Source organism: Mustela erminea, chromosome X, assembly GCF_009829155.1.
Source record: "Mustela erminea isolate mMusErm1 chromosome X, mMusErm1.Pri, whole genome shotgun sequence".
In the NCBI taxonomy this organism is placed as follows: domain Eukaryota; kingdom Metazoa; phylum Chordata; class Mammalia; order Carnivora; family Mustelidae; genus Mustela; species Mustela erminea.
In genome coordinates, this window is record NC_045635.1 from 68,902,698 (window position 1) to 68,974,786 (window position 72,089).

Sequence of the window (72,089 nt, forward strand, 5' to 3'; positions counted from 1 at the left end):
GAAAACTACAAAAACAACCACAAAACAAACACAAAAAAGAAAAAAATACATATCTACCAATAACTACTGTGAATATAAATGGACTAAAAGCTCCAATCAAAAGACATAAGGTGGGAGTGCCTGGGTGACACAGTCAGTTAAACATCTGATTCTTGATTTTGGTTCAGGTCATTAACTCAGATCATGAGATTGAGACCCACATTGGGCTCTGCACTCAGCATGAAGTCTGCTTAAGATTCTTTCTCTCCAAAAAAAAAAAAAAAAAAAAAAAAAAAAAAATCTTAAAAAAAAAGACACAAGGTTACATAATGGATGGAAAAGTAAGTCCCATTTATATGCTGGCTACAGGAAACTCCTTTTAAACCTAAAGATCACCACAGACTGAAAGTGAGGAGATGCAGAAACATACATCATACAGACAGATGCAAAAAGAAAGTCAGAGTAGCAATACTTGTATCACACAAAATAGAGTTCCTTTCTTCTTTCCTAACACCAAAAATACAGATGTAATGAAAAGAAGGGCCGTATGTACCTCCAAGGAAACCATATAATAATTGTCGTTCTCTGCTCAACTTATTTCACTTAAAATAACCCCCTCCAGGTCCATCCATGTCGATGTAAATGGTGGATATTCATCCTTTCTGATGGCTGAATAATATTCCATTGTATATATGGGCCATATCTTTTTCTATTCATTCATCTGTTGAAGGGCATCTTGACTCCTTCCACAGTTTGGCTATTGTGGACATTGCTGTTATGATCATTGGAAGCCATGACCCCTTCTTTCACTACATCTTCATCTTTGGAGTAAATACTCTGTAGTGCAATTCCTGGGTAATAGTACCCTATTTTTAACTTCTTGAGACACCTCCGTATTGTTTTCCAGAGTGAATGTACCAACTTTCATTTCCACCAGCAGTGTAAGTGTTCCCTTTTTCCACATCCTCTCCAACATTTGTTGTATCCTGTCTTGTTAATTTTTGCTGTTTTAACTGGCATAAGGTGTTATCTCAGTGTGGTTTTGATTTGAATTTCCCTGATGACTATTGATGTTGAACATTTTTAAAATCTATCTTTTCACCATTTTTAGCCTTCTTCATAAAGGGTTCATGTTCATGTCTTCAGTCCATTTTTTAATTTAATTTAAATTTTTCTCAGGGTTCCAGGATCCATTGATGATGCACCACACACAGTGCTCCATGCAATGCGTGCCCTCCATAATACCCAGCACCAGTCTCACCCAACATCCCCCATCCCTCTCTCCTCCAAACTCTTTAGTCTGTTTCTCAGAATCCACAGTCTATCATGGTTTGTCTCCTCCTCCAATTTCCCCCAACTCACTTCTAGTCTCTAACTCCCAATGTCCTCTGTGTTATTCCTTATGCTCCACAAGTAAGTGAAACCATATTATAATTGACTCTGCCTGCTTGACTTACTTCACTCAGCATAATCTCTAGTCCTGTCCATCTTGATACAAAAGTTGGGTATTCATCCTTTCTGGTGGATTCATAATATTCCATTGTATATATGGACCATATCTTCTTTATCCATTCATCTGTTGAAGGGCATCATGGCTCTTTCCACAGTTTGGTGACTATGCCCATTACTGCTATGAACACTGGGGTACAGATGGGCCTTCTTTTCACTACATCAGCATCTTTGGGGTAAATGCCCCAGTGCATTTTCAGGGTCATAGTGCAATTTCAGGGTCATAGGGTAGCTCTATTTTTAATTTCTTAAGGAATCTACACACTGTTTTCCAAAGTCACTGCACCAACTTGAATTCCCACCAACAGTGTAGGAAGGTTCCCTTTCTCCACATCCTCTCCAACACATGTTGTTTCCTCACTTGTTGATTTTGGCCATTCTAACTGGTGTAAGGTGGTATTTCAGTGTGGTTTTGATTTGAATCTCCCTGATGACTAAAGATGATGAACATTTTTTCATGTGTCTGTTAGCCACTAACATGTCTTCTTTGGATAAGTGTCTGTTCTTGTCTTCTGCCCATTTTTTTGGATGTGATTATCTGTTTTGTGTGTGCTGAGTTTGAGGAGTTCTTTATAGACCTTGGATATCAGTTGTTTTTCTCTAGTGTCATTTGTGAATATCTTCTCCCATTCCATGGGTTGTCTCTTTGTTTTGTTGACTGTTTCCTTTGATGTGAAGAGTCTTTTGATCTTGGTGAAGTTCCAAAAGTTGATTTTTGCTTTTATTTCCTTTGCCTTTGGAGACATGTTTCGTATGAATTTGTTGTGGCTGATGTCAAAGAGGTTACTGCCTATGTTCTCCTTTAGGATTTTTGAAGGAATCAATAAGATAGATAAACCACTGGCCAAATTAATCCAAAAGAAAAGAGAGAGGTCCCAAATTAATAAGATTATGAATTAAAAAGATAAATCATGAGTAACACCAAGGAAATAGATACAATCATTAGAAATTATTATCAACAGTTATATGCCAATAAGTTATGCAGCCTAGAAGCAATGGATGCATTCCTGGAAACCAATAAACTTCCAAAACTGAATCAGGAAGAAAATGACAACCTGAATAGACCAATATCTAGTAACAAGAATGAAGCAGTGATAAAAAAAAAAAAAAAAAAAAAAACCTCCCAAAAAACAAGAGCCGAGGACCTGATGGCTTCCCTGGAGAATTCTACCAAACTTTCAAAGAATAAATAATAATTATTATCCTGAAGCTGTTTCAAAAAATAGAAACAGAAGAAAAACTTCTAGATACTTTCTATGAAGCCAGCATTACTTTGATCTCCAAACCAGACAAAGACTCTATCAAAATGGAGAATTTAAGACCAATATCCCCGATGAACATGAATGTCAAGATTCTCAACAAGATCCTAGCTAATAGGAACCAACAGTACATTAAAAAAGATTGTCCCTAATCCATGGGTTGCAAGGTTCATTCAACATTCATAAATAAATCAATGTGACATAATGCTGCCTCTGAGGGCAGGAGAAGAATGAGGCACAAATAAGACAGCTGCAATAGAATGGGAGCAGGGGCAGACAGTAAAAAAGACTATCACCCTGAATAACTCTTAAGTCTCATATTTATTAGAAAATGAGTAACAATCAACAAAGCCAGAGTATATTATGCATTGACCATGAATCTTGTGCATACATAAGAATAAAGGCAAAACATGTCTGGCCACATAGTACATAACCTACAGTGAGCAAGCTCAAATGAAAGGATTGTCTGACTAACTGCTGATGTTCTCCAGGGAAGGGGAGATAAGGGGGAAAAGAAGCAGGTGGTGTTCTGCCCTGAGCAAGCTAGGCATCCCCAGCTGCTTAGCATCAGGGACGCATATCATTCTCTCCCCCAGAGTCCTCTTGCCAGTACATGCTTTTCTTAAGGCCATATCTAACCATTCTTGGTAACTAGTATAATTTCTCATAGGTTATATATTAAGCAGTACGTTGTTCTGAGGAACAGTTACATTTCCCCCTTTTTGTTTGTGCAGAAGCAGGAAAGTTGATTTCACAATATCTCAATCCATCAGTCATTGGAAGGATTTTTGCTTGCATCCAAAGACTAAGCATAAAAAGATTATATCAATAAAAAGAATTATCATTCCACCCATAATGCCAAGACAAGTTTGTTTGATCCCAGTAAAGAGCTTTAGATTAGACAGAAGATCATTAACCCTTTGTACAAAACTCACTCCTGGAACTAATTATAATGATGAGTGAGTAATGCTTTGAATGGTATCTTGAAGCTGTTTAATATTTAAAGTTAGATTATCACCATAATGATTGTTAATATGACAGCGAATTTTGTTCCATGATCTTTTGATTTGTTATAGGCATAGGGAGTAACACAGAAGAAGAAACATTCCAGTGACATAAAAGATGAAGCCTAGGTTTTATATTTTGGAGATCATCTCCTACATATATCATGGCTGATTCTAAATCAGAGATTCTTTCATCTAATTTTTCATCTATGATTGTTGATTCCAAGCTTTGCTAGCATTCTTGTGCCTCTTTTGTACAAATTGTGTAGTTTGTATAGTCTGATACAAAGCTATTCCTGTAGTGGTAGCTATAGCAGTAATGGCCATAATTCCTAGGATGGCTGTTATAAGCAGTCCCAAAAATCTCTTTGTTCTATGAACCTAATTCTTCAAAACTGTTAAAACTATACACATATCTGGAGAGCTTTCCCAAACACGGTGATGTTTCAATAACCAGATGTCAATTCTTCTTCTAGCAATGAGTATAATAGAATTGTCTATGTAAACATTCTTATTCACACAGGTGAATATCTTACATTTGGGACAATTTATTTTTCTAATGTTGTGATCAAAAGTCATTTTTCCAATAATGAAAACATAGGGATCTCTAACACATGTTCTTACCTATTCTTCTCTCATCAGGAGAAAGGGGAATGCATAATAGTTGGACTGATAAATGTAACAGCCATTCCAAATTCTAGGGTGATTTAAAGGGGTGGCGACTTTCCATATATTCTTTTGCCTTCTATGAAAATCAGCAAAAGAGGATGGCACTGAAAGTCTTCACCCATGCCAGACAAGAGGTGCATTTCCCCAAGCTAAGGTTTGTGGTATGATGAGGTGATCAAAAACTTGCCATTTTAAATTTCAGTGAGAGGAGCAGTGTCTCCCAGTGCAATTGGTGACTGCCATCCCCTTAGGGGACAAGTACCATACAACTCCATGGGAATCATTAATAATGACACTGGGGTAACAAGCTCAACAATCCTCCCACAAGGGTCGAATTCCCTCATCAGACCACATTTGTGCCATTTTTCATTTGGGAATAGGGGAGGCTGTTGTGCTATAGCTAGGACCCTGATATTCATTGGCTAGGAATCCTTTAGTGAAGAGTAAACATAACTGAACTTTAGTCAGACTATTATTAATAGGAAAATTCACTAACCATCTTTGATCAACAGGGATGAGACAACTGGAATAACTGCCAACACATACAGGTTGATTTTCATATCCTAATGTAAGATTCATATTTGTGCCTTCCTCTTGAGGCAATTATGGCAATCTGTGATCCAATATTCCAGGTACCCATTTTGAGGCATTCGAATAAATTGGTATTATATCTTCTCCCCATTCTACTGGACAGAGCAGGGGAGGACTAGTTATATAGCCCAATAAGTGAAGTTATTTATTTGTGTAAACATCCCAGAAGACTTACAGCTACCATGATGAGGGCTATCATATTTACCACCAATGTATTATGGTTGAAAGGATGCTGTTTATTATCCAGAACTTCCTCTACTTTCTTGATCAGCTTCTTTATCTGACCCTAAGTTAGGATCTTTGCTCAGTCCACCCATTGTGACTTGGGTGCTCTTCAGTGTGAGACCCTTGAAGCTGATGATTGGTGGGACTGGTTTGAATCCAAATATTTTCCTCTTGCTCATTATGGACCATTATGAAATGAGAGGGTACCCATACAGGCTCAGTGACCTTTTTGGGCAATACACATGCATATCTTTTTTCCCAGGTAACCAAGCTACCAGGAAGCCATTGACTAACAGTGATATTTTCCCACCAGATTGGAGGATATACTTTGTCCTGTTTATGTATAGTGGAATGTCTTTCTATTGCTGCTGATTTTATCATCACGATTCAGAAAAATTAAAAGTAAATAAAAGTTGTGCTAATATTTCTTGAGGAGGACATTGTATTCCCTCTTTTTTATTTATTAAGCTGCAATTTTAATATTTTATTAGCTCACTCTACAATTTTTTTGTCCTTGGGATTATATGGGATGCCAGTAGAATGTTTATGAATGAGGGATTGCAAATGATGAAATAATGAGTGAAGGGAGACATCAGATGTGGAAATAGTAACAGTTTCGATATGTTGTAAAAGATACAGTGTACATAATGAATCAGATAACTAGATTAAATGCAGAAGAAACATCTTGAAGTAATATAATTACTGTCATTAATTCTAATTTCTGTGCTGAGAGGCCTGTAGTAGATATTTTTGAGGTAGGACCATAATAACAGGCCTTGCCTTTTGTTCCCTCATCATTCCCTGTGAATAATTTTTAATCCTTAAATATTTAAGGTTGTTGAATGTGGAATGTCTCATCTTCTGTAACTTCTTCCTGCTGAATAGGGGCATAGAGTTTTCCCTACCTATTCAGGTCAGCATTGGTCAGTTGAGGAGTGTGTAGGGAGTTATGAAAGACATAGGCAGCTGAATCTGATGCTGACAGTAAAGAAGTGTCTCTGTGTGTGGTAATTTCTCTAACCTTTACCTTAAGCTGTCTACCTTAGGTAAACTACAAACATTTGAAGACAATAAGATCTAGAATTTAACATCCACAATGGTGGACATTACTTAAACAATTTTTCTTTCTAAAATAGTCTCCATTTCCAAAGATAACCAAATCAGAACTAATTTATTTGAAAAATAAGTCCAGTTTTAACAAATTTCGCCTAGTCATTTACATAAGCTCAGCAAAAACAGTGAGTGATAATATCAGTCTTTTAGAATATGCTTTGCTGGAACTTTATAAGGAATCTCTAGGTTGGACTTTCAGTAGCCTCTACAGGCCAGAAGCCAAGCCATGTACCTGCCATCAGACATGCCTGTAATAACTGTAGATTTGGACGAATTCCTCTTCCTGAGGTCCCCAGAGTATCTTGAGGATCCTGGACCTGCCAGAAAGTGACAGGTGAGGCTTCTGGGAACCTGTAAGCAAGGTATCAGGCCAACAGTTCCAAAGGGCTTTTTGGCTCCAGGCTTCATAAAGCCAACCTCAATTCCTTAAAGCTGTCTGGTCATATCTGAATCTATGCATGTCTTTTTCAAATATGACATTCCAATCAAAGCTTTGGTAAAATAACCAATATTTCCAATGGTGTCCTGTTACAAGAAGAACAGATTCTTATTGAGTTTATGCAAATTAGGAGAAAAAAAAGACTAGGATTAATATGGAAGAAAAAATAATAATGAGACCTTTTGAATTTGAGGGTTCAGATACAGGCAAAATTTGAATGCTTTGATTTGTTTACAAATGAGTATTTTTACATTTTTGGAAGTCACAGATATCTTAAGAAAAATTGTCCTTAGTCTAGAAGAGCAAACGTTAGGAACCAGCAACGTTTCAAACAAAAGTCACAACACTTTAAAAACTTTTAGTTTATTTAGTCTAAAGTTACTAATTCTGGTTTAGTTTGATTGCAGCTTTTACTTAGTTCTGAAAGTTCTTACCCATTTCAGTTCTGATCCTAAAGATACAGAATATCTCTACTGTCCTAAAGGTCCTTTATGTGAATTTCTTTGAAAATATAACTCATTTTACAAGAGAATAAGAACAGTTATAAATGACAAAAAAACAACTTAGAAATAGACATCATATGACAGGAGAGTTCACTATGATACAATTATACAAACTCAGTTATTCTGTGACACATAACATTTCAACACCTAGAACCAGAGTATTACATATCAAATGAGCAAGTTTAATTAGTCAACAAGAATTTGTTCATGATTTAAGTCTTGGGGAAGTTTGTTAAAACCTTAGAAGTTTTAAAGCACATGCCTAAATAGATCAGGGATGTTATTATTATTTTTTTATTTCATTACCTTTATTTTTTAAATTTAATTTTATTTTTTCGGTGTTCCAAGAGTCATTGTTTATGCACCACACCTAGCGTTCCATGCAATAAATGCCCTCCTTAGTACCCACCACCAGGTTCTATTTCATATTCATTCAAGTCCTGGTACAAATTTAGCTATGATTGTCATTTTATTTATTTATTTATTTATTTTTGTTTTTCTTTTTATTTTTAAAAATTATTTATTTATTTATTTTTAATTTTTTTCAGTGTTCCAGAATTCGTTGTTTATGCACCACACCCAGTGCTCCATGCAATACGTGCCCTCCATAATACCCACGACCAGGCTCACCCAACCTCTCACCCACATCTCTCCAAAATCCTCAGATTGTTTTTCAGAGTTCACTGTCTCTCATGGTTCATCTTTCCTCCAATTTCCCCCAACTCCCTTCTACTCATCATCTCTCCATGTCCTCCATAAAGACCTGATAAAGGTAAGACACATAAATTGTTTTTTTTGAGGCAGGCAGAGAGAAAACAACTATTTGCATTTTCTTATTAAGAACAGACTAACAATTCAGAATACTTTATCTTTTTGAACAGAGCAAAAAACAGCTTTCTATTTTATACCAGTGTCTTTAAAATTCATTCATTTCAATTTTAGTCCATTCTGACCACACCTAAAATTCGTTTCCAAGGACTTCCCTTCACAAACCTTCTACAACTTTCCTTTGCATTCAGATTTTCTCCTAAGCCATTTTTTTTCCCAAACAACCATCTCATTTAGGACAAAATTACCTTCTTTTTTTTTTATTTTTATTTTTATTTTTTTTTTAATTTATTTCCAGCATAACAGTATTCATTATTTTTGCACCACACCCCGTGCTCCATGCAATCCGTGCCCTCTATAATACCCACCACCTGGTACCCCAACCTCCCACCCCCCGTCCCTTCAAAACCCTCAGATTGTTTTTCAGAGTCCATAGTCTCTCATGGTTCACCTCCCCTTCCAATTTCCCCCAACTCCCTTCTCCACTCTAAGTCCCCATGTCCTCCATGCTATTTGTTATGCTCCACAAATAAGTGAAACCATATGATAATTGACTCTTTATAGCAGCAATGTCCACAATAGCCAAACTATGGAAAGAACCTAGATGTCCATCAACAGATGAATGGATCAAGAAGATGTGGTATATATACACAATGGAATACTATGCAGCCATCAAAAGAAATGAAATCTTGCCATTTGCGACAACCTGGATGGAACTAGAGCGTATCATGCTTAGCAAAATTACCTTCTTTTACCTTCAAAAAAATGCATTCCCATTCCTCATCTTTCTTACATATCCCCTACTTTTCTTTTATTTTTTAAAAGATTTTATTTATTTATTTGACAGACAGAGATCCCAAGTAGGCACAGAGGCAGACAGAGAGAGAGGGGGAAGCAGACACCCTGCCGAGCAGAGAGCCTGGGATCATGACCCAAGCCAAAGGCAGGGGCTAATCTACTGAGCCACCCAGGCACCCTCCCCTACTTTTCTACATAACAGTTGTGTCCCTCCCTTATTTTTGTCAGTCTTAAAGTTGGCAGAATTTTTTACTCTTCAGAAAACTTAATCTCCAGTGAAGATCAAGGAGTAACCAATTGTGAACTGTTACACCAGAATTCTTAAACGGCAAATTTGTGAATTGGTTAAGCATAAAACACGTTTACCAACAGATTTAAATATCCTTAGTTCTTTGCAATAAGTCAAAAGCACCAACCTATTTCCAGTAATCAATGCTTGAGCACTTTATCCCATTTGGAAAAGATCTAAATGTCCAACAACTTTTACTTCCATTTATCATCCAAGCAAAACTTTAAAGTTTCAGCTTACCAAAGACTTTGACAGCTAGCTTAACAATTACTCATTAAAACTTTGAGACAGACAATTAACTATCAGTTTAATCATCCTTTTGTTAACAAATTCCAACAGAGATAATATGAGCTTATTTGACCTTCAGCAAACCTCGAGAGAATAAGTTTTACATTTATTGTTGATAACTTTAAAGACATGTCTATTTTAATTAAACCAACAAACATAACTTAGTTTAAATATTGATTTATGTTCCACCTGACCTACCCCACTTTACATTTTTACCTGAGACATCGGAGTTTATAAAAGCTACAGAAGAGAGTGAATAAGAGTTCAAGTAGATCATATAGTAATTGGAATTGGCTTTCCTTTAGCAGGCAAAACTTTTAACTCATGACCTACTTTTCCCCATGTCAGTGGGTCTGAAGTCCCTAATATAGGGAATTAGGAGCAATGTTCTTTAATTACCTATAAAAGCTCCAAAAGTTTGACCTCGCTGACTTTTGCTCCTCCCACCAGAGGAGTCAACTCAACAAACATACATAAGGGTGATATTAGTTGGTGCTCCTTATATTACCCATACCCTGCAATATATACCCACAACTCACCAGCGGGGGAAACGGCACAGCCCTTCAAAATTCATGTTGGGGCTTCTTCTCCTGTTTCATTTCCTGTCTATCCTCCCATTTCAGTTACAATAGAACAAATCAATAAAAAAAGAGAAGAACCACATGGTCCTTTCAACTGATGCAGAAAAAAAAAAAAACATTTGACAAGAAACAGCATCCGTTCCTGATTAAAACAATTCAAACTCTACAGACAGAGGGAATATTCCTCGACTTCATAAAATCTATCTATGGAAAACCCATAGCAATTATCATTCTCAATGGGGAAAAGCTGACAGCATTCCCTTGGAGATCATGAACAAGACAAGGATGTCTACTCTTGCCACTGTTGTTCAACATAGTACTGGAAGTCCTAGCAACAGCAATCAGACAATAAAAAAATAAATAAAAGACATTCAAATTGGTAAAGAAGAAGTCAAACTCTCGGTCTTCACAGATGACATGATACTTTATATGGAAAACCCAAAAGACTCCTCCCCCAAACTACTAGAACTCATTCAGCAATTCAGTAATGTGGCAGGATACAAAATCAATGTACAGAAATCAGTTGCTTTCTTATACATTAACAATGAAAATACAGAAAGGGAAATTAGAGAATCAATTCCATTTACTATAGCACCAAGAACCATAAGATACCTGGGAATAAACCTGACCAAAGAGGTAAAGGATCTGTACTCGAGGAACTACAGAACATTCATGAAAGAAACTGAAGAAGACTCAAAAAGATGGAAGAGCTTCCATGCTCATGGATCAGAAGAATAAACATTGTTAAAATGTCTATACTGCCTAGATCAATCTATACTTTCAATGCCATCCCAATCAAAATTCCACTGGCATTTTTCAAAGAGCTGGAACAAACAATCCTAAAATTTGTATGGAATCATAAGAGACCCCAAATTGCTAAGGAAATGTCGAAAAAGAAAAATAAAACTGGGACATCACATTGCCTGATTTCAAGCTTTACTACAAAGCTGTGATCACCAAGATGACATGATACTGGCAAAAAAAAAATCAGATACATAGACCAGTGGAATATAGTAGAGAGCCCAGATATGGACCCTCAACTCTATGGTCAACTAATCTTTGACAAAGCAGGAAAAAATATCCAGTGGAAAAATGGCAGTCTCTTCAATAAATTGTGCTGGGAAAATTGGACAGCTATGTATAGAAAAATGAAAATTGACCTTTGTCTTACACAATAAAAAAAAAAAAAAAGATAAACTTGAAATGGATAAAAAAAAAAACCCTCAACATGAGGCAGAAATTTTCTGTCCAATTTTTGACTGGATTATTTCTTTTTGGGGTTTTGAGTTTGAGATGTTCTTTGTAGATATTTGAGACCAGCCCTTTATCTGTAATGTCATTTGGAAAAATCTTCTTCCATTCCACGGATTGTCTCTTTGTTTTGTTGACTCTTTCCATTTCTTTGCAGATTTTTATTTTGATGAAGTTGCAAAAGTTCATTTTTGCTTTTGTTTCCCTTGCCTTTGGGGATGTGTCTTGAAAAAAGTTGCTGTGGCCGATATTGAGGAAGTTACTGCCTATATTTTCCTCTAGGATTTTGATGGATTCCTCCCTCACATCAAGGTATTTCATCCACTTAGAGTTTATTTTTCTGTATGCTTTAAGAGAACTGTAGAGTTTCATTTTTCTGTATATAGCTCCCAGTTTTCCCAGCACCATATATTGAAGAGACTATGTTTTTCTTCATTGGATATTTTTTCCTACTTTGTCAAAATTTAGTTGACCATAGAGTTGCAGGTCGATATCTGATCGCTATTCTGTTCCATTGATCTATGTGTCAGTTTTTGTGCCAGTGTCATGTAGTCTTTGGGATTAAGCTTTGTAATATAATTTTACATCAGGCAACATGATGTCCCCAGCTTTATTTTTCTTTTTCAGCATTTCCTTGGTGATTCAGGGTCTTTTCTGGTTCCATACAAATTTTAGGATTGATCTAGTTCTTTGAAAAATGCCAATGGTATTTTGAGCTGGATGGTTCTGAAAATAGAGTTTGCTCTCGACAGCATAGGCATTTTAAGAATATTCTATGCTGTTCAGAGCAATCTATATATTCTTCCAATCCATGAGCACAGAATGTTTTTTATCCATTTTTTGTGTCTTCTTTTCTTTCATAAGTGTTCTGTAGTTTCTAGAGTACAGATTCTTTACCTCTTTTGTTAGGTTTATTCCAAGGTATCTTGTAGGTTTTGGTGTTTTTGTAAATGGAATCAATTCCTTAATTTATCTTCCTACAGTTACATTGTTGATGTATAGAAAAGCAACTGATTTATGTGCATTGATTTTGTATCCTGACACATTACTGAATTGCTATATGAGTTCTAGTAATTTGGTGCTGGAGTCTTTTGGGTTTTCCATATAAGGTATCATGTCGTGTGTGAAGAGAGAGGTTTGACTTCTTCATTGTCAATTTTAATATCTTTTATTTCTTTTTATTGTATGATTGCTTTTGCTAGGACTTCTAGTACTATGTTGAACAATAGTGGCGAGAGTGGACATCCTTCTTGTGTCTCTGATCTTAAGAGAAATGTCCTCAGCTTTTCCCCATTGAGAATATTTGCTCTCAGATTTTCATAGATGGTTTTTATAATATTGAGGAATATTCCCTCTATCCATATGCTCTGAAGAGTTTTAATCAGGAAAGATTGTTGTGTTATGTCAAATGCTTTTTCTGCATCAGTTGAGAGGATTGTATGCCTCTTATCTATTCTTTTTCTTTTAAGATTTTATTCATTTATTTGACAGACAGATCACAAGTAGGCAGAGAAGCAGGCAGAGAGAGAGGAGGAAGCAGGCTCCCCGCTGAACAGAACAGAACAGAGAGCCTGATGTGGGGCTCCAACCCAGGACCCTGAGACCATGACCTGAGCTGAAGGCAGAGTCTTTAACCCACTGAGCCACCCAGGCGCCCCTCTTCTTCTTCCTCTTCTTCTTCCTCTTCTTCTTCTTCTTCTTCTTCTTCTTCTTCTTCTTCTTCTTCTTCTTTAATATGTTCTATTACATTAATTAATGTGTGAACATTGAACCATCCTTGCATCCCAGGAGTAAATCTTAAGGGCCTAATATAATGCCTGACACAGCGTTGGTGTTCAACAAACATTCACTGAATAAGTGATTAAATAAAAAATTAAACGTGTTTCTGAGCTCATTAAAAATAACAGTGACGAAGATAGTGGCTTTTCTACTTACGTTTGCTCTTCAATGAAAAACTGATAGACTATATGTTATAGTGTTAAATATTAGAATCACTAAAATTTTACATCTTTAGTTAGAACCCTGACTCCACTATGTATTAGCTGCATGATTATAGATAAATTAATCTGTAGATAATTTTCATTTTTTATCTGTAATATGGGCACAGTAGTATCCACCTTTTAAGGTAATTTTAAGAATTAAGTGAAGTAAATATGCTTCTGGAGTTAAGATGATATAGTAGTATGGCAAACCTAAGCTTGCCTCATCTGTTGAAAACAGCTAGATCAACATCCAATTATTTTGAAAAACTAGGAATATAATCTGAGGATTAAGAAACAATCTACACAGTTGGAGAGAGAGAACATGGCAGATGGGATGTTCAGAACCATGAAATGGAGGAGAGGAGAGCCCTAGGGCCTCAAAGGGGAGGGAACCCTTTTAATGCAGCAAAGTGAGGGAGAGGGATTAAGTAGGAGAGAGCACACAGCACACAAGGATTTCACAATAAACCACAGTGAAGAGATCTCCTGGGTTCCACAGGGAGAGAGATTGCTTCTCCCAGAGTAGATTTTGTAAATCGTTTTTTGCCTCTCCAAGAACAAAAGGCCAACGAAGAGCCATTGAGTATCTCTCAACAGCAGAGTCAGAGGTGTGCACAAAGGGAAGAAAACCCCTTAATATTTTCTGTGAACCACAATAGGCTTAAATTTCTGAGTGTGTGCAGAGTAGCTGCTTTTCTGTGGTAGTACTGAACAGAGCAGAGACAGGGCAGACTTCAGATAAAACTTTAGATAAAACTTCAGATAAAACTTCACCATTGCTTTCACTGACTGCTACAATAGATTCAAACCTCTATATGACTGCTTTTCTAGGACAGGATGGAGCAGGGGACTGAGTCATGCACAGGCAGCCAACAACCTGGTTTCAGCTTCTCACTGAGCATTACAATAAATTCTAGTCTTTGTATAGGCACTATGTGACTTCTTTTCAGGGACAGAGCAATGCTGTGCATGCTGTGAGGTTCTCCTCTAGGGGAGGAAAGTAGCCCACACCTTGCAAACCCCCTTAAAACTTAGAGTTTTGAATCCCAGCTACTGGCCAGAGACAAAATAAAGAATATATGTGGCTCCAGATATGCCAATGGCCTGGGCACATACAGGTTAAGGGCAGGGAACTGATGAAAGCCCTGGACATCGGAGATCGTTTACTTTTCTGAGAGAGCCATATGAACAATGGTAGCCAGGAGTTCCCCTTATTGGGGACAAGAGAGGAGGGTAACAACATATTCTTTCTCCTCCACCACCCCTCCCTCCCTCCACACCACCCACCAGCACAGGTGGACTTCAGAGGGAAACACAGCACCTCCAGTGGAGGCTAGAGTTCCCTATACTGAATCTCACATTTTGTGCCTGGAAGGGGTATCTTTATAAGGGTAAGTCAGCTAGTAAGACAGCCCATCAGGCCTCTCCTCAGAAGACCAACACAGGCCCCTACATGTACCAAGTCTACTTGGTAGAAGAACACTCCAAAACCTCAGCTTGTAGTGGAAATAGGACCAGTATTGTTTTGGCTTGTTTGTTTATTTGTTTTGTTTTGTTTTTCCATCCTCTTTCATGTTTTTTTTTTATTTTTCCTATTTTTAAATTTCTTATCTTTCATTTTATGTACTTTTTTCTTTTCTTTTTATCTCCTTTTTGATCAGGCATGTAAATTTTTGTACATTTGTTGGTTTGTTTGTTTCCTTCTCTTATGTTCTGTATCAGGCTTCTTACTTTTTTTCCCCCCTCTTTTCAATTTTTCTTACTCTTTTTCCCTTCTTCCTTTCTTCTTACTTTTTTTTCCCTTCTTTCCATAGTCTTTTTTTCTTCACTTTTTCTTATTATTTAGAATTAGGCTTAAGTTGTTTGTTTGTATTTTGTTTGCCTTTTGTTGCTTTTTGTTTTCTCTTGTCTTGGATAAGCCATTTTTTCTTTAATTTTTCTTTCACAGGTTTATATTTACAAACAAATCAAAGCACACCTAATTAAAAACTTAAACACTCCCTAGTGCAAGGAAGAAGGAACTCTGTAGAGGACTAACCAGTGGGAAAGAGCAGCCAAGACACAACAGAACATCCACCACAGAACATCCACCACAAACACTTCCTGGTTTTTTTTTTTTTTTATGTTGTTGTTGTTGTTGCATTTTTTTTCTTTTACTTTCTTCCTTTCTTTTCTAGACAAACTGATGAGATGGAGAAATTCACTCCAAAAGAAAGAACAGGAAGTAGTACTCACTGACAGGGATGTAATTAATACAGACATAAGAAAGATGTCTGAACTAGAATTCAAAACAATGATTATAAAGATACTAGTTGAGCTTAGAAAAAGCATAGAAGGCACTAGAGAATCCCATACTATAGAGATAAAAGAACTAAACTCTAGTCAGGTCAAAATTAAAAATTTTATTACTGAGATGCAGTCACAAGTGGAGGCCATAAGAAAGGAAAGAACGATGTAAAGGAATCAGTGATATAGAAGATAAAATAATGGAAAATAAAGAAACTGCAAAAAATAGAGAAATAAAACTATTAGGTCATAAAGAGATAATCATCAGAAAACTCAGCCATTCCATAAAGCAAAATATTATCCATATAATATGGGTCGTGGAAGATGAGGAGTGGGAGAAGGGGGCAGAAGGTTTATTTGATCAAATTATAGTGGAAAAATTCCCTAAACTGGGAAAGTAAAAAGGCATTCAAGTCCAAGACATACAGAGAATCCTTCCCCTTAAAATTAACAAAATAGATCAACCCCTCACCATATTATAGTGAAGCATGAAAAAATTCAAAGATAAAAGAAAATCCCGAAAGCAGTTCAGGACAAGACATCATTAACCTATACGGGTAGAATCATAAGGCTGGTAACAGACATGTCCAGAGAGAGCTGACAAGCCAGAAAGGACTGGCATCATATAGTCAATGTGTTAAATAGAAAAATATGCAGCCAAAATTCCTTTTCCAGCAGGGCTGTCATTCAGAATAGGAGAGTGAAAGAGTTTCTAGAACACACACACACACACACACACACACACACACACACTCTAAAAAAACACACAAACAAAAATCCCAAAAGCAAACAAACAACAACAAAATAATGTGATTAATAAATGAGCCCTGCAAGAAATGTCAAGGTGGGGGGGCTTGAATGGAGAGAGAACCCAAAAGAAACAAAGACCAGAGGGCGCCTGGGTGGCTCAGTGGGTTAAGCCGCTGCCTTCGGCTCAGGTCATGATCTCAGGGTCCTGGGATAGAGTCCCACATCGGGCTCTCTGCTCAGCAGGGAGCCTGCTTTCTCCTCTCTCTCTCTGCTTGCCTCTCTGCCTACTTGTGATCTCTCTCTCTGTCAAATAAATAAATAAATAAATAATCTTAAAAAAATAGTTTAAAAAAAAAAAAAGAAACAAAGACCAGAAAGAAACAGAGAAAATCTACAAGAACAGTGACTTTACAGTTTATACAATGGCATTTAATTCATATCTTTCAATAATTACTCTGAATATAAATGGACTAAACACTCCAAGCAAAAGACACAGGGTATCATAATGGATTAAAAAAAAAAAAGACCCATCCAAATGCTGTTTATAAGATATACATTTTAGGCCTAATGTCACCTCAAGATTGAAATTGAGGATGTAGAGAAATATTTATCATGCCAATGGACATCAAAAGTAAGCTGGGTAGCCATACTTATATCAGACAAACTAGTTTTTAAAACACAGATTGTAATAAGAGCTGAGAGAGGACACTATATCATAATAAAAGAGTTTATCCAACAAGAATATCTAACAATTATAAATATTTATGATCCTAATTTGGGAGCAGCCAAATATATAAACAAATTAATAACAAAATGAAAGAAACACATTGATAATAATATAATAATAGCAGGGGAATTAAACACCCCACTCATAGCAAGGGACTGATCATCTAAGTAGAAGATCGACAAGGGAATAAGGACTTTGAATAACACACTGTATCAGATGGACTTAACAGATATATTCAGAGAACTTCATCCTAAAGCGGTAGAATACACATTCTTCTCAAGTGCATGTGGAACATTCTCCAGAACAGATTACACACTGGGTTACAAATTAGGTCTCAACCAGTACCAAAAGATTGAGATTATTCTATACATATTTCAGACCACAATGCTTTAAAGCATAAAATCAACTTCAAGCACAAATTTGGAAGGACCAGAAATGTGGGGAGGTTAAAGAACATCCTACTAAAAAATGAATGGATCAATGAGGAATTTAAAGAAGAATTTTTAAAAATACAGGTCAACAAATGAAAATGAAAACTTGGCTGTTCAGACCTTTGGGATGCAGCAAGGGCACTCTTAGAAGGAAAGTATATAGCAATGCAGGCCCTCTTCAAGAAACAAGAAAGTCTCAAATGGAAAACTTACCCTGAACCTTAAAGGAGTTGGCAAAAGAAAAGCAAATAAAGCCTAACTTCAATAGAATAAGAAAAACAATAATGATTAGAGGAGAAATCAATCATATAGAAATAACAATAATAAAAAGCAGTAGAAGAGATCAACAAAAGTAGAAGCTCGTTCTTTAAAAGAATTAATAAGATCAATAAATACATAGACACACACATATCAAGGAGAAAAGAGAAAGGACCCAAACTGATAAAATCATGAATGAAGAGGAGAGATCCTGACCAGCACTGAAGAAATACAAACAAATATAAGAGAATATTATGAACAATTATATGCCAACAAATTAGGCAGCCTGGAAGAAATGTACACATGCCTATAAACATATCAACTACCAAAACTGAAACAGGGAGAAATAGAAAACCTGAACAGACCCTTAATCAGCAAGGAAATTGAATCAGTAATCAAAAATCTGCCAACACACAAGAGTCTAGGACCACATGGCTTCCTAGGGGAATTCTACCACACATTTAAAGAATTAATAACTATTCTTCTGAAACTGTTTCAAAGAGTAGAAATGAAAGGAAAACATCTAAACCCATTCTATGAGGCCAGGATTAACTTGCTCTCAAAACCAAAGCCCCACTGAAAAGGAGAATTACAGACTAATGTCTCTGATGTGTATGGATGCAAAAATTGTCACCAAGATACCAGCAAAAAGGATCCAACAGTACTTTAAAAGGATTATTTACCACCACCAAATGGGATTTATTCTCGGGCTACAAAGGTGGTTCAACATCTGCAAATCAATCAATATGATACACCACATTAATAAAGAAATTACAAGAAGCATGTGATCCTCTGAATAGATTTGGAGGGAAAAAATGACAAAATACAGCATCCTTTCTTGAGTAAAACTATCTACTATGTCGGGATAGAGGGAACATACCTCAGTATCATCAAATGCATATACAAAACATCTACAGTTAATAGCATCCTTAATGAAGAAAAATAAACCTTTTTTCCCCTAAGGTCAGGAAAGCAACAGGAATGTCCATTATCACTACTGACCAACACAGTACTAGAAGTCCTAGCCTCAGCAATCAGACAACAAAAAGAAATAAACTATCCAAACTGGCAAAGAAGTTGTCAAATTTTCAATCTTTGTAGATGACATGATACTCTATGTAGAAAATCCAAAAGAGTCCAACAAAGAATTACTAGAACTGATACGTGGATTCAGCAAAGTCACAGGATGTAAAATCAATGCACAGATGTCAGTTGCATTTCTATACACTAACAATGTAGCAGTAGAAAGGGAAATCAAAGAATCAATCCCATCTGCAATTACACCAAAAACCATAAGATACTTAGAAGTAAACCTAACTAAAGACGAAAAAGATATGTACTCTGAAAACTGTAGGAGATGTATGAAAGAAATTGAGGAAGGCAAACAGAGATGGAAAAACATTCTATGATCATGGAATTGAAGAACAAATACTGTTAAAATGTCTATACTATCCAGAGCAATCTTCACAGGCAATGCAATTGTTGTCAAAACACCATCAACATTTCTCACAGACCTAGAATATTGAAGACCCCAAATAGACAAAGGAGTGTTGAAAAAGAAAAGCAAAGGTGGAGGCATCACAATTTTGGACTTCAAGCAGTATTACAAAGCTGTGATCATTAAGACAGTATGGTACTGGCACAAAAACAGATACATAGATCAGTGGAGCAGAGTAGAGAACACAGAAATGGACACCCAACTTTATAGTAAACTAATCTTCAATAAATCAGGAAAGAATATCCAAAGGAAAAAAAAAGACAGTTTCTTCAAGTGGTGTTGGGAAAACTGGACAGCCACATGCAGGAGAATGAAACAGGACCACTCTTTTGCACCATACATAAAAATAAACTCAAAATGGATGAAAAACATAAATGTGAGACAGGAATACATCAAAATGCTAAAGAAGAACACAGGTAGCAACCCCTTTGACCTCAGCTGCAGCAACTTATTAATAGATATGTCTCCAAAGACAAGGGAAACAAAAGCAAAAATGAATTATTGGGACTTTGTCAAGGTAAAAAACTTTGCACTGCCAAGGAAATGGGACAAAATTTAAGGACAAGATATAAAATGAGAGAAGAGATTTTCAAATATCTTATCAGATAAAAGGTTAGTATCTAAAATCTATAAAGAATGTATCAAACTCAGCACCCAAAAACCAAACAACAACAACAAAAGAATCCAGTTAAGAAATGTGCAGAAGGCTTGAATAGATATTTCTTCCAAAGAAGACCTACAAATGGCCAACAGACACATGAAAATATTCTCCACGTCACTGGGCATCGAGGAAATAAAAATCAAAACCATAATGAGATACCATATCATACTTGTCAGAATGGCTGAAATTAACAAGTCAGGAAATGACAGATGTTGGTGAGGTTGCAGAGAAAGGGAAACACTCTTACACTTTTGGTGGAAGTACAAACTGGTACAGCCACTCTGGAGAAAGGAATGGAGGTTCCTCAAAAAGTTAAAAATAGAAATACACTATGACCCAGCAATTGCACTACTAGGTATTTATCCAAAGGGCACAAACATAGTAATTCAAAGGGGCACAGGCACCAAAACATTTATTACAACACTGTCCACAATAGTCAAAATATTGAAAGAACCCAGATGTTCATTAACATGTATGGATAAAGAAGTGTGTATATGAATATTTGAGTACACACACACACACACACACACACACACACACACACACACATATAATGGAATATTATACAGCCATTAAGAATTGAAATATTACCATTTGCAATGACATGGATGGAGCTAGGGGATATTACACTAAGGGAAATAATTCAGTCAAAGAAAGACAAATAACATATGATTTCACCAATATATGGAATTTAAGATACAAAACAGATGTACATAGGGGAAGGGAAGGAAAAATAATACAAGATTAAAATAGAGGCAAAACATAAGATACTCTTAACTCTAGGAAACAAATTGAGGGTTCCTGGAGGAGGGGTGGATGGAAGAATAGGGTAATTGGGTGATAGGCATTAAGGAGGACAGTTGATGTAATGAGCACTCGGTGGTATATGCAACTGATGAATCACCAATCTACCCCTGAAACTAATAATACTGTATATGTTAATTAAATTGAATTTTTTGTATGATTCTTTTGATTTTCTTTTCAGTGTAACAGAATTCATTGTTTATGCACCACACCCAGTCCTCCATGCAATATGTGCCCTCTAAAATACCCACCACCTGGCTCTCCCGACCTCTCACCCCCCCACCCGTTCAAAACACTCAAATTGTTTTTAAGAGTCCATAGTCTCTCATGATTCATCTCCCCTTCCAATTTCCCTCAACTCCCTTCTCCTCTCCATCTCCCCATGTCCTCCATGTTATTTCTTATGATCCACAAATAAGTGAAATCATATGATAATTGACTCTCTCTGCTTGACTTATTTCACTCAGCATAATCTCTTCCAGTCCTGTCCATGTTGTTACAAAAGTTGGGTATTCATCCTTTCTGATAGAGGCATAATACTCCATAGTGTATATGGACCACATCTTCCTTATCCATTTGTCCGTTGAAGGTCATCTTGGTTCTTTCCACAGTTTGGCAACTGTGGCCATTGCTGCTATAAACATTGGGGTACAGATGGCCCTTATTTTCACTACATCTGTATCTTTGGGGTAAATAGCCAGTAGTGCAATTGCAGGGTCATAGGGAGGCTCTATTTTTAATTTCTTAAGGAATCTTCACACTGTTTTCAAAGTGGCTGCACCAACTTGCATTCCCACCAACAGTGTAAGAGGGTTCCCCTTTCTCTACATCCTCTCAAATACACGTTGTTTCCTGTCTTGCTAATTTTTGCCATTCTAACTGGTGTAAGGTGGTATTTCAATGTGGTTTTCATTTGAATCTCACTGATAGCTAGTGATGATAAACATTTTTTTTATATGTCTGATAGCCATTTGTATGTCTTTATTGGAGAGGTGTCTGTTCATGTCTTCTGCCCATTTTTTGGACATGATTATCTGTTTTGTGCATGTTGAGTTTCAGAAGCTCTTTGTAGATCCTGGATATCAACCTTTTGTCTGTACTGTCATTTGCGAATATCTTCTCCCATTCTGTGGGTTGCCTCTTTGTTTTGTTGACTGTTTCCTTTGCTGTGCAGAAGCTTTTGATCTTGATGAAGTCCCAAAAGTTTATTTTTGCTTTTGTTTCCTTTGCTTTTGGAGACATATCTTGAAGGAAGTTGCTGTGGTTGATATCAAAGAGGGTACTACCTATGTTTTCTTCTAGGATTCTGATGGATTCCTGTCTCACACTGAGGTCTTTTATCCATTTTGATTTTATCTTTGTCTATGGTGTATGAGAATGGTCGAGTTTCATTCTTCTACATATAGCTGTCCAATTTTCCCAGCATCATTTATTGAAGAGACTCTCCTTTTTCCACTGGATATTTTTTCCTGCTTTGTCAAAGATTATTTGACCATAGAGCTGAGCGTCCATATCTGGGCTCTCTACTCTGTTCCACTGCTCTATGTGTCTGTTTTTATGCCAGTATCATGCTGTCTTGGTGATCACATCTTTGTAGTAAAGCTTGAAATCAGGTAACGTGATGCCCCCAGTTTTGTTTTTGTTTTTCAACATTTCCTTAGCAATTCAGGGTCTCTTCTGATTCCATACAAATTTTAGGATTATTTGCTCCAGCTCTTTGAAAAATACTGGTGGAATTTTGATCAGAATGGCATTAAAAGTATAGATTGCTCTAGGCAGTATAGACATTTTAACAATGTTTATTCTTCCGATACAGGAGCATGGAATGGTCTTCCATCTTTTTGTCTTCAATTTCTTTCATGAGTGTTCTGTATTTCCTTGAGTACAGATCCTTTACCTCTTTGGTTAGGTTTATTCCCAGGTATCTTATGGCTCTTGGTGCTATAGTAAATGGAATCAATTCTCTAATTTCCCTTTCTGTATTTTCAATTAAATTGAATTTAAAAAAAAAGATTTTTTTTAAAAAAGAAGTAAACTAAATACAGTGACTAACACATGGTTGGACTTGGGCATGTGATTGTTCTTTTCTCTTGTTTTTTGACAACTAGATATAAGTGGAAGTGAAAATCCAAGTTCTTACTCAAGGCCTTAAAAATAATGTCTGATACTTTTGGCTTTCTTAAATAATGTTTTGATTTCTACAGGAACATTTGCAAGTAGCTATGGCTACTTTAGTCTGAGCTCAAGAATGAAAAATATGGGGCAAACTAAAACTGACTACAAATCTAGAAAGAACCCAGTTGACTTATAGCTTGAAGTATAGCTATGGTAGCTACCCTAAAGATCTATGAGCAGGAGAAGTGAATATTTGTTATTTAAGGTGTTTTATTTATTTATTTGTGATAACAGCTGAATGATAATAGCAGCTGATGCAAGTTAATGAGGATTATCTTTAACAAACTCTGGAATGGCAATTACTGCTCATAAAATGGTCTTTGAGTCAGGCTGGAACCAGAATAGATTCTGTGGGTAATGGCATAAAGATGAGTTAAACAAGTTTTCTGCCCTCATTAGTAATATCTATTTTGGCAATAGGACAAGATTAGAGATACTGACATGTGTACAACATGGCATGCAAAAGGCACACAGAAAATATTATGTAGTTCAGAAGACACTAGTTGCAACAAGTGAATATGGAGAAAGTTTGTGGAAGGATGGAAATTTAAGCTGAGGTTTGAAAAGGAAATAAGTGTTTTAATACAATCAGTATGATTTATAGTCAATTTTCCTATATGCTGAAGCATGATATTTGAATTTAGAAAATCAGTTATATTATCTGGAGACAAAAACACCATATATTCATTGGTTTAGTAGTTTTCTGTCCTGTACTTTGTTCCATGTAGGTATTTATGTGTATCCTCATTCTAATTTATAAAAATTAAAAAGGCTTAAAAAACATAGTAATTTTTATAAATGTTTATAGAACTACTTCTGGTATTGCTATATTAACCATAGGGATCAAAACCTATGTGTTGGTGTTTATATGCACATACATATGTGCATATATACATGAGTGGATAGATGTATACAGAGGGAAGGAGAACACATGGATTTTGGTGTTTGGCTTTCTGATAGTTATTGCGGTTCAATATTAAAAAAACAGCTGGGAATGAAAATGGATATTAATTCATGCATCTGCATTTTGTTTGCTTTCTTTCAATGGTTTTGTAGAGAGGTTGTCCTTTTACAACTGCATCACCCATGTGGTTTTTATCTAACTAGTCTATGTGCTGCTTATTGTAGAACATACAGCCTACCCCTTTAAAATTTATGAAGCCTATTGGGAAAATTTCTACTCCATATCCCTTGTGTTTGAAGAAATGTTGAACTTTTCTGGAAAACTGACATTATTACCTTGTGTGTATGCAAGACTATGTGTGTGTGTTTGTGTGACACATTAAATCTGTGGGTGTAGGAGAAAGACAGTAGAAACAGAGAAGGTTATATTCTGCCCATTCCAAACTTCTATGTGGCTTATATTATCCAAATGTTTCACAGGAAGTATAGCCCTGTAGGGACTTTTTGTCTTCCTTCTAATTATTTCTTAGATCATCATCATCATCCTCATAATTATTGGTCTGGCGCCTTAGACCACTCGGCCATCCTGACACCCTCCTCATCATTATTGGTATAACTAATATGTATTAATTATTTGTCAATTGATCTATATGGATTATTTTTGTTAATAGTGAAAACACCACAATGAATGAAATACTAATGTTTTCCTTACTTTACGGATGAAGAGACAAATAAGACTTGGAAGAGTTAGGCAACATGCTCCATGCCACACAGCTAACAAGTTTCAGAACTAGGATTCATAGTAAGATCTGTCTGACAAAATAGCCTATTTTCATGTCCCTTCTTCTATACATTTCAGCTTGTTATGCAGAAGATGAGATTTTTTATTCATGTTAGTACTACAGTTAAGTAAATTCCTAGTAATTAAACATTGAATAAATGGTAGACTGAACAAAAGTTGATATATATTTTTTGTTTTATTGATTTATTTTAGAAAGAGAGAGAGAATGAACAGCAGCAGGGACAGAGTGGAGGCACAGGGAATCTCAAACAGACTCTGTGCGGAGTACGAAGCCTCAATCTCATGACACTGAGATCATGACTTAACTGAAACCAAGAGTTAGACACCCAACTGACTTCACAACTCAGGCACCCCAAGAAGTTGGCTTTTTAATGGGGAAGTTCTCTCCAATTACATGTTGGCCATTCTTTGTGGTGTAGTGTGTGAGATAACAGGATTACCATCCTCAAATAAGTCTTGGGCAATTTTGGAAATTATATTAATGTAATGAGTAAACAAAAATCTTTGTATTTGTCAGTGTGTCTGGGTTGCTCAGTTGGTTAAGTATCTGCCTTCAATTCAGATCATGATGCCAGTGCCCTGGGATTGAGACCCATGTTGGACTGCATATTCATCAGGAAGTCTGCTTTTCCCTCTCCCTCTGATGCTTTCCTTGCTCATTTTCTCTCTCTCCATTTCTCTCTCCAATAAAATTTCAAAACATTCCATGCTCATGGATTGGAAGAATAAACCTTGTTAAAATTTCTATGCTACCCAGAGCAATCTACACTTTCAACACTATCTCAATCAAAATACTATCGGCATTTTTCAATGTGCTGGAACAAACCATCTTAAAATTTGTATAGAACCAGAAATAACCCTGAATCACCAAGGAAATGCTGAAAAAGAAAAACAAAGCTGGTTACATTGCATTGCCTGGTTTCAAGTTTTATTACAAAGCTGTCATCAACAGGACAATATGGTACTAACACAGAAACAGACACATAGACCAATGGAACAGAATAGAGAGCCCAGATATGGACCCTCAATTCTATGGTCATCTTCAACAAAGCAGGGAAAAATATCCAGTAGAAAAAACACAGTTTCTTCAACATATGGTGCTGGGAAAATTAGATAGCTACCTATAGAAGAATGAAATTCGACCATTCTCTTACATCATACACAAAGATAAACTCTAAGTGGACGAAAGACCACAATGTGAGGCAGGAATATATCAAAATCCTTGAGGAAAATATAGGCAGTAATCTCTTCAATGTCAGCCACAGCAACTTCTTTCAAGACATATCTCCAAAGGCAAGGGAAACAAGTGAAAATGAACTTTGGGACTTCATCAAGATAAATGCTTCTGCACAGCAAAAGAAACAGTCAACAAGACAAAGAGGCAACCCATGGAATGGGAGAAGATATTCACAAATGAAACTTCAGACAAAGGGCTGAAATCCAAGATCTATAAAGAACTCCTCAAACTCAATACCCAAGATAACAAATAATCCAGTCAAAATTGGGAAGAAGACATGAACAGACACTTCTCCAAAAAAGACATACAAATGGCTATCAGACACATGAAAAAATTTTTATCATCATTAACCATCAGGGAAATTCAAATCAAAACCACATTGAGATACCACTTTACACCAGTTAGAATGGCAAAAATTGACAAGGTAAGAAAAACAAATGTTGGAGAAGTTGTGAAGAAAGGGAACTCTCTTACGCTGTTGGTGTGAATGCAAGTTGGTGCAGCCACTTTGGAAAACAGTGTGGAGACTCCTCAAAAAGTTAAAAATAGAGCTACCCTATGACCCTGCAGTTGCACTACTGGATAGTCACCCCACAGATAAAGATGTAGTGAAAAGAAGGGCCATATGCACCCCAATGTTCATAGCAGCAATGTCCACAAGAGCAAAACTGTGGATCTGAGGTGCCTTTCAATAGATGAATGGATAAAAAGATGTGGTACATATACACAGAAGAATATTACTCAGCCAGCAGAAAGGATGAATACCCAACTTTTGCATCAACATGGATGGGACTGGAGGAGATTATGCTAAATGAAATAAGTCAAGCAGAGAAAGTCAATTATATGGTTTCACTTATTTGTGGAACATAAGGATAGCATGGAGGACATTAGAACGAAGGGAAAAAGGAAGGGCGAGAAATTGGTGTGGGAGACTACAGACTCTAGGAAACAAACAAGGTTTTAGAGGAGAGGGAGTTGGGGGGATGGATGAGCCTGGTGATGGGTATTAAGCATGGATTGCATGAAGCACTGGGTGTTATACACCAACAGTGAATCATAGAACACGACATCAAAAACTAATGATGTACTGTATGATAACGCAACATAATAAAAAAAATGGGAAAAAAATAAAATTGTAAGTAACCTTGACTAGACAAACCAATTTTGAAAAAAAGAAACAAAAGTGGAAGACCCATACTTTCCAATATCAAAATTACCTCAAAGCTATTTTATTCAAAACAATATGGAATTAGCATTATACTAGGCACATAAGATAAAATAGAAATTAAGGTCCAGAAATAAACTCATATATCTAATATATAGATATAAACCATAAAAATCTAATTGACTCTATCATGGTATTCTTTTCTTACAGTGATAAAATATGCATAACATAAAATTTACAATTTAACAGTTTAATTGGGCAAATTGTACAACTTAGTGGCATTGAGTACATTCACAGTGTGCAACCATCATCACTATACATCTCCACAATATTTTCATCATCCAAAATTGGAATTTTATATACATTAAATAATAACTCCATATTATTATACCTTCTTTCCAGCCAATGGTAGCCACTATTTCACTTTATGTTTCTATGAATTGGACATATGTTTCATATGAATGAAATACCATATTTGTCATTTTTGTGTTTGGGTTATTTCACTTAGCATGATTCATTTCAAGGTCCATCCATATCGTATCATGTAAAAAATGTCATTACATTTTTAAGACTGAAAATATTTTATTGTATATATGCACTGCATTTTGTTTATCCATTCATTCTTTGATAGGCATTTGGATTGTTACATCTTATGGCTAGTATGAATAATGTTGCTATGAACATAGTTTTGCAATTGTCTGTTCAAATCCCTACCTTCAACTCTATTGGCTATATAAGTTCAAGTGGAATTGATGAATCATATGGTGTACTATACTGTATTTTTTGATGAACTATCGTGCTGCTTGCTCCAAATCCTGCATCATTTTACATTCCCACCGGCAATGCAAAAGAGTTCTGATTTCTCCACATCCTCAACAACATTTGCTATTTTCTATTGTTGCTGTTGTTTTTATAATATATTAGCCATACTATTGGATGTAAATTAGTACTTTATTTTGATTTTTTTTTATTTTTTTAATTTATTTGGAGAGAAAGAGTGAGAGAGAGTGTGCCAACAGCATGGAGGAGCAGAGGGAGAGGGAGAAACAGACTCCCTGAACTACACAGTTTTGATCCCAGGGCAGGCTCCATTTCAGGACCCTGAGATCATGACCTGAGCCACAAACAGCCTTTGCTGTGATTTTGATTTACATTTCCTAATAATTAGTGATGTTCAGCATCTTTTCATGTTTTTATTGACCATCTGTATATATTCTTTGGAGAAATAGCTCTTCAAGTTCTTGCCCATTTTAAAAATTACGTTGGGTATTACTTTTCTAGGCCTGACATAACAAATACCCCAAACTGTGTGACTTAGCAGAAATGTATTTCTTACATTTGTGGAAGTTACAAGTACAAGATCAAGGTGTCAGCAGGGGTGATTTTTTTTTTTTGAGGCCTCTATCCTTGGTTTGTATTTGGCTATTCTTTCATATTGTCATGAGATGCTCTTTCCTCTGTGTGTCTGTGTCCTAATCTCCTTGTTTTAGGAATACACCAGTATTATTGGACTACATCCTGCTCTAATGACATCAGTTTACCTTATCTCTTTAAGGAGCCTATTATCAAATGCAGTCACATTCTGGGATACTGGAACTTAGGACTTCAACATAGGAATATGGGGACATAAAATTTAGCCCATAATACTCCATTCACTGGAGCCCCCAAATTCATGTGTTTACATGAAAAATACATGCACCACATCCCAAGACTTGCAAATAACTTTTTAAAAAGATTTTATTTATTTATTTGACAGAGAGACAACAGCAATAGAGGGAACATAAGCAGTGGAGGGTGGGAGAAGGAAAAGCAGGCTTCCTGCTGAGTGGGGAGCCAGATGTGGGGCTCAATCCCAGGACTCTGGGATCATGACCTAAGCCAAAGGCAGATGCTTAAAGACTGAACCACCCAGGGGCACCTAGACCTACAAATATCTTAATATATTACAACATCAACTCTAAGTCTAAAATCTCATCTAAATATTTTCTAAACCAGATAGGGGTGTGACTGGAGATGTGATTCGTCCTGATGTAAAACTCCTCTCCTGCTGTAAATATATGAAACCAAAGAAGTTATCTGCTTCCAAATTAAAATAGTATAACACACATAACATAGACATTTCCATCCCAAAAGGGAGAAATAAAAAAAAAAAAAAAAAAAAAAAAAAAAGAAGAAGGGATCATGAGTTCCAGGCAAGTCTCAAACCTAGCAGGGTAAATTCCATTATATTTTGGGGCTCAAAAATAATCCTCTCTGGCTCAATGTTTTGTTCTCTAGGACCACCAGGGCATCCCTGTCTTCTGTGTACACCAGGGCAGTAGCTCTAATACCTCGGCCATGTTTGGCAACGACAAAACCTCGGACCTGAGAGGCAACCCTGACTGCTTTTGAATCAAGGAGGAGACAGATCACCAGGTCTCTGCCTTCTGGGCCCATGGTGGCAGTAGCAACTCTACAAATCTCTAAAACATTTTGGGGATTATTCTTCCCTTTTCTTGAGATATAACACATGCTCATAGCTAGATAGCTCTATTGTCACATCTTGAAGAATACCAAAAGTACAACAACCTGCCTTCACTTTATTTCATCTTTCTGTCCATCCTTCAAAACTAGTAATGATTCTGCTGGTATAACTATATTTCTGTTCCTGGCTTTTGCTGAGATGGTTTATGAAATACACAAGTCACAAGTCTGTAATATATTTAGCAAATTCTATCTAGCTATACATTTAGTGTTTTCTCTAGAGCATTCTTACTTATTTTCTGAAGTACGGATAGGCTGAGAATTTTCCAAATCTTTCTATTTCTTTTTTCTTAAAAATCTCCCCTTAACTTCCTCTATTTTCTCTTGCTCTATCAAGCAGACATCAGGCCATACCTTCAACACTTTGCTTATAAGTCTTCTCAGTTCAATATATAAGTTTATAACTAACAAGTATTATTTTCCAAGAACTAAAACTCAATTTATCCAAGCTATTTGCCACTTTATAACAAGGAGAAACTTTTCTGCAGTTTCCAATGTGTTTCCCATTTCTGTCTGAGATCTCACCAGAAGCACTTCTAACCTTCATATTTCTACCAACATTCTCTTTGTGATGATATATCTCTAGGATGATAGAAACTTTCTTCAGAGTTATCCCCTTTTATTTATGAGTGTTTTCAATAATCACCTATAAATTTCACATCTCTATCAACAGACCCTTCAAGGCAATCTCAGGTTTTCCAATATACAGCTCAAAACTATTTATTTTTATAATGTAAAAAATCTAGACTCATTTATTTAAAAAAAAAATTAATTTAAGTTCCAGTTAGTTGCATACAGTGTATTATTAGTTTAAAGTGTATAATATAGTGATTCAACACTTCCATAAAATACCTGGTACTCATCACAGCAAATGCACCCCTTAATCCCCATCACCCATTTACCTATCTCCCCATTATATATATATACACACACATATATGTATGTGTGTATATATATATATACATATATGTGTATATATATGCATACATATATGTATATATATAGAATATAGAATATAACTATGTAATAATTATATAGGTATATATTTTTCTTCTTTATCCATTCACCAGTTGATGGACATTTGGCTATTTCCATAATATGGCTATTGCAGATAATGCTGCTGTAAATATTGGGATACCTATATCCCTTTGAATTAGTATTTTTGTATTCCTTGGGGAAATACCTTATTTTATAATCTACCCATTATCTAAGTCAAAAATTGCTTCCACATTTTAAGGTATTTGTTATATCAGTCCTCCACCTCTGGGTACCAAAATATTTATCAGTTTGCTAGTATCTCCACTGTAAATGCCACAGACTGGGTGAGAAATAACAGTAATATGTTTTCTTATAGTTCTGAAAGCTAGGAGTGCAAGATCAATGTATAAGCAGGGTTGATATGTCTTGAGTTCTCTTTCTTTCCCATCTTCTCTCTGTATTATGGCATCTTCCCATTGTATGTGTCTGTGTTTTAATCTTTACTTATAAGGACAGTAGTTCTACTGAATTAGGGCCTACACTAGTGACTATGTTTTACTTTTATGATTACTTCTTTAAAAGCTTATTTCCAAATACATTCTGAGTTACTGGGGCTTAGAACTTCAGCATATACATTTTAAGGGGACACAATTCTCATAGCAAATGTTTTCTTCCATTCTGTGTGTTGTCTTTTTAATCTCTTGATCGTGTCCCTTACCACACCAAAATTTTTAATTTTGATGAATTCTATTTTTTTTTTTCTTTTGTTGCATGTGATTTTGTTGTCATAAGCAAGAAATAAATGCAAAATTCAAAGTTTGGGTAAAACTTTGAAGGTTTTTCTTGAAGTATTCATTTAAGGGTTTAATAATTTTAGCTTTTAAATTTTTTGTCTTTAATTCATTTTGAGTTAACTTTTGTATACACTGTAAAATAAGGGTATGGCTACTGTATTTTGCATGTGGGCATCCAGTTTTCCAAGCACCATTTGTTGAAAGCAATGTCCTTTTCCTATTGAATGGTCTGTGCAACCTTGGAAAACATGATTTGACCATATAGGTGATGGTTTTATCTGTCATTTCTTTTTTTTAATTTATTTTTATTTATTTTTGGCATAACAGTATTCATTATTTTTTCACCATACCCAGTGCTCCATGCAATCCAATCTAGTGGTTTTCTGTCTTTATTCCTGTGCTACATTTTTTATTACTGTACATTTATAGTAAGATCAGGAATGAGGAACTATAAGTTCTCCAATTTTCTTTTTCAAGATTGTTTTGACTACTAAATGTCTCCTGAGATTACATGTGAATTTTAGGATAGGTTTTTCTATTTCTGCTAAAAACATAATTTGGATTTTGATGGCAGTTGTATTAAATCTGCAGACCACTTTGGTAATATTGGCATCTTGAAAATATTGTCTTCTAAGGTATAAACACGAGATGCATTTCCATTAATGTATGTTTTCTGTAATTTCTTTGAGCAGTTTTGTAGTCTACAGAGTACAAGATTTTTGTCATCACTAAGTATTTTATTCTTTTCTATTATAAATGGAATTATTTTGTTAACTTAATTTTTAGAGTTATTAATTTTACTGTACAAAAACAACTGATTTTTCAGTATTAAATTTATGTTCTATACTTTTACTGAATGTGTTTCTTAGATCTAACAGTCATTTTTCTCCCCAATTTAGTGTTTTCTTTTTTTTAAAGATTTTATTTATTTATTTGACAGACAGAGATCACAAGTAGGCAGAGAGAGAGGAGGAATCAGGCTCCCTGCTGAGCAGAGAGCCCAATGCTGGGCTCGATCCCAGGACCCTGAGATCATGACCTGAGTTGACGGCAGAGGCTTTAACCCACTGAGCCACCCAGGTGCCCCACAATTTAGTGTTTTCTACATGGAAAAAAAAAGTATTCTGTAAGCAGGGATAATTTTATTTTTTCATTTCCAAATTGTATTCCCTTTATTTTCTTTTCTTAATATTCTGACTAAACCAATGGGTACCAATCTCACTAATGATGGCTCTGCTCTCATGATCTACCTAATCATCTAATAATATCCCACCTCCTAAAACCATTATGTTTGGGTTTAGGATTTCAACACATGAACTTTGGAAAATACATAGATATTCGATCTGTAATAAGTTATAAAGTTAGGTTGATGAATTAATATCTTTCTTCCATAAGATCAAAACTTCCATTTAAAGTTACAATTTAACCTCTTGTTATTGTTTTTACACTTCCATATGTTTGGAATATCATTTTTAAAAAATTTCCTTTATATTAAGGTATTTTAAATTTTCCATTATAATTTCTTTTGTAATCCATTAGGTAGTTAAGAGAGTGTTGTTTAATTTCCACATACTTGTGTTTATTTTTTCCAGTTTTTCTTCTTCATTTTAATTCTAGTCTTACTCTATTGTTATCAGAAAGAATCTTTGTATGCTTTCATTCTTTAAATTTATTAAGACTTGTTCTGTAGCCCAATATATGAGCTAATCTGGAGGATATTTTATGTATACTTGAGATAATGTGTATTGTGTTACTGTTGGGTGGAATGTTCCATTATTGTCTGTTTCATGCAGATAGATTAGAGTATTAATGTCCTCTAAGTCCTTTCTAATTGTGATGGTTAATTTTATGAGTCAGATTGGCTGGGTCATAATGCCCAGATATTTGATCAAACATTGTTCTGGATGATTTGGTAAAGATTTTTTTTGGATGATATTAACACTTAAATTTAAATATTTTGACTATAACTGATTATAGTCCAAATACAGGTGGACCTCATCCATCAATTGATTGCCTCAACTGAGTAAGATGAGCCCACACAAAGCAAAAATGAATTCTGCCAGCATGGTGCCTTTGGTCTTGAATGTTGATTCTGCTTCTCTGGAGAACTCTAACCCATAAATCTTCTCTATGTTCTTTTATTTATTTTAAAAGATATTTATTTGTTTAAGAGAGAGAGCAAGTGAGAAAGGAGCATGAGCAGGGAGAGGACCAGAAGGAGAGGGAAAAATATGCCCCCTACAGAGCAGGGACCCTCCCCACCCAAACATGAGGCCCAATCCCAGGACCCTGGGATCATGACCTGAGCTGAAGGCAGATGTTTAACCAGCTGAGCCACCCGGTGCCCCATTCTCTCTGTTCTTTTGAATTATTTTTCATGGGTCTGATAATATTTAATTTATTTTAATTGATGTGTAATTGACATAAAATGTGTAAGTTTAAATTATATGGCAAATTGCTTTTATACATTTGTCTATTGAAATATGGTTCCACCATAGTTTTAGTTAAACTTCTGTTATTCTGTATAATTATAATTTTTTGTGTTTTGAGAACAATTCAAAAACTTGTGTCTTACTAACTTTGAAGTTTTTATACAATATTGTTCACTGTAATCACTATGCTATGCATTATATCTACAAAACTTACTTATTTACTAGTTGCAAATTTTTAGCTTTAAATAAATTCCATTTTCACAACTCATAAGGCCCTGTTAATCACCATTCTCCTCTGATTTTATAGAGTCAGCCTTGTTTTAGATACCACTTATAAGTGATATCATACAGTATTTGTCTGTCGCTGCCTGACCTCATCTCACTTAGATTGATACCTTCAAGGTTTAACTAGGTTGTTACAAATGGCAGGATTTCCTTTTTTGTTCCTCATGGCTGAACAATAGAATAAGTTTTATTTAAAAATTATATGTGCACCACACCCAGTGCTCCATGCAATACGTGCTCTTCTTAAAACCTACTGGGTGTAGTGCATAAACAATGAATCTTGGAACTCTTACCTTTCCACCAGTGGTGCACGATAGTCCCCTTTTCTCCACATCCCTTCCAACCCTTGTTATTTCATCCCCTTTTCAGGACACTTATTCTAACTGGTATGCGGTAATCGCTCACTGAAGTTTTGATTGAACTTTCCCTGATGGTTAGTGACACTGAGCATCTGTTCCCATATTTGATGGCCATTTGGATAGCTTCTTTGGAAAAAATGTTTATTCAATTACTTTGCTCATTTTTTAAAAATTTATTTATTTATTTATTTGACAGAGAGAAAGTGATCACAAGTAGGATGAGAGTCAGGCAGAGAGAGAGGAGGGGAAGAGTAGGCTCCCCGCTGAGCAGAGAGCCCAATGCAGAGCTTGATCCCAGAACCCTGAGATACTGATCTGAGCCGAAGGCAGAGGATTAACTCACTGAGCCACCCAGGGTTACCCCGTTGCTGATTTTCTAATAAGATTTTTGTTATTGTGTAAGTTCTTTATATACATGAATATATTAAAATATATCTGAATGTTAATATTAGCCGATATTAATATTATTTTATTTGATTTGGAAATTTTTCTTCCATCCTAACTTTATTATATAAGTTAAAGTCTGGAATTTTGATGTCACCAGCTTTGTTTTTCTTTTTCAAGATTGCTGTGGCCATTCTGGTTATTTGTGTTTCCATACAAATTTTAGGTTTGTTTTGTCTATCTCTGTGAAAAAGGCTTTTGGTATTCTGATAAGGGTTACATTCAAAGTGTAGTTCTCTTTGGTTAGTATAGGCATTTTATTCGTATTTGTTTTTTCAATCCCTCAGCATAGAATGTCCTTCTATTTCTTTGTGTAATCTTCAATTTTTTTTCATCAGTGTTTTATAGTTTTCCTAAGACAGGACTTTCACCTCCTTGACTAAGTTTATTCAAAAGTAACTTATTGCTTTTAGTGCAATTATAAGTGGGATTGGTTTCTTAATTTCTCTTTCTCCTACTTCATTACTGTTGTATAGAAATGCATCAGGTCTGTATATGTTGATTTTGTACACTGTGAGTTTACTGAATTTTTGTATCTGTTCAAGAAGTCTTTTGGTGGAAACAGTTGGGTTTTCTATGTATAGTATCATGTTGTCTACAAATAGTGAAAGTTTTACTTTTTCCTTGTTGATTTAGATGCTTTTTTTTTCTGTCTTTTTGCTATGGCTAGGACTTCTAGTACTATGTTATTTAACAATGATGAACATTGACAGTCCTGTCTTGTTGTTTAAAGTAGGAGAAAAACTCTCAGTTTTCTCCATTTAAGGTGATATTAGCTATAGGTTTGTAATATATGGTCTTTATTATGTTGAGGTATTTTCCCTCCAAATGTACCTTTTGAGGGTTTTTATCATGAGTTGATGGTGTATTTTAAAAAAAAATTTCTTATTAATTTTAAGCATAACAGTATTCATTATTTTTGTATCACACCCAGTGCTCCATGTAATCCGTGCCCTCTCTAATAACTACCACCTGGTTCCCCCAACCCCCCACACCCTCACCACTTCAAACCCTTCAGATTGTTTTTCAGAGTCCATAGTCTCTCATGGTTCAACTCCCCTTCCAATTTCCCCCAACTCCCTTCTCCTCTCTAACGCCCCATGTCCTCCATGCTATTTGTTATGCTCCACAAATAAACACTGGGGTACAGATGGCCCTTCTTTTCACTACATCTGTATCTTTGGGGTAAATAACCAGCAGTGCAATTGCAGGGTCATAGGGAAGCTCTATTTTTAATTTCTTGAGGAATCTCCACACTGTTCTCCAAAGAGGCTGCACCAACTTGCATTCCCACCAACAGTATAAGAGGGTTCCCCTTTCTCCACATCCCCTCCAACACATGTTGCTTCCTGTCTTGCTAATTTTGGCCATTCTAAAAGGTGTATGGTGGTATCTCAATGTGGTTTTAATTTGAATCTCCCTGATGGCTAGTGATGATGAACATTTTTTCATGTGTTTGATAGCCATTTGTATGTCTTCATTGGATAAGTCTCTGTTCATATCTTCTGCCCAGTTTTTAATGTGATTATCGGTTTTGTGTATGTTGAGTTTGAGGAGTACTATATAGATCCTGGATACTAAACTTTTGTCTGTACTGTCATTTGCAAATATCTTCTCCCATTCTGTGGGTTGGCTCTTTGTTTTCTTGACTGTTTCCTTTGCTGTGCAGAAGCTTTTGATTTTGATGAAGTCCCAAAACTTTATTTTCGTTTTTGTTTCCTTTGCCTTTGGAGACCTATCTTGAAAGAAGTTGCTGTGGCTGATATCGAAGAGATTACTGCCTATGTTCTCCTCTAGGATTCTGATGGATTCCTGTCTCACGTTGAGGTCTTTTATCCATTTTGAGTTTATCTTTGTGTATGGTGTAAGAGAATGGTCAAGTTTCATTCTTCTACATATAGCTGCCCAGTATTCCCAGCACCATTTATCGAAGAGACTATCTTTTTTCCACTGTATATTTTTTCCTATTTTGTCAAAGATTATTTGACCATAGAGTAGAGGGTCCATATCTGGGCTCTCTACTCTGTTCCACTGGTCTAAGGCTGGGGTAGCAATTCTCATATCAGAAAAATTAGATTTTAAACTAAAGACTGTAGTCAGAGATACAGAAGGACACTACATCATTTTTAAAGGGATTATAAACCAAGATGATCTAACAATTGTAAATATCTATGCCCCCAATATGGAAGAAGCCAATTACTTAAGAAAACTGTTAATCAAGATAAAGAGTCATATTGATATGAATACATTAATAGTTGGAGATCTCAACATGCCTCTCTCAGAAATAGATCGTCGAAGCAGAAAATCAATAAAGAAACAAGAGTATTGAATGACACATTGGACCAGATGGACCTCATAGGTATATACAGAACATTCCACCCTAAAACAACAGAATACTCATTCTTCTCATGTGCATATGGAACCTTTTCCAGAATATACCACATACTGGGTGACAAATCAGGACTCAACCAATACCAAAAGACTGAGATTATCCCCTGCATATTCTCAGATCACAATGCTTTGAAACTGGAGCTCAATCACAAGGAAAAGGTCAGAAGGAACTCAAACACCGGGAAGCTAAAGAACACCTTGCTTAAGAATGCTTCGATCAGCCAGGATATCAAAGAAGAACTGAAACAATTCATGGAAACTAATGAGAATGAAGACACTTCGGTCCAAAATCTATGGGATACAGCAAAGGCGGTCCTAAGGGGAAATACATAGCCATCCAAGCCTCACTCAAAAAAATTGAAAAATCCAGTATACAACAGCTGTCTCTACAACTTAAAGAACTGGAGAATCAACAACAAATCAAACCAACTCCACACATAAGAAGGGAAATCATCAAGATTAGAGCTGAGATCAATGAGGTAGAAACCAGAGATACAGTAAAACATATCAATGAAAATAGAAGCTGTTTTTTTTGAAAGAATCAGTAGGATCGATAAACCATTGGCCACACTAATCCAAAAGAAAAGAGAGAAAGCCCAAATTCATAAAATTATGAATGAAAAGGGAGAGATCACAAATTTCACCAAGGAAGTAGAAACAGTCGTCAGAAGTTATTATTAACAGTTATATGGCAATAAGCTAAGCAACCTAGATGAAATGGATGCATTCCTGGAAAATTATAAACTTCCAAAGTTGAACCAGGAAGAAATTGATAACCTAAATAGACCGATATCTAGTAACAAGATTAAAGCAGTGATCAAAAACCTCCCAAAAAACAAGAGCCCAGAACCTGATGGATTCCCTGGGGAATTCTACCAAACTTTCAAAGAAGAAATAACACCTATTCTCCTGAAGCTGTTTCAAAAAATTGAAGCAGAAGGAAAACTTACTGACACTTTCTATGAAGTCAGCATTACCCTGATCCCCAAACCAGGCAAAGACCCTACCAAAAAGGAGAATTTCAGACCAATATCACTGATGAATATGGATGCTAAGATTCCCAACAAGATCCTAGCAAACAGGATCCAACAGCACATTAAAAAGATTATCCACCATGACCAGGTGGGATTCATTCCTGGACTACAAGGATGGATCAACATTCACAAATCAATCAATGTGATAGAACAAATTAATATGTGAAGAGAGAAGGGCCACATGGTCCTCTGAATTGATGCAGAAAAAGCATTTGACAAAATCCAGCATCCATTCCTGATTAAAATGCTTCGAAGTATAGGGATGGAGGGAACATTCCTGAACTTCATCAAATCTATCGATGAAAGACCCACAGAAAATATCATCCTCAATGGGAAAAAGCTTGCAGCCTTTCCATTGAGATCAGGAACATGACAAGGATGCCCACTCTCACCACGCTTGTTCAACATAGTTTTAGAAGTCCTAGCAACAGCAATGAGACAACAAAGAGAAATAAAATGTATCCAAATTGGCAAGGAAGAAGTCAAACTCTCTCTCTTTGCAGATGACATAATTCTTTATATGGAAAACCCAAAAGACTGTACCCCAAACTACTAGAACTCATACAACAATTCAGCAACGTGTCAGGATACAAAGTCAATGTACAGAAATAAGTGGCTTTCTTATAAACTGAGAATGAAAATACATAAATGGAAATTAGAGAATAGATTCCATTTACTATAGCACCAAGAACCATAAGATACCTGGGAATAAACCTAACCAAAGAGGTAAAGGATCTGTAGTCGAGGAACTACAGAACACTCATGAAAGAAATTGAAGAAGACACAAAAAGGTGGAAGACCATTCCATGCTCTTGGATCGGAAGAATAAACATTGTTAAAATGTCTATACTGCCTTGAGCAATCTATACTTTTAATGCCATTCCGATCAAAATTCCACCGGTATTCTTCAAAGAGCTGGAGCAAATAATCCAAAAATTTGTATGGAATCAGAAGAGACCCCGAATCACTAAGGAAATGTTGAAAAACAAAAACAATACTGGGGGCATCACATTACCTGATTTCAAGCTTTATTACGAAGCTGTGATCACCAAGACAGGATGGTGTAATTTTAAAAATGATTCTTCTTCATGAATTGAACTAATCACAAGGTTCTTATACACTTTTATTAATGTGAGGCATCATGCTCATTAATTAGCAAACACTGAACCTCCCTTTCAACGAAGGAATAAACCACACTTTATTGTGGTGCATGATTTCTTTAAATGTATTGTTGAATTTGTTTTCCTAGTATTTTATTTTAAATAATTTGCCTTCGTGTTCACCAAGAATGTTACCATGCATTTCTCTTTTTAGTGGTGTTTTTAACTGGTTTTGGTAGCAGGGTAATGCTGGCCTCATTGAATAAAACTGGAATTTCTCCTTCCTTTTCTATTTTTTAAAATTAATTTCTTTATTTTCAGCATAACAGTATTCATTATTTTTGCACCGCACCCAGTGCTCCATGCAATCTGTGCCCTCTATATTACCCACCACCTGGTACCCCAACCTCCCACCCGCCCCGCCACTTAAAACCCCTCAGATTGTTTTTTAAAGTCCATAGTCTCTCATGGTTCACCTCCCCTTCCAGTTTCCCCCAACTCCCCTCTCCTCTCCATCTCCCCATGTCCTCCATGCTATTTGTTATGCTCCACAAATAAGTGAAACCATATGATAATTGACTCTCTCTGCTTGACTTATTTCACTCAGCATAATCTATTCGAGTCCCATCCATGTTGCTACAAAAGTTGGGTATTCATCCTTTCTGATGGAGGCATAATACTCCATAGTGTATATGCACCACATCTTCCTTATCCATTTGTCCGTTTAAGTGCATCTTGGTTCTTTCCATAGTTTGGCTACCGTGGCCATTGCTGCTATAAACATTGGGGTACAGATGATAGTTTGAGAAGATTAGGTATTGACAATACTTTAAATGTTTGATAGAATTCGCCTGTGAAGTCACATGGTCCTGGGCCTTTGTTTGTTGGGTTTTTCCGTTACTAACTCAATTTCTTTGCTGGTTTTCAGTCTGTTTAAGTTTTCTGTTTCTTCTGTTTCAGTATAGTAGTTTATATGTTTCCAAGAATTTATCTGTTTCTTCTACAATGTCCAATTTGTTGGCATATAGCTTTTCATAATATTCTCTAATAATTGATTTATTTCCTAGTATTGTTTGTTATTTTAACTCTCTCATTTGTAATTTTCTGGTGGTCTCCTCTCTTTTCTTTTTGATAAGTATACCTTGAGGTTTATCAGCCTTATTATTTTTTCAAAGAGTAAGCTCCTGCTTTCATTGATCTATTATATTGTTTTGTGAGGTTCTAGATCATATATTTCTGTCTAAGCTTTATTATTTCCTTCCTTCTTTTGGTTTGACACTCCATTTGTTGTTCCTTTTTAGCTTTTTTAGGTTTAAGATTATATTGTTTATTTGAGGTTTTTCTTTCTACTTAAAGGAGGCCAGTATTGCTATAAACTTCTCTCTTAGAACAGCTTTTGCTGCATTCCAAATGATTTGGGATACTATGTTCTCATTTTCTCTTGTCTCCATGAATTTTTTATTTATTCACTGATTTCCTGATTCACCCATTACTATTTAATATCTACATATTTTTGTTCTTTCTATTTTTTTTTTCTTGTGGTTAATTTCTAGCTTCATAAAGAAGTGGTCAGAAGAGTTGCACTGCAAGACTTCAATCTTTTTGTATTTTGGGGGCCTGTTTTGGGACCTAATAAATGATATATTCTATACAATGTTCCATGTAGCCTTGCAAAGAATGTGTACTCTGCTTTTTTAGCATGAAATGTTCTGAGTATACCTATTAGGTCCATATGGCAGAGTTTTTCTTTCAAAGTGTTTGTTTAGTTTCTTTCTTTAATTTTATTTTTTGAATTTTATTTTACTTTTTCAGTGTTCTAAGATTCATTGTTTGTGCACCATACACAGTGCTCCATGCAATATGTGTCCTCCTTAATCAGGCTCACCTCACCCTACCCCCTTCCCCTCCAAAACCCTAGGTTTTTTTCTCAGAGCACACAATCTCTCATGGATGGTAAACCCCTTCTATATCCCCCAATTCAATTATCCTTTCCTTCTCCAAATGTTTATTTAGTTTATGTTTAGATCATCTGTCCATTGCTGTAAGTGGGGTATTAAAATTTCCAAATATTATATTATTATATCATTATGAATTGCATCCTTTATGTTTGGTATTAAGTGTTCTGAATATTTGAGTACATCTATGTTGGGTTTATAAACATTTACAATTGTTATGTATCTTGTAGAACTGTCAAATTTACTATAAAGTGCACTTTTTAAAAAATTTTTTATTTTTTATAAACATATATTTTTATCCCCAGGGGTACAGGTCTGTGAATCACCAGGTTTACACACTTCACAGCACTCACCAAAGCACATACCCTCCCCAATGTCCATAATCCCACCCTCTTCTCCCAAACCCCCTCCCCCCAGCAACCCTCAGTTTGTTTCGTGAGATTAAGAGTCACTTATGGTTTGTCTCCCTCCCAATCCCATCTTGTTTCATTTATTCTTCTCCTACCCACTTAAGCCCCCATGTTGCATCACCACTTCCTCATATCAGAGAGATCATATGATAGTTGTCTTTCTCTGCTTGACTTATTTCGCTAAGCATGATACGCTCTAGTTCCATCCATGTTGTCGCAAATGGCAAGATTTCATTTCTTTTGATGGCTGCATAGTATTCCATTGTGTATATATACCACATCTTCTTGATCCATTCATCTGTTGATGGACATCTAGGTTCTTTCCATAGTTTGGCTATTGTGGACATTGCTGCTATGAACATTGGGGTACAGGTGACCCAATGTACCTGTATACATCTGTATCTTTGGGGTAAATACCAACTAGTGAAATTGCAGAGTAATAGGGTAGCTCTATTTTTAATTTCTTAAGGAATCTCAACACTGTTTTCCATAGTGGCTGCACCAACTTGCATTCCCACCAACAGTGTAAGAGGGTCCCCCTTTCTCCACATCCTCTCCAACACATGTTGTTTCCTGTTTTGTTAAATTTGGCCATTCTAACTGGTGTAAGGTGATATCTCAATGTGGTTTTAATTTGAGTCTCACTGAGCACTAATGATGATTAACATTTTTTCATGTGTCTGATAGCCATTTGTATGTCTTCATTGGAGAAGTGTCTGTTCATATCTTCTGCCCATTTTTTGATTAGTTTGCCCATTTCGTGTGTGTTGAGTTTGAGGAGTTCATTATAGATCCTGGATATCAACCTTTTGTCTGTACTGTCATTTGCAAATATTTTCTCTCATTCCGTGGGTTGCCTCTTTGTTTTTTTGACTGTTACCTTTGCTGTGCAGAAGCTTTTGATTTTGATGAAGTCCCAGAAGTTTATTTTCGCTTTTGTTTCCTATGCCTTTGTAGACATATCTTGAAAGAAGTTGCTGTGGCTGATATAGAAGAGATTACTGCCTATGTTTTCCTCTAGGAATATGATGGATTCCTGTGTCACATTGAGGTCTTTTATCCATTTTGAGTTTATCTTTGTGTATGGTGTAAGAGAATGGTCAAGTTTCATTCTTCTTCATATAGGTGTCCAGTTTTCTCAGCACCATTTATTGAAGAGACTGTCTTTTATCCACTGTATATTTTGTCCTGTTTTGTCAAAGATTAATTGACCGTAGAGTAGAGGGTCCATATCTGGGCTCTCTACTCTGTTCCACTGGTCTATGTGTCTGTTCTTATGCCAGTACCATGCTGTCTTGGTTATCACAGCTTTGTAGTAAAGCCTTGTAACAGGTAACGTGATGCACCCAGCTTTATTTTTGTTTTTCAACATTTCCTTAGCGATGCGGGGTCTCTTCTGATTCCATACAAATTTTAGGATTATTTGCTCCAGCTCTTTGAAGATTACCCGTGGAATTTTGATAGGAATGGCATTAAAAGTATATATTGCTCTAGGCAGTATAGACATTTTAACAATGTTTATTCTTCTGGTCCAAGAGCATGGAATGGTCTTCCATCTTTTTGTGTCTTCTTCAATTTCTTAAATGAGTGTTCTGTAGTTCCTCAACTACAGATCCTTTACCTCTTTGGTTAGGTTTATTCCCAGGTATCTTATGGTTCTTGGTGCTATAGTAAATGGAATCGATTCTCTCATTTTCATTTCTGTATTTTCATTGTTAGTGTATAAGAAATCCACTGATTTCTGCACATTGACTTTGTATCCTGCCACGTTGCTGAATTGCTGTATGAGTTCTAGTAGTTTGAGGGTGGAGTCTTTTGGGTTTTCCACATGAAGAATCATGTCATCTGTGAAGAGAGAGAGTTTGACTTCTTCATTACCAATTTGGATACCTTTTATTTCTCTTTGTTGTCTGTTTGCTGTTGCTAGGACTTCTAATACTATGTTGAACAATAGTGGTGAAAGTGGGCATCTTTGTTTTGTTCCTGATCTCAATGGGAAGGCTGCAAGCTTTTTCCCATTGAGGATGATATTTGCTGTGGGTCTTTCATAGATAGATTTGATGAGGTTCAGGAATGTTCCCTCCATCCCTATACTTTGAAGCGTTTTAATCAGGAACGGATGCTGGATTTTGTCAAATGCTTTTTCTGCATCAATTGAGAGGACCATGTGGTTCTTCTCTCTTCTCATATTAATTTGTTGTATCACATTGATTGATTTGCGAATGTTGAACCATCCTTGTAGCCCAGGGATGAATCCCACCTGATCATGGTGGATAATCTTTTTAATGTGCTGTTGGATCCTGTTGGCTAAGATCTTGTTGGGAATCTTAGCATCCATATTCATCAGTGATATTGTTCTGAAAATCTCCTTTTTGTAGGGTCTTTGCCTGGTTTGGGGATCAGGGTAATGCTGGCTTCATAGAAAGAGTCTGGACGTTTTCCTTCTGCTTCAATTTTTTGAAACATCTTTAGGAGAATAGGTGTTATTTCTTCTTAGAAGGTTTGGTAGAATTCCCCAGGGAATCCGTCAGGTCCTGGGCTCTTGTTTTTTGGGAGTTTTTTGATCACTGCTACAATCTCGTTATTAGATATCAGTCTATTCAGGTTTTTGATTTCTTCCTGGTTCAATTTTGGTAGTTTATATTTTTCCAGGAATGCATCCATTTCATCTAGGTTGCTAAGCTTATTGGCATATAACTGTTGATACTAACTTCTGATGATTGTTTCTACTTCCTTTGAGTTAGTTGTGATCTCTCCCTTTTTATTCATAATTTTATGAATTTGGGTTTTCTCTCTTTTCTTTTGGATTAGTGTGGCCAATGGTTTATCGATCTTATTGATTCTTTCAAAAAACCAGCTTCTAGTTTCATTGATAACGTTCTACTGTATCTCTGGTTTCTACCTCTTTGATCTCAGCTCTAAATTGATGATTTCCCTTCTTATGTGTGGAGTTGGTTTGATTTGTTCTTGATTCCCCAGTTCTCTAAGATGTAGAGACAACTGGTGTGTTCTGCATTTTTCAGTTTTTTTGAGGGAGGCTTGGAGGTCTATGTATTTCCCCTTAGGACCGCCTTTGCTGTATCCCATAGGTTTTGGACCAAAGTGTCTTCATTCTCATTGGTTTCCATGAATTGTTTCAGTTCTTCTTTGATATCCTGGCTGATCTAAGCATTCTTAAGCAAGGTTCTCTTTAGCTTCCAGGTGTTTGAGTTCCTTCTGACCTTTTCCTTGTGATTGAGCTCTAGTTTCAAAGCATTGTGGTCTGAGAATGTGCAGGGAATAATCTCAGTCTTTTGGTATCGGTTGAGTCCTGATTTGTGACCCAGTATGTGGTCTATTCTGGGGAAGGTTCCATGTGCACTTGAGAAGAATGAGTATTCTGTTGTTTTAAGGTGGAATGTTCTGTATATATCTATGAGGTCCATCTGGTCCAATGTGTCATTCAATGCTCTTGTTTCTTTACTGATTTTCTGCTTCGATGATATGTCTAATTCTGAGAGAGGCGTGTTAATATCTCCTATGATTAGTGTATTCAAATCAATATGACTCTTTATCTTGATTAACAGTTTTCTTAAGTAATTGGCTTCTTCCATATTGGGGACATAGATATTTACAATTGTTAGATCATCTTGGTGGATAGTCCCTTTAAGGATTATGTAGTGTCCTTCTGTATCTCTGACTACAGTCTTTAGTTTGAAGTCTAATTTATCTGATATGAGAATCGCTACCCCAGCCTTCTTTTGAGGCCCATTGGCATGAAAGATGCTTCTCCATCCCTTCACTTTCAGTCTGCGTGTATCTTTAGGTTCAAAATGGGTCTCTTGTAGACAACATATGGATGGGTCCTGTCATTTTATCCAATCTGCAACCCTGTGCCATTTTATGGGTGCATTTAGGCCATTCACATTGAGAGTGATTATTGATAGATACGTTTTTATTGACATCGAGTTACCTTTGAAGTCTTTCTTTCTGTAGACTGTCTCTATACTTCTGTTCAATGCTATTCTTTGAATTTTTCCTCTTTTATAGAACCCCCCTTAACATTTCCTACCTTGTCGTCTTGATGGTTGCATAGTCTTTTAAGGCTTGCTGGTCTTGGAAACTCTTTATCTCTCCATCCATTTTGACTGTCAGTCTTGCTGGATAAAGTATTCTTGGCTGCATGTTCTTCTCATTTAGTGCACTGAATATATCTTGCCATCCTCTTCTGGCTTGCCAGGTCTCTGTGGACAGGTATGACGTTATTCTGATGGGCTTCCCTCTGTAAGTAAGGAGCCTCTTTGCCCTGGCGGCTTTCAAGAGATTATACCTACAATTATAATTCCTCAATTTGACTATCAGGTGTTGTGATGTTTTTTTGGAACGTATAATCTTGGGTGGAGACCGTTCAGCCTCTAGTACATGAACGTTGGTTCCATTCGTGAGATTGGGAAAATTTTCATGAAGGACTTGTTCCACTATATCTTCTAGACTTCTTTCTATCTCCTCCCCTTCAGGGATTCCAATAATTCTGACGTTGGAATGCTTCATGGCATCATTTATTTCCCTGATTCTGTTTTTGTGGTTTCTAATCTGTTTGTTCCAGGCTTCCTCCTAATCCTTTCTCTCTATCTGTTTGTCTTCCAGATCACTAATTCTATCTTCTGTCTCAGTTACCCTAGCTTTGAGAGAGTTTAGTTTAGATTGGAACTCATTGAGAGCATTTTGAGACTCCTCCCTGTTAGCTTTAAGCCCCGCCCTAACATTGTGAACATCCTGTCTGGTCCCTTTCAGTTTGGGCCTAATCAATTCCCTTTGGTCATCCATGGCTTTCTCCAACCTAGCTATTGCCTGGATAATTGTTAGCCTGAATTCTCTTTCCGACATATTGTCTATGTTGATAGCCGTTAGCTCTGTTGCAGAAGGTCCATCCTCTATATTTTTCTTCGGTTGGGCATTCCTCCTCCTTGTCATTTTGGTGGGAGGTGACTGAACAGATGTAGCTGGATGTATCAACTGTGGTGCAGTCAAGGTGCACCCTGGAACACTTCTGAGCAATCAGGATTCCCCACCCAAACGAGAGACAAAAGGTAAGAAAAAAAAAAAAAAGAAAGAAAAGAAGAAAAAAAATAGAGAGAGAGAGAGAGACAGGAAAGAAAGGGAAGATGAAAAATAAGGTTCAGCCCAGATGGGCCCCAAGGTAAGATTATGAAGTAGACAATCAAAAAGAGATTAAAAGATTGATATAAGTATATGACAAGAGAAAAAAATATATATATGCAAATAAAGAAAGAACCTGGTCAAAAATAACCACAAGTGTAAAATTTATATGCTATCAGGACAAAAACAAAACACAGAAACACTGGTGGAAGAAGATGGGAGAGTTCTTATAAATTCTCAGTGTGTGCGAGGAAGGTTGTTTTGATTCTTCCTGGATGTATTTTGATATTTTTTTTTTAAGTACTCAACTTTCCTAAGATAAAGGGGATTAAAAATTGGTTTTCCTATAGGGTAGCATTGACTGGGGAAAGGGGATTACTTTGAAGTTTAACTCTATATGAATATTAGAGGATAAAAATAAAAAGGAATAAACTAGACTAAACTAAACTAAAATTTAAGAAAAGGAATTCAAAAAATAAAAATGCCAAAGAAAACCATAGGTGTATGTGTCAAAAAGTTCAGGTTAGAAAGGTATTATGGAATTTGATGTACAACTTGCTGTGATGGTAAATAGTTTAAAAAAATTACCTATGTGTAAAAAAAAAAAAAAAAATTAACCGGAATAATGGGAACGAGTGAACAATACAAGTTTTCCTATGAAGTAGTGGTTGTTCTCTTGTAGTCCTTTTTTTTTTTCCTCTTTTTTTTTTTCTTTCTTGGTTTGTTTTCTGGGGGAGAGGCCTGCCACGTGGGTTGTCAGTCAATGATGTTTCCTGAGTTAAGTCCTCCCGCCCCCTCAAGAGGGTGGGCTCTGAGGAAACTAGTTTTTTTCAGGCTTTTGTTCTCTGGCGGTTTTTATGCTTGTTCACTTTTTTTTTCTCTCACCTTTACCGCCTTTGATGGTTTTTGTAGTTTTAGAGGAAAACAAACCGCACCCTGATCTCCCTCTCAGAGAGAAGCCTCAGTCTGGGTGCAGAGCCTAAATAAGTTTCCCCTTAACCGCTGGCAGAGCAGGTTCCAAGTTGCAGACCCTGGCGGTGCAGGATCATTTGCTTTTACCCAAAGCCAAGACAGTGGCGGCTGTCTGGGAGCTCCCCACCGCCAGAGAGGTTCCAAACAGCGATTGCACACTGAGATTTTGCTGCTGGCCCCGGGCTGGGAGTGCCTGGCTTGCGTGCACCTCTTTCAGAGGCGGCGTGCGTCTTGGGCACTGAGAACGGGGCGCTGGTCCATAAGCACCAGGCTGGGCTTTTGCACACCTCTGTCAGGGGAGAGTTTGGGGCGCGTGGCTTAGGCTTTGAAACAATGGCGCGGGTCAAAGAGCACCAGCTGGGCCTTTGTAACTCAGGGGAGCATGAGGGACGTGCGTGCGTATCTCAAGCTTTGTGGTAGGGCTCACGCGTTCTGCCCACCCGCGTGGCTCCCATCCCCTCACAGGAACTAGAACCCACGCATTCTCGAGCGCACTGGCGGCTTAGGGACCAAGAGCTGGTTTTTCCGCCACACTCTCTCTGCCTCAGCGCTGGGGAGGCTGTCCTGGGACCGGGGACTTAAGCCCCTGTCCCTAGCCGCCCCGATTCCCACAATTTCCTCCAGCGATCCTTTTCTCTTTTGGAGTGCTTTCAACCAGTCTCCAAGTTAATGCTGGTCCCCAGATGCAGGGCACTCTCGCTCATATTGGGGTATTACTTTCCAAACTGTCGCCTCTGGTGGCTCCCTCCCCCTTTTGTTTATCTTCCGATAACAGTCCGCCATTCCCATTCCGCTTTACCTGCCCACTGGCCTCTTCTGCCCCTGTAGAGATCCAGACGTGTATAATTCTGATCTCAGACTGATTTCATGGGTGATCGGAGTTCTTTGGTAGATAATCAGCTTATTTTGGGGTACCTGCTGAAAAGGCGCCTCCTCCTACTCCCCCGCCATCTTGTCCCCCCTCAATAGACACGTTTTTATTGACATCGTGTTACCTTTGAAGTCCTTCTTTCTGTAGATTGTCTCTATATTTCTTTTAAATGCTATTCTTGGGCTTTTTCCTCTTTTATAGAACCCCCCTTAATATTTCGTGCACTATCAGCTTGGTGGTTGAGTAGTCTTTTTGGCCTTCCCTGTCTTGGAAACTCTTAATCTCTCCATCCATTTTGAATGTCAATCTTGCTGGATAAAGGATTCTTGGCTGCATGTTCTTCTCATTCAGTGCTCTGAATATATCTTGCCAGCCCTTTCTGGCTTGCTAGGTCTCTGAGGACAAGTCTGACGTTATTCTGATGGACTTTACTCTGTATGTAAGGAGCTTCTTTGTCCTAGCTGCTTTCAAGAGGTTCTGCCTACAATTATAATTCTTCATTCTTACTATTAACTGTCTCGAGGACTTTTGAGAATCTGTAAACTTGAGGGGAAACCGTTGGCTTCTAGTACATGAACACTGATTCCACTCACGAGATTCGGAAAATTTTCATGAAGAACTTGTTCCAATATATCTTCTAGACTTCTTCTTTCTCCTCCCCTTCAGGGATTCCAATAATTCTGACATTGGAATGTTTCATGGCATCATTTATTTCCCTGATTCTGTTTTCGTGGCTTCTAAGCTGTTTGTTCCAGGCTTCCTCTTGATCCTTTCTATCTATCTGTTTGTTCTCCAGATCACTAATTCTATCTTCTGTCTCAGTTACTCTAGCTTTGAGAGAATTTAGATTAGATTGGAACTCATTGAGAGCATTGTGAAGCTCATCCCTGGTAGCTTTCAGCCCTTCCTTAACATTGGAAACATGATCTCTGATTGTTTTCAGTTCGGCCCTAATCAATTCCATTTGGTCACCCATGGCTTTCTCCAACCTAGCTATTGCCTGGATAATTGTTAGCCTGAATTCTCTTTCCAATATATTGTCTATGTTGATAGCCATTAGCTCTGTTGCAGAAGGCCTATCCTCTGTATTTTTCTTCTGTTGGGCATTCCTCCTCCTAGTCATTTTGTTGAGAGATGGCTGATGGGTGTAGCTGTTGTATCGACCGTAATGCAGTCAAGGTGCACCCTGGAATGCTTCTGAGCTATCAGGGTTCCCCATCCAAATGAGAGAAAAAAGAAAAGGAAGAGAAGAAAAGAGAGAGAGAGAGAGATATACAGGAATGAAAGGTGAGATAAAAGAGAAGGTTCAGCTCAAATGGGCCCCAAGGTAAGATTTATGAAGTATATAAACAAAAACAGACAAACAAAAGACTGATAAAAGTATATGACAAGAGAAAAAAAAATATATATATATTTGCATATATATATATATGAGAATAAAGGAAGAACCTCGTCAAAAAGAACCCCAAGTGTAAGATTTATATACTATCAGGACAAACACAAAAACACAGATACACTGGTGGAAGAAAAAGATGGGAAAGTGGTTATAAATACTCCGTGTGGGTGAGGAAGTTTGTTTTGATTCTTCCTGGATGTATCTTGATATCTTTGTTAAAGGACTCAAGTTTCCTAAGATAAAGGGGGATTAAGAATTGGTTTACCTGGGGCGCCTGGGTGGCTCAGTGGATTAAGGCCTCTGCCTTTGGCTCAGGTCATGATCCCAGGGTCCTGGGATCGAGCCCCACATCAGGCTCTCTGCTCTGCGGGGAGCCTGCTTCCTCCTCTCTCTCTCTCTCTCTGCCTGCCTCTCTGCCTACTTGTGATGTTTGTCTGTCAAATAAATAAATAAATCTTAAAAAAAAAAGAATTGGTTTACCTATAGGGGTAGCATTGATTGGGGAAAGGGGATTACCTTGAAGTTTAACTCTATATGAATATTAGAAAATAAAAATTAAAAAAAAGAATAAACTACACTAAACTAAACTAAAATTAAAAAAAAGAAATTTATAAAATAAAAATGCAAAAGCAAAACACAGGTATATGTATCAAAAAGTTCAGGTTAGAAGGTTATTATGGAATTTGATGTACTGGACATCTCACTGTGGTGGTAAATAGGTTAAAAAATTATCTATATAATAATAAAAAATTATCTTTATAAAAAAAATGAGCCAGAATAGTGGGAAGGAATTAATAATAAAAATTGTCCTATGAAGTATTGGTGGTTGTTCTCTTGTCGTTTTTTGTTTTTTTTTTCCCTTTCCTGGTTGGTTTTCTGGGGGAGGGGCCTGCCATGTGGGTTTTCAGTCAATGATGTTCTCTGAGTTAAGTCCTCCCGCCCCCCTCAAGGGAGTGGGCTCTGAGGGAACTGTTTTTTTCAGGCTTTTGTTCTCTGGAGGTTTTAATATTTGTTCACTTTTGTTTTTCTCTCTTGCCTTGACTGCTTTTGATTTTTTTGTAGGTTTAGAGGAAAGCAAACTATACCCTGACCTCCCTCTCAGAGAGAAGCCTCAGTCTGGCTGCAGAGCCCAAATAAATCCACCCTGGCCCCGCTGGCAAAGCAGGTTCTGAGTCGCGGTCCCTCGGACGCAGGGTCTTCTGTTTGTACCCAAAACCAGAGCAGTGGAGGCTGTCTGGGAAGCTCCAGACTGCCAGAGAGCTTTCAAGCAGTGATAGCACACTGAGATTTTCCTGCTGGCCTGGGCTGGCAGTGCCTGGTCTTTCCAGGTCCGAGAGCACTGGGCTGGCACCCTGTGTGCACCTCTCTCAGGGAAGGGCACGGGGCGAGACTCGGACTCTGATGGCATGGCACGTCACTCGCGTGGGGACTGCAAAAAGGCTGTGCTTCTGTTGGCTGGCAAGGCCCCCAGCCCCTCACAGGAGCCAAGCCCCACGTGCTCTCAGGCATGCTGGTGGTTCAGGGACCAAGACTTTGTTTCTCTTCGGCACTCTCTCTGGCTCTGCGCCAGGGGTGGCTGTCCTGGTTCTGGGGACTTAAGCCCCTGTCCCTAACACCCTGACTCCCACAATTTCCCCCGGGTGATCCTTTGCTCTTTTTGCGTGCTTTCTACCAGACTCCAAATTAATGCTGGTCCCCAGATGCAGGGGACTCTCGTATTGGGATATTACTTTCCAATGGGTCGCCTCTGGTGGCTCCCTCCCCCTTTTATCTTCCGTATCAGTCCAAAGTTCCCACTCCGCTTTACCTGCCCACTGGTGTCTTCTGCTCCAGTAGAGATCCAGACGTGTATAATTCTGATCTCAGGCTGATTTTGTGGATAATCAGAGTTCTTTGGAAGGTAATCAGCTCACTTTATGGTACAGGTTGAAAGGGCGCCTCCTCCTTCTTCCCCGCCATCTTGTCTCCCTCCTAAAGTGCACTCTTTTATATCTTGTTAGATTCTTCGTTTCTAAGTCCTCTTTGTCCAATATAAGTATTGTGACTCTGGCTTTCCTTTGACATCCATTTGCATGATAAATATTCCCAATCCCCTCACTTTCAATCTGCAGTTGTCTTTAGATCTGAAATGAGTCTATTTTAGGCAGACCATAGATTCGTCTTATTTATTTATCCATTTTGAAGTGCAATACCATTTTATTGGAGCATTGGGCCCATTTACATACAAATTATTATTATTATTTTTTAAGATTTTATTTATTTATTTGACACAGAGAGATCACAAGTAGACAGAGAGGCAGGCAGAGAGAGAGAGGGAAGCAGGCTCCCCGCTGAGCGGAGAGCCCAATGCGGGACTCGATCCCAGGACCCCGAGATCATGACCTGAGCCGAAGGTAGCGGCTTAACCCACTGAGCCACCCAGGCGCCCTTACATACAAATTATTGATAGATATGCATTTAGTGCCATTTTATTACTTGTTTTGTCATTGTTTCTATGTATTTTCTCTGATCTTTTCTTGTATATGTCATTGTTGGTCTCTTCTTTTCTCCTAAAAAGTCCCCTTTAATATTTCTTGCAGGGCTCATTTTGTGGTCATGAACTATTGCTTTAGTTTTGCTGTTATTTTCCTGTTTCTGTGGGGGTTTTGGTGTGGGAAATTCTTTATCTCTCCTTCTATTCTGAATGATAGCCTTATAGATGTATTATTCATGACTGAGGAATTTCTCATTCAACACTTTAAATATATCATGTCATGCCCTTCTGTTTTGACAAGTTTCTGTCAATGAATCTCCAGCTAGCCTTGTAAGACTTCCTTCATAAGTTAAGGTCTTCCTTTGTCTTGCTGCTTTTAGGCTTTATTCATTATCACTATATTTTACAAACTTAATTATAGTGTGTCATGTTATCGGCCTCTTTTGATTGGTTTTGATGTGAGTTCTCTGTGCTTCCTGTATTTGGATTTCTGTTTCCTTCCCTAGATTAGGGTAGTTTTGAGCTATTATTTCTTCAAATAAATTTTCTGCCCATCTTTCTCTCTTCTTATTCTGGGACTTCTATAATTGAATGTTATTATGTTTGATGGAATCACTGAGCTTCTTAAGTCTATTCTTGTTTTTCAATTCTTTTTCTCTTTTGTTCAGCTTCATTACTTTCAATGATTTTATGTTCTAGGTGACTAATTTGTTCTTCTGCTTCTTCCAACCTGTTGTTCATTGCATCAAGCTTTCCTTCAGATCTCATTTGTTGTACTCTTTATCTCTGACTGATAACTTTTAAATTATTTTATCTTTGTGTTGAGTCATCTTGATGTCTTCTATTCTTTTCTCAAATGCCATAATCATCCTTATTTTTGTTGATTTAAATTTTCTACCACAGATGTTTCTGAGGTTGACCTTATCTTATTCTTTCATGTGAGATAAATTCCAATGTCAACATTTTGTCTAAGTTTCTGCCTTCTTATCTGTGTTAGGAAAGACAATTATGTCTCCTGCTCCAGAAATAATGGCTCTATGAAGAAGTCACGTAGTTCCCATGTCACTTGAGGGAGTGATTCCAATGTGTGTTGCATATACTCTGCTATTGTATTTTGCTGTCCTATCCTTCAGGCAAGTCATCTGCAGAGGATCTCCTTGTCTTCTATAGACAATGTTTGATTCCTGGGCTTAATGTGGTCAGTTTTAACTAGGTGTACTCTGGTCTTCTTGTGAAATGACACCTGTCATCTCTTCTACTGGAACTGAGGCCCTAACTTTCTGGTTAGGAGACTTAGTGTGGATAGGTTTTCTGCTGACCTTCTGCGGGAGGGGCCCACCATGCTGGGATTTAAGCAGGTATGACTTTGAAAGTCAGTCCTACCAGAACCCAGGAGATTGCATCCTGGTGCTTGCAAGTTAGACAGGCCTAACTGAGCTGTTCCACACAGTTGGCTCTGATTACAGCAAGGGGTGGTGAGGGAAATGATGTCTGCCAAAAGCTCTGTTTCTGGAGCAGTGTCACTGTAAATGCTACCTCTGAAGAACATGGTCCAGGAAAACTGAATAAACTCCCCCTATGTGCCTCCAGTGCTCTTCAGATTGCTGTTTCCACACTTTGTGTCCCAGGTGGTTTATCTTTCTTCACTCCAGAAACAGCTCCAAAGCACTGTGGGCTTTATCACAGCCAAGTCCATGGACATTTTCAACTCCCGGCTTTAAGCCCTGCTGGTTACAAGAACTCACAAGATTGAGCCTGTCTCATTTTTCCAAGCAAATGAGATTGTGGAAATGCTCTCCTTTTGTGTTCCCTGAGTTTGCTTCTCTTCTCTTCCCTTCACTTCTCTTCTGTTATCTTTTCTCTTCTCTTCTCTTTTCTCATGCCATTTTCACTTCCCCTTTAGTTGTGGAGTTTGTTCTGTCAGTCTTTAGATCTCTTTCTGGAGTATTTACAATGATCTCACAGTTATCTAGTTGTGTTCACAGGACCAGGAGAGCATACTGTACTCCTATTCCATCAAAGTCTTCACCCCAAATTCCCAGAATACATATCATTATTAAGAGCATACAGAACATTCTCAAGGATATATCACACGATGAGGCACAAATCAAGCCTCAAACAACTCAGGAATTCAAACCACACCATGTAACTTTTCTGACGACAGAACTGAGGAACTAAAAGTCAGCTATATGAAAAAGTCTCAAAGAACAAAAAACACACTAAGGTTAAATAACATGATAGTTCAAAATGAATGAATCCACCAGGAAATAATGAGAAATAGAAAATACAGGAAAACAAATTAAAATGAAAATACAATGATCCAATACCTCTGGGATGCAATAAAAAGCAGATAGAAGAGAGAAGTTTATAGCAATAGAGGTCTTGCTCAAGAATCAAGAAAAATCTTAAATAAACAACATAACTTTGCAATTAAAGTAGCTAGAAAGAGAACAAAATTCAAAACATAAAATTAGCAGAATAAAGGAAATGATAGATATTAGAGGACAAATAAATGATATAGAAATTAAAGAAACAAACACACACACATGCACACACACAAATAAAAACAATAGAACAGATCAATGAAACCAGGAGCTATTTTTTCCAAAAAAATAATAAAATTGATAAAACTAAGTAGATGTATTAAGAAAAGAAGTAGAAGTATTTAAATAAAATCACACATGAGAGAGGAAAAATTAAAATCAACATCACAAAAAATTATAAAAAATATTATGAAAATCTATGTGACAACAAATTAGACAACCTGCAAGAAATGGAAAAAAAAAAAAAGTCCTGGAAACGTGTACCAAATTTGAAATGGGAAGAAATAGAAAACTTGAAAAGATAAATAATCACCAAGGTAATTGAACTGGTGTTCAAAAAGCTTCCAACAAATATCCAGGACCAGACAGCTTTGCTGACAAATTCTGCCAAACATTTAAAGAAGAATTAATATGAATTCTTCTCAATCTATTCCAAAAAAAATATTTTAAAAACGAAAGGAACTTCCAAATTCATGCTATGAGGACAGCATTATTCCGTTATGAAAATCAGATAAAATCACCACTAAAAAAGGAAATTACTGGCCAATGTCTGATGAACATAGATGCAAAAATACTCAATAAATACTAGCAAGCTAAATCCAACAATACATTAAAAAATTATTCACTGGAGCATGTGGGTGGCTCAGTCAGTGAAGCATCTGCCTTTGGCTCAGGTCATGATCCCAGAGTCTGGAGATCAAGCCCCACATTGGACTCCTTGTTTAGTGGGGAATCTGCTTCTCCCCTGTCTGCTGCTTATGCTTGCTCTCTCCCTCCCCCCACTCCCTTTCTATGTCAAATAAATAAATAAATTTTTTAGGAAAAAATTCATTCACCACAATCAAGTAAAACATCAATTCATGATGAAAACCCTCAACAAATAGACTTAGAGAGTATATACTTCTATGCATCTGTATTTAACCCAAAATAAAAGAAAACACTAAATAAAAGGAGTACATGCAGCACTTTGTTCATAAAAGAATATTTATAATAGCCAAATTATAGAGGTAACCCTCAATTCAACTATTGTTTAATAGATAAAGAAGAAGTGATATCTATCTATTGATGGATAGGTAGCTACTATATATATATATATATATATATATATATATGGCTGTGTATGTATTATATTATGTATTATACATGTTATATTATGTATTATATTTATGTATGTATTATATATATGATGCATTATATTATGTATATATATTTATGGCTGCATTTTATATATATATATTTATATATAAATATATATATTATATTATGTATATATATTTATGGCTGTTATATATACATATATTTATGTATATATATACATAAATAATATAAATAAATATATATACATAAATATATGTATATATAACAGCCATAAATATATATACATAATAAATACATATATATGTATACATGTATACATATGTACATACATAATACATATATATGTAAATAAATACAGCCATAAAAAGGAATGCCATTTGCAATGTCCTGGATGAAGTTATAGAATTTAATGCAAAGAGAAATAAATCAGTCATAGAAAGACAAATACCATATGATTTCTCCTATGTGGAATTTATGAAACAAAACAATGTAGCCAATTTGAAAAAGAAAGAGAGATAGAGAAACCAAGAAACAGACTCTTAATTATAAAGAGCAAAATGATGTTTACCAGAGGGGAGGTGTGTGGGGTTTTGGGTTAAAAAGGTGATGGAATTTAAGTGGTACACTTGTGATGAGCACTGGATGATGTATTGAATTGTTGAGTTACTATATTATATACCTGGAATTGATATAATAGTGTACATGAGTGGAATTAAATTTAAAAAATTTAAAATAACAAGCAAGCAAAAGAAAATGAAAATTGATTTTGGAGAATACATCAAAATATTTGGACATGTTTTTCTGATAATGGTTTAATGTTCATAATATATAAAGAACTGTTAACCTAAACCAATTAAAATGTCAAGCAATCTTCTATACATAGCTGCCCAATTTTCCCAGCACCATTTGTTGAAGAAGACTGTCTTTTTTCCACTGGGTATTTTTTTCCTGCTTTTTCGAAGGTTATTTGACCATAGAGTTGCAGGTCTATATCTGGACTCTCTACTCTGTTCCATTGGTCTGTGTCTGTTTTTGCGCCAGTACCATGTTGTCTTGTAATAAAGGTTGAAATCAGACAACTTGGTGCGCCTAGCTTTGTTTTTCTTTTTCAACATTTCCTTAGCAATTCGGGGTCTTTTCTGGTTCCAAACAAATTTTAGGATTGTTTGTTCCAGAACTTTGAAAGACGGCATTGGAATTTTGATGCCATTGGAAGATGTCATTGAAAGTATAGATTGCTCTGGGTACTATAGACATTTTAACAATGTTATTCTTCCAATCCATGAGCATGGAATGCTTTTCCATCTTTTTTGTGTCTTCTTCAATTTCTTTCATGAGTGTTCTGTAGTTCCTGGACTACAGATCCTTTACCTTTTTGGTTAAATTTATTACCAGGTATCTTATGGTTCTTGGTGCTATAGTAAATGGAAACAATTTTCTAATTTTCCTTTCTATAGTTTCATTGTTAGGGTATAAGAAAGCAACTGATTTCTGTGCCTTGATTTTTTTTATCCTGCCATATTACTGAATTGCTGTATGAGTTCTAGTAGTTTGGGGGTGGAGTCTTTTCGGTTTTCCATATAGAGCATCATGTCTTGTGTGAAGAAAGAGAGTTTGACTTCTTCTTTACTAGTTTGAATAGGTTCATTCCTTTTTTTTTCTATATTAAATGATTTTATTAAATTTTCAACTCTAAGAATGATTTTTCCAGACAAAATCTTAGGTCGAATAGCTTTAAATGTTGACTATTTTTTTTTAATTTTTTTTTCTTTTTGTTGTTTGATTGCTATTGTTAGGACTTCCAGTACTATGTTGAACAACAGCGTTGAGAGTAGGCATTTTTGTCGTGTTCCTAAAGAATGAAACTCGACCATTCTGTCATACCATATACAAAGATAAAATTGAAATAAGTGAAAAACCTCAACATGAACCAGGAGTCTATCAAAATCCTGGAGGAGACCATGGGCAATAACCTCTTCGACATTGACCACAGCAACTTCTTTCAAGACACATCTCCAGGGGCACCTGGGTGGCTCAGTGGGTTATGCCTCTGCCTTTGGTTCAGGTCATAGTCCCAGAGTCCTGGGATTGAGCCCTACATCAGGCCCTCTGCTCAGAGGGGAGCCTGCTTCCTCCTCTCTCTCTGTCTGCTTCTCTGTGATCTCCGTCTGTCAAATGAGTGAGTAAAATCTTAAAAAAAAAAAAAAAAAGACATGTCTCCAAAGTCAAAGGAAACAAAAGCAAAAATGAACTTTTGGGACTTCATCAGGATAAAAAACTGCACAGCCAAGAAAACAGTCAACAAAACAAAGAGGTAACCCACAGAATGGGAGTAGATATTCACAAATGGCACTACAGACAAAGAGCTGATATCCAAATTCTATAAAGAACTTCTCAAACTCAACACCCCCCAAAAACAAATAATCCAGTCAAAAATTGGGCAGAAGACATGAACAGACACTTCTCCAAAGAAGACATGCAAATCGCTAACAGACACATAAAAAAATGTTCTCTATCATCAGCCATCAGGGAAATTCAAATCAAAACCATGTTGAGATATTACCTTACATCAGTTAGAATGGCAAAAATTAACAGGACAGGAAACAAAAAGTGCTGGAGAGGATGTGGAGAAAGGAGAATCGTCTTACACTGTTGGTGGGAGTGCAAGTTGGTGTAGCCACTTTGGAAAAGAGTGTGGAGATTCCTCAAAAAATTAAAAATAGAGCTATCCTATGACCCTGCATTTGCACTGCTGTGTATTTAACCCAAAGATACAGATGTAGTGAAACGAAGAGCCATATGTACCCCAATATTCATAGCAGCAATGGTCACAATCACCAGACTGTGGAAATATCCAAGGTACCCTTCAACAGATGAATGGATAAGAAGATGTGGTCCATATATATAATGGAATATTACTCAGTTATCAGAAAGGATGAATACCCAACGTTTATATCAACATGGACAGGACTTAAGGAGATTATTCTGAGTGAAATAAGTCAAGGAGAGAAGGTCAATAATCATATGGTTTCACTTACTTGTGGAGCATAAGGAATAACATGGAGGACATTAAGAGAAGGAAAGGAAAAGTGAATTGGGGGAAATCGGAGGGAGAGATGAGGCATGAGAGAAACTCTGAGAAACAGAGTTTGGGAGGGGAGAGGGGTGGAGGGATGGATGAGCCTGGTGATCAGCATTAAAAAGGACACATATTGCATGGAGCATTGGGTGTGGTGCATAAACAGTGAGTCTTAGAACACTGAAAAAATAAAATAAAATTAAGATATTAAAAAAATGTCAAGCAATGTATTTAAATAATGGGGAATACATTTGAATAAACATTTCTCTTTAGAAAAAAAAAATACAAATGACCAGCACACTCTAGAAAATCTACTCAACATAATCTGTTGTCAGTAAAATGAAAAATCAATATCAAAATGAGACACCATTTCTTACCCATTATAATGACTATAATTAAAAAAAAAAGAAAACAAGTTTTAGTGAGAATGTGGAGAAATTTGGACCCTCATACACAGTTGTTGCAAATGTAAAATGAAATGGCAAGTGTAGAGATGATCTTTTTGCTTCATATGACCCAGTATTTACACTCTTAGGCATACAATAGTTCCCCTTATCCATGGGGATATGTTCTATGACCCCTCCCCCATGGATGTTTGTAGCCATAGATAGTATTTCACCCTATATATGCTCTGTATTTTTTCTTATAAATACATAACTATGCTAAGATTTAATTAATTAATCACAGTATTTTACAACCACGACTAATAATAAAATAGACTATGACAGTTTACTCTAAAAAATATGCAAATACTGTCTTTCTCTCTGTCAAAATATTGCACTGTACTTTACCTCTTCTTTTGGTGATCAGATGGTAAGAGGCCAAATTGATGACACGAAATGAGATGAATGACATAGGCATTACAAACATAGTATTAGACTAGTATTGCCTTTTTTAAAAATGATTTTAAAATAATTTTATTATGTTATATTAGTTACCATGCAATACATCATTAGTTTTTGATGCAGTGCTCCACGATTCATGGTTTTTGTGCAATACCCAGTGGTCCATACAATATGTGCCCTCCTTAATACCCATCACACGTTTCCCCCAACCCCCTCCCACTCCTCTAATCACCAAAACCCTCAGTTTGATTCCCAGAGTCCATAGTCTCTCTGGATTTGTCTCCTGCTCTGATTTCCACACTTCATTTTTCTCATCCTTCTGTTAATGTCCTCCATCATATTCCTTATGTTCCACAAATAAGTGGAACCATATGATAATTGATTTTATCTGTGTGATGTATTTTACTTAGCATAATCTTCTCCAGTTCCATACATCTTGATGAAAATGTTAGGTATTCATCCTTTCTGATCAAGGAGTAGTAATCCATTGTATATATGGACTACATCTTTATCCATTCATCTGTTGAAGGACACCTTGGCTCTTTTCTCAGTTTGGCTATTGTGGACATTACTGTTATGAACATTGGGGTGCATATGGCCTTTTCTTTCACTAATCTGTATCTTTCGGGTAATTACCCAATAGAACAATTGCTGGGTTGGGCAATTGTTCTATTGGGTAATTACCCGACCTGGTAATTACCCAGATCTGGTACGGGCAGATCTACTTGAACTTTTTGGGGAACCTATATACTGTTTTCCAAAGTGGCTGTACCTACTTTCATACCCACCAACAGTGTAAGAGGGTTCACCTTCCTTCACAACCCCTCCACCATTTTTTGTTTCTTGTCTTGTTAATTTTGGCCATTCTAAATGACATAGGGTTGTATCACAATGTGTTTTTTATTTTAATTTTCCTGATGGCTATGATGTTGAACATTGTTTCATGAGTCTGTTAGCCATTTGCATGTCATCTTTGGAGAAGTGTCTGTTCATGTCTTCTGCCCAATTTTTGAGGTGATCATCTGTTTTGTGTGTGTTGAGTTTGGTGAGTTCTTTAGATCTTAGATATCAGCCCTTTGTCTGTAGTGTCATTTGCAAATATCTCCTTCCCTTTCGTGGGTTGCTTCTTTGTTTTGTTGACTGTTTCCTTTGCTATGCAGAAGATTTTTATCTTGATGAAGTCATTAAAGCTCATTTTTGCTTTTGTTTCCAATGCCGTTGGAGAAGTATTTTGAGAGAAGTTGCTGTGGCTGTAGTAGAAAATGTTGCTGCCTATGCTTTCCTCTAAGGTTTTGATAGATTCCTGTCTCACATTGAGGTCTTTCATCCTTTTAGAGTTTATCTTTGTATATGGTGTAAGAGGATAATCAAGTTTCATTCTTCTGTATATAGCTGTCCAATTTTCCCAGCACCATTTATTGAAGAGACTTTCTTTTTTCCATTGGATATTTTTCCTACTTTCTCAAAGATTAGTTTACCATATAATTGAGGCTCCATATCTGGGCTCTCTATTCTGTTCCATTGATCTGTGCATTTGTTCTTGTGCAATACTATGCTGTCTTGATGATCACAACTTTGTAATATAGCTTGAAATCAGTCAAAGTGATGCCTCCAGCTTGTTTTTGTTTTTGTTTTTGTTTTGTTTCTCTTTTTCAGCATTTCCTTGGTAGTTTGGGGTCTTCTCTGGTTCCATACAAATTTTAAGATTGTCCTAGCACTTTGAAAACTATTGTTGGTATTTTGATCAGGATGGTGTTGAAAGTATAGATTGCTCTGGACAGCATATACATTTTAACAATGTTTATTATTCCCATCTATGAATACAGAATGCTTTTTTTTCTTCATATTTTTGTGTCTTCTTCAATTTCCTTCATAAGTGTTTTGTTGTTTCTAGAGTATAGCTCCTTTACCTCTTTGGTTAGCTTTATTCCAACGTATCTTAAGGATTTTGGTGCTATTATAAATGGAATAAATTCTTTAATTTCTCTTTCTACAGTTACTTTGTTAGTGTATAGGAAAGCAACTGGTTTATATGCATTTATTTTGTATCCTGCCATATGACTGAATTGCTATATGAGTTTTAGTAATTTGGATGTACAGTCTTGGATTTTCCACATAAAGTATCATGTCATCTGGAAAGAAAGATTGTTTTCTTCTCTGCCAATTTGAATGCCTTTTACCTTTTTGCTGTTGTTGGTGGTGGTATTGTTTTCTGATTGTTGTTACTAGGACTTCCAGTACTATGTTGAACAATAGTGGCAAGAGTAGGCATCCTTGTTATGTTCCTGATCTTAAGGGAAATGCTCTCAGCTTTTCCCCATTGAGAATGATATTTGCTGTTGTTGTTGTGTTTTTTTTTAAGATTTTATTTATCTATTTGAGGGAGAGAGAGAGTATGAAAAAAGAGAAGGTCAGAGGGAGAAGCAGACTACCCATCGAGCTGGGAGCCTGATGTGGGACTCGATCCTGGGATTCCAGGATCATAACCTGAGCCAAAGGCAGTTGCTTAACCAACTGAGCCATCCAGGCAGCCCCTGCTGTTGGCTTTTTATAGATTTTTTTTTTAATTGAAGAGTGTTTCTTCTACCCCCACACCCTGAAGAGTTTTAATCAGGAAAGGATGCTATATTTGGTCAAATGCTTTTCTGCATCAATTGAGAGAACCATGTGGTTCTTGTCTTTTCTCTTATTTGTGTGTTTTGTCACACTGATTGGTTTGCAAATATTGAATGACACTTGCATCTTAGGGACAAATCCCATCTTGTTGAGATGGATAGTCCTTTTAATGTACTGTTGGATCCTATTACATAGGACCTTGTTGAGAATTTTGGCACCCATTTTCATCAGGGATATTGGTCTGTAATTCTCCTTTTTGATGGGATCTTTGTCTGGTTTTGGGATCAAGGTAATGTTGGCTTCATAGAACGACTTTGGAAGTTTTCCTTCTGTTTCTATTTTTTGAAACAGTTTCAGGAGAATAGGTGCTATTTCTTCCTTGAATGTTTGGTAGAACTCCCCAGGGAACCCATCATGTCCTGGGCTCTTGTTCGTTGGGAGGTTTTTGATCCTTACTTCAATCTCATTACTCATTACTGGACTATTCAAGTTGTCAATTTCTTCCTGTTTCAGTCTTGGTAGTTTATAGGTTTGCAGGAAGGCATCCATTTCTTCCATGCTGCTCATTTTTTTGGTGTGTAGTTGTTGATAATAATTTTTAATAACTTTCTATTTCCTTGTGCTAGTTGCAATCTCTCCCCTTTCATTCATTATTTTATTAATTTGGGTCTTTCCTCTTTTCTTTTGTATAAGTCTGGCCAGGGGTTTGGTTTATTGATCTTTTTTTTTTTTTTTTTTTTTTTTATTGATCTTATTCTTTCAAAGAACCAGCTTTTAGTTTTGTTGATCTGCTGTACTCTATTTCTGGTTTCTAATTTATTGATCTCTGCTCTAATCTTAATTATTTCTCTCCTTATGCATGACTTAGTCATTATGTGTTGTTCTTCCTCCAGTTCTTTAAGGTGTAAAGTTTATTAGTATACTCGGGATTTTTGTAATTTTTTTTGAGTGAGGCTTGGATGGCTATGTATTTCCCCCTTAGGAACACCTTTGCAGTATCACATATGTTTGGAACAATGTTTCCATTCTCATTGGTTTCCATGAATTGTTTAAATTCTTCCTTGATTTACTAGTTGACCCAAATATTGTTGAACAGGATGGTCTTTAGTTTCCAAGTGCTTGAATTTCTTCCTTTTTTTTTTTTTTCTTGTGATTGACTTCCAATTTCAAGGCATTATGGTCTGGGTATATGTAGGGAATAACCTCAATCTTTTGGTGTTGGTTGAGAACTGATTTGTGACCCAGTAAGTAGTTTTTCTGGAGAAAGTTCCTCATGCTTTAGAGAAAATTGTGTATTCTGTTGTTTTAGGGTGGAATATTCTGTATATATCTATGAGGTCAGTCTGGTCTGGGTCATTCAAGGCTCTTGGGTTTTGTTGTTGTTGTTGTTGTTGTTGATTTTCTGCTTAGATAATCTGTCTATTGCTGAGAGTGGAGTGCTGAGGTCTTCTACTATTAGTGTGTTATTATCAATATGTCTCTTTATTTTGGTTAGCTGTTGGCCTATGTATATAGTTGCCCCCATGCTGGGGGCATAGATATTTACAATTGTTAGATTTTCATATATCTGAGCTATGATTTGCTCAGATATATCTTTTAGATCCACCCCCCCGCCTCTCTCCAGCCCCTCAGGGATCCTTTAAGTAATAGTGTCCCTCTATATGTCTTACTACAGTCTTTTGTTTAAAATCTAAATTGTCTGATAGGAGATTTGCTATGCCAGCTTTCTTTTGAAGCCCATTGGCATGAAAGATGGTTCTCCCTCCCCTAACTTTAGATCTGGAGGTGTTTTTAGGCTCAAAATGAGTCTTTTATCAACAGTATATGGATTCTTTTTATCCTTTCTTCTTATCCTACCTGAAACCCTGTGCTATATCGTGGGAGCACGTAGGTCATTAACTTTGAGAGTAACTATTGACAGATGTGAATTTATTGCCATCATATTGTCTATAAGTCTCTGTTTCTATAAATTGTCTCGGTAAATTTCTGGTGTTTTATTACTCTTGGAGTTTTTCTTTTTTTATAGAATCCCCCTTAATATTTCCTGCAGGGCTAGCTTGGTGATCACATATTCTTTCAGTTTCTTCCAGTATGGAAATTCCTTGTCTCTCCATCCATTCTGAATGACAGTCTTGCTGGATAAAAAATTCTTGGATTCACGGACTTCTCAGTAAATACCTTGAGTATCTCTTGCCAGTCCTATCTGGCTTTCCAGGTCTCTGTGGCCAAGTCTGACATTATTCTAGTATTCCTTCCTCTGTATGTAAGAAGTCTCTTTTCCCCAGCTTCTCTCGTGATATCTTTCTTGGCTCTTAGAATAGTGTGTTTTACTCTTGTATGTTGGGGTGTTGGTCTATTTTTATTGATCATTGGTTGGATTCTCTCTGCCTCTTGACAGAATGTTTGTTTCTTTCCCAAGATTAGGGAATTTCTGAGCTATGATTTGCTCAGATATATCTTTTAGATCCCCCTCTCTCTCTCTCCAGCCCCTCAGGGATCCCAATAATTCTGATATTGGAATGTTTCATTGAGCCACTAATCTCTCTCAGTTTGATTTCTTTGGTTTTAATTTGTTTTTTTCCCATGCTGCCTCAATTTATTTTTTTTCTATCATTTTATCCTCTGTCTCACTAATTTGTTTTTCTGCCTTGTTTACCCTGGAAATTAGAGTATCCAGTTAAGACTGCATTTCATTTATAACATTGCAAATGTTATAACATTTGGCCTGGTTAGAACTCACTTCTGCCCTTAGAGATTCAATATTGCTGTTAATATTTTTCTCAAGCTTAGATATCACTTTGATAATTATTACTGTGAAGTCAATTTCTGACATCTTGGTTATATCCATATCCATTAGTTCTGAGGCAGAGGCCACAATCTCTAAATCTTTTCTTTGTTGGGGATTCTTGAGGGATGGTCAAACAAATGTTCAGAGTCCAAATTATTGAGCACAACTAAGCAGGATGTACCTGTTTTGTAGGAACCTTAGTCTTGTGGCTTTTTGTTCTTCCAGCCTGTCTGGAAGGGGAGGTGCACTGTTCTTCAAGCAACCTTGTTTGGGCAGAGTTGCCCTGCCCCCTGTTGGGGGGATGGGCTCTAAAAACAAGTTTTGTGGGGCTTTTGTTATCTGTCAGTTTCTGCCTTCCTACTGAGAGGCAGAGCAGAAATGACCATATCCAATCTTCTGTCTTAGAACAGAGAGATCACAGTCTGTTCTTCAATGAGCTCTCCAGACCACACTGTCTCCATTTCTGTCTGTGCTACTAAAAATTGCATCAACTTGGGTTGGCACCCCATAGCACCACTCCCAACACTTGATTTCATATCTGGGCACGTCTTTGCCCTTTGTGTTTCTAAAACCACAAGCTGCCCCAGGTTCTCAGGCATGCCCCTGCAGCTTCAGGATTCAGCTGGGGAGTTGCCTTAAAGTCCTTTTCCTGCTACTTTTTGTCTGTGAGTCTGTGCCTGGTCCCTAGAGTGGGAGGCTTTTGCTCTCCAGAGGTGAGGGATCCCAGAAGCTCCCTCCCTCTTCCATTTATCTTATGTTATCTGCCCACAGAATCACAGCTCCCTGCTTTATACCTCAAGACCAACTGACAGAGATATTCTGTTAATGTATATCTGGATATATCTTCGTACATCTCAGGCTGATTTTGTGGGTGTTCAGATATCCAGTAGATATCTAGTAGATATCTAGGATATCTAGTAGATATCCAGCACAATACAGGGGTCTGATTGAAATATGGTCTCCTACTCCTCTGCCATATTTCTTCCCTCTTAATATTGAACTTTTGATGATACATCAGAAGAAAGAATATCTGCTTCCAGAACACAATTGACTGTACATAACTGAAAAAGCAAAAAATCAAAATTGCAGAAAAGAACTATTATATACAAAATAATTGAGGAAAGACTTAAAAAGATACTTATTTTTTATTTATAATTTTTAGGATTTTATGTATTTGAGAGAGAAACACAAAGTGTCAGATATAGAGCAAACAAGCAAGGCAGAGAGAGAGGAAGAAGCAGACTCCCCACTGAGCAGGGAACACAATGTGGGGCTCAATATCATGATCTCAGGATTGTGACCTGAGTTGAGGCAGATGCTCAACTGACTGAGCCACCAGGCTGCTCCCAAAAAGATACTTCTGTGACAAAGCTCATTGCTGAATCGTTCATCACACCCAAATTGTGGAAACAACCCAAGTATCCAACAAAACAATAATGGATACATAAATGTGGCATATGCATGACATAGAATATTATTCAGCCATAAAAAGGAATCAAGTTCTTACAATATAGATGACCCTTTCAAACATTATGTTAACTAAATAAATCAGACTCAGGTGGAGGTAAGATGGCAGTGAAGTAAGTGGACCCTGGGCTTGGTTAGTCCCTCAAGCACAGATAGATAGCTATAAATCATTCTGAACACTCAATAAATTAATTTGAGAACTGACAGAACATACTTCATAACCAGAAGAAAAGAAGAGGCCACACCAAGGAAAGTAGGAAGCACAGTGATGTGGTTTGGGAGAGAAATGGATCATGGCATGGATGCCACAGATGGGAGGGTACCCTGGTTGTAGAGAAAGGTGAGAGAGAGTGGAGTGCACAAATATAAGCATAAGGCAAATAATCCCCAAAGTCATTAGCTGGGAGAATGTGAAGGATTGAATTCCTGAGTTTTTGCAACCAGTGGGCCTAAAAGATGGGAATTTTAGAGGTCTTGGTTTGGGTATAGACCTGAGCACATTTCCCTTCTCCTGGATAAAAGACAGGCAAATAACTCTGGGGCAGACTGTGTGGTGTGTGGATAACTTAAAGGGCACAGGAGGTAACTGTTTATACTTTTTGTAGTGCATCTGTGAGAGGTGGCATCTCTTCTCTTTGGACAACAAGAACAACAACAACAAAAACCAAACATACAGCAGACACCATTTCTCCCACTGCCCCGCTCCTCAGCATAGGAACAGAGACATCTGTTAGGATGGCTCACTAGGATACCTGATGCTTAGCTTGCTCACTCCATGTCCCATGCACCTGCGTTCTGGTGCAACTGTCCTTCTGGGTCAAACCTGCATCAGTCCCGGCATAGCAAGACACATTTCCAGAGGACAAACATAGATCCCTGCCACACCAGGACCCTGAAGTTTAGAATTTTAAAAGCAGGCCTGGATAAAGTAGAGGCCAAGGTGTGCTGTATTGCTCTATGAAGGCAAGTAACCCAGAGTCAGAGTGTGAAATTAGCAATCTGGAAAATGCCAGAGATGTACAAGAATAAATTTTTTACTCTTCTGAAAGTTCTCTGACAGCAGCAAACACAGACTCCCCTTTTTGGAGGCATAGGCTTGGGCTAGAACCTTTTTGCTGTCCCATTCCTCAGCATAAACCAACTTCAGTGAACACCACAGTATCAACACTGGCAGTCTAAACTGCTTAGATAAAGTCCCACCCCCTTACACACTGGTAGGCCTGGTTTTCTCTGGTAAGTGTATGTAAGAACCAGAGCAGAAGACTTTTTCCCCAGAACACCAAAACAAATCACTGCCAGCAAAATGTGTACTAACCATAGAGTTTTGGAAAGCTTCAGTTTTAGTGGAAATAACATCAGGTCTCTTCTAGTAAGCAGACTAGAGCACACCCAGTTAAAACTCACCACACTGTGGATAAGTCCAAACACTTCCCACTATAAGCAAGGAGAAATTCTGCAGAAGATTGGCCTAAGGGATAGAGCAGCCAAAGCACAACAGCAAAGTCGACAAAGAACACACAAGACACTTCTTGAAGCTTCATGCCCTGAGAATTGAGTCCTCATGATAATGCCATGACTCTCAAGAGCAGGAAACACAATAGGTTTTCCTAACACAGAAAAGAAAGAGGCCTAGCCAAAATGTCATGCTGGAGAAATTCATCTAAAAAGAAAGAAAAAGAAAAGGTCAGGACCAGAGATCTGATCAAAAGAGAGATAAGTAATATGCCTGATCCTGAATTCAAAGCAGTGATTATTAGGATACTAGGAATCTAGCTGGACTTAAGAAAAACATAGAAGACATCCAGCATACTCTTAGTTCAGAGATAATAGAGACAAAATTCAATCAGGCTGAAATGAAAACAAGGAAACAAACCAACAAACAAAAACATATTAACTGAGATTTTAAATTGAGTGGATATAATGACAACAGAATGGAAGAAGCAGAGGAATTAGTAAGTAGTATAGAAGATAAAATTATAGAAAATAATGAAGCTTAATAAAAGAGGAAAATAAAAAATTTAGATCACAAAAGTATACTTCAGGAACTTTGTAACTCCATCAAACATAATAACATTCATATCATAAGACTGCCAAAAGAAGAAGAGAGAGGAAAGGGGACATAAGTTTTACTTGAGTAAATTATAGCTGAAAACTTCCCTAATCTGGGAAGGAAATAGCCATCCAAATCCAGGCGGGCACAGAGAACTCCCATCAAAATAAACAAAAGCAGAGCAGAAAAGGGAGGTAAGATGATGGAAGAGTAGTGTGACCCTGCATTCTCAGTCAAAGGCAGGTAGATAATATCAGGTAAATAAATACCAAATAATTCTGAACATCCAAGAAATCAATGGGACTTCTTAGAGAACTAAGTTGCACAATTACAAACCAGGAAAATGACCCATGGAAATTTATCCTAACAACCAGAACAAATCACCCCTAGGATCTAACTTCCTTTATCTAATTTATTATATCTTATTTTATCTTAAAAATAATTTTTCTATTTTTAAATTTATATTTCTTATTTCTTTTCATTACTCTTATTTTTTTTAATCCCTTCCCTCCAAGATGACAAGGCACAAGAATTCATTCCAAAGGAAATAACAGAAAGAGATGATGGCCACAGATTTAACCAATACTGATATAAGCAAGATGTATGCACCAGAATTTAAAACAATAATTATAAGAATATGAATACCCAACTTTTATAGCAACATGGACGGGACTGGAAGAGATTATGCTGAGTGAAATAAGTCAAGCAGAGAGAGTCAATTATCATATGGTTTCACTTATTTGGAGCATAACAAATAGCATGGAGGACAAGGGGAGTTAGAGAGGAGAAGGGAGTTGAGGGAAACTGGAAGGGGAGATGAACCATAAGAGACTATGGACTCTGAAAAAATATCTGAGGGTTTTGAAGGGGAAGAGGGTGGGAGGTTGGGGGAACCAGGTGGTGGGTATTGGAGAGGGCACAGATTGCATGGAGCACTGGGTGTGGTGCAAAAACAATGAATACTGTTAAACAGAAAATAAATTAAAAAAAAAATTTAAAAATAGTAATTATAAGAATACTAGCCGGGATTGAAGAAAACATCAAAGACACTAGAGAATCCCTTACTGCAGAGATAAAATAAATAAAATCTAATCAGGCTGAAATTAAAAATGCTACAACTGAGATGCAAACCCAAATGGAGGCCATAAAAATTAGATGGATGAAGTAGAGGAAGGAATCAGTGATATAGAAGATAAAATTATGGAAAATAATGAAGCTGAAAAGAAGAGGGAAACAAAAGTAATGCATCATGAAGGTAGACTTAGGAAATTCAGCTACTTACTAAAATGGAATAATAATCATATCATATGAGTCACAAAAGAAGAAGAGAGGGGAAAAGGGGCAGAAGGATTGTTCAAAAAAATTATACCTAAAAACTTTCCTAATCTGGGGAAGGATACAGTCATCAATATCCAAGAAGCATAGAGAAATACCACTAACTTCACCAAACCTGACCATTGCCAAGGCACGTCATAATCAAATTGTGAAATTCACAGACAAGGAAAAATCCTGAAAGCAGAAAGGGAAACAAAAGTCCTTAACCTAAAAGGGAGGACAGATCTGGTTCACAGGTGATCTATGCACACAAACTTGGCAGGCCAGAAGAGTATGCAGACATATATTATATTCAACGTGCTGAATGGGAAAAATATGCTGCCAAGAATTCTTTATCCAGCAAGGCTATCAATCAGAAGAGAAGGAGATAAAGACTTATCCAGACAAACAAGAGCTAAAGGAGCTTGTGACAACTAAACCAGCTCTGAAAGAAATATTATGGGGGATTCCTTGAGTGGAAAAAAAAATCAAAAGCAACAATAACTAGAATGGATCAGAGAACATCACCAAAACACCAACTCTACAGATAACACAATGACACTAAACTCATGTTTCAATAATCACTCTGAATATAAATAGACTAAATTCTCCAATCAAAAGACAGGATATCAGAATGTATAAAAGAAAAATCAATATCCATCTATATCCTGCCTATAAGAGACTCACTTTAGACCTAAAGATATCTGCAGATTGAAAGTGAGAGAATGGAAAACCATCTATCATGAAATAAATGTCAAAAGAAAGCTGGAGCAGCCATACTTATATCAGAAAAACTAGACTGTAAAACAAAGACTATAGCAAGAGATGAAGGGATCATCTGCCTAGCTCAGTTTGTTAAGCATCTGGCTTCAGCTCAGGGCGTCATCCCACTGTCCTGGGGTCAAACCCCACATTGGGCTCCTTGCTCAAGGAGAAGCCTGCTTCCCCCCTCCCTCTACTTCTTCACCTGCTTCTTACTTTTTGTTTCTCACTCTCTTTCTCACTCTCATTCAAATAAATAAATAAAATATTTAAAATAAACAACAACAACAACAACAAAAAAGATAAGGAAAGGAATTATACCATAATTAAGAAGTCTATACATCAAGAAGATCTAACAATTGCAAATATTTATCTCCCAACTTAGGAGCACAAAACATATAAATCAATTAATGATAAACATAGAGAAATTCCATGATAATAATACAATAATAGTAAGAGACATTAAAACACTACTTATAGCAATGGACAGACCATCTAAGCAGAAAATCAACAATGAAACAATGGCATTTAATTACACTTGATCAAATAAACTTAACAGATATATTCAAAATATTTCAACCTAAAATAGCAGAGTACACATTCTTTTCAAGTGCGCATGAAACATTCTCCAGAATAGATCACATACTAGGTCACTAATTAGGCCTCAGCAAGTACAAAAAGATTAATATCATAACATTGATACTTTCAGAATACAACCCTACGAAATTTGAGTCAACCACAAGAAAAAAAAAATGAAAAGACCTCAAATACATGGAAATTAAAGGGCACCTTACTAAAGAATGAATGGGTTAACCAAGAAATTAAAGAAGAAATAAAGAAAATACATGGAAGTAAATGAAAATTAAAACACCACAGTCCAAAAACTTTGGGACACAGTAAAGGGAGCACTAAGAAGAAATATCTTCAAATATAGGCCTACCTTAAGAAGCAAGAAAAGTCTATGGT

General features: G+C 36.8%; 1 long non-coding RNA gene across 1 annotated transcript; it reads right to left on the reverse strand.

The window, feature by feature from the left end:
- Positions 1-8,226: 8,226 nt before the first annotated feature.
- On the reverse strand, positions 8,227-28,740 carry LOC116582700. The gene is made up of 4 exons (XR_004282498.1): positions 28,729-28,740; positions 13,262-13,268; positions 9,927-9,934; positions 8,227-8,298 (listed from the first exon to the last, which is right to left on the reverse strand). It is a non-coding gene; the product is annotated as an uncharacterized LOC116582700 (long non-coding RNA).
- Between the last annotated feature and the right edge of the window lie 43,349 nt (positions 28,741-72,089).